Below are 71633 nucleotides of genomic sequence, written 5' to 3'. Positions count from 1 at the left end.
CACCTTACCTGGCACCTGGTGTCTTTGCCTATTAGTTCTAAATATGCAAGAAGTTTTTCCATACTGCAAGAATTTGTCATCAAGCTTGATGCATAAAGAATTTGTCACCTAGAGTTAACAAAATCTTTTGGTCTCTGATGCCATGAACCAGAGGAGAGAGCCTTGTGCATGCTGGTGTCGGAAGCAATGAGCGTCTTGCAGAACATGCGGGGTGCTTTCACGTCATCGCTGTCCTCTTTGTTGGGGCGGGGTGCTTCAATAGTGTCAGTCCCAAATTTCCTCGTTGTTCCCTTCTAGTCCTACACTCCTACTTCAAGCATCCACCTTATTTTAACCATTAGCAGCACATACTCCCTTTGTTCCGATTTACTCGTCGTGGTTTTAGTTCAAATTTGAACTAAAACGACGATGAGTAAATCGGAACGGAGGAAGTACTTTTGATGATTCAAGTGACATTAACCGCATCTGCCTTCCTGTAACCATTACCAGCGCATATCTTTGATGACTCAACTGACATTAACCATGTCAAATTCAGATAGTGCGCCAATCCCTCCCTCCCCGCCCCAACCACCAGCGACCCTTTTGTGTTTGGGCAAATCACTGCCTCTTCTCTCCTATCGGGTGTGGGATTGTTTTCACAAGAGTAATGCACTGAAGATAAATACCATCAGGTAGGTAGTATCCTTTGTTATAGTGGTGACCATTGATCTTAATATTGAACTCTGGGCAGTTGCCTTCTACAAGCCTTTCAAACACCAGAGAACGCTAAAGCACGTTGATGTCATTGTGAGAGCCGGCCGTGCCAAAAAAAGAGTACCAAATTCAAAGATCTTGTGAAGCACGGCCTCAAGTATGACATTGCAAACTTTCACATGACCTCTAGACTGCCCCTGCCAAGCAGATGTGCAGTTCTTCCACTTGCAGTGCTTACAATCTGTGTGCGACCAAGCATCCTCGGAAAGCCCCTATCTGCATTGATCGCCAACAACCTGGTGCAACAGTTGGCTCTCTCAAGTACTCCCGGCCAAGCATCACTAGCACAATCTTGCAGAACCTGTACATGAATTCTAGGCACGTGGCCTCACTCATGCAGACATACCCATCAATTAGATCACATGGTATTTTGTATGCAAGCACCGAATAGCTGCAGTGCATTTCTGCTAAGAGGAGAAGCCAACCTCTCCCAGAGGCGTCCTCCTTGCATATGAAATAATCATCGTATGCCACAACCCTTCGTGAATACGAGAACACATGTCTAGCCATCTGGAAGCGGCGCCGAAATAGCTTGTGTTTGAAGAGTGGGGAAGAGGACTTGAAGTAGTCTTCGGCTCTCTCTATTGCGATTCAACGCCGGAGCATGGTCGAGATTGAGCCCCTAAATGTGGTGATCGGCGTTGCTCAATCGGCCCAAAATAAATTCCCCAAAAGCCCAATCAACCCTGCAACAAAACACCCCATCTTTCTCCTTTCTTCCGCCGCCGCTAGAGTTTCCTCTTCTAGTTAGGGTTTCCTCGATCCCCAATTTCCCCACCCCAACCCTAGCTCCGATCCACCCGATGGCGGCCGCAGAGGGCAAGAAGAAGATCATCAAGCTCAAGAGTTCAGACGGTAAGGAGTTTGAGGTGGAGCAGGCGGTGGCCATGGAGTCGCAAATGATCCGGCACATGATCGAGGACGACTATACTGACAAAGGCTTGTTGCTCTGCAATGTCAACTCAAAGATCCTCTCCAAGGTCATTGAGTACTGCAACAAACACGTCCAAGCAAAGGCCGTCGACACATCTGATTTTGGTGGAGGAGCTAGGCCGTTAGATGCTACATCGGCTGTGCCTGCGGCGCCCGCAGAGGACCTCAAAAACTGGGACGCCAATTTCGTCAAGGTCGACACGGCCACCATATTCGACCTCGCACTGGTGTGATTACTTTCCATCCTTTGATTTGTTCCTTGACATTCTCTAGATCTATCTTTTTACTATCCCCCATTGATGGAATCAAGATTGTTTTTGTTTAGTGTGGCTTGTTACTTGTGTCTGATTGAGATTTGCATAGATTGGAATATGTCCTCGTACCTTCATCAAGGTAGATTTGACTCGATTGTATTAGGTTAGGTTACACAATGGATTAGGTTTAGGTCACAAAGAGTTGTTATTGGCGATGTAGAAAGCGGCCGACCATACATACTAACCCTAATAGCTAGGTTCGGGCATTATCTCGGGAGCTATATTAGTTTACAGTTCCATGTTCATCTGGTCTAATATGCTTCACTATATATGAATAACCTAGAAACATTTTAAATTATTAGATTCACTATCATTTTGTTTGTAAATTACATATACGGGATGATGATTGAGTGGTTTCTCTTTCAATAACTTGCGGAAACATCAGACCACACAGAGCAATATATGGTCTGTTGTTTCTATATTTGTCACTGTTGTTTCTAGATTTGAACCATGCATGAATGTCCATATCTAGTGTGAAATTATGATCTTGTATGCTAGACTTTAGTAGATCTGCTCTGAATTTGTTTAGTTATGTTGGTTTATCATAGATAGGGTGGCATGTCGCATGTGTCATCCTTAGTTATAATACATAAATCCAATATCATACATTACTACTTTGATATTTGTAATTATGCATTGTAGATCACACACTTCTTTCTAATTTTGCTATCTATATCTTTATTATCTTATAGGTTTCACTACTGGTCCATATGTCAACAATGAATGCCTTTTTCTTCTATCTAGCATCGAGTTACTATTTATTTTGCTGTATACATAGTGATAGCTAAATCACATGATCATGCTAATGTTTCTAACTTTGTATCAAATATTTATGATCTCAACTAATCTTTTAGATACCACTATTGATCCATGTCATCTACGAATGCCTTCTTCTATCTAGTATTGGTTGAGTATTAATTGTGGTTCTATTAACATTACATCCTTGTAGCTAGATCACGAGATGATACATTGTGCCTGTCCATGTTAGAAGTGATGATGCTTTCCATCGTTTGAAGGGAAACCACACATGACTTCCCATGGCCACTATAAAATCTTGATCTAGTTTGCAAGAGTTTAGCACTATTTACTTTTAGTTTCTTTTCTTATAGTTATCTTATTTTATCATAGATAAGATTTGTATCTCACATGTGGCATCTTCACTTGCAATACATATTCCAGTTTCATATATTACTGACCCCTAAACACATGTTTTGTGTTGTGGTTTGATTTTACTATGATAGATAACTATGTTTCTAACTTTATTGTTATCGCTGCCTTTATCATCTGAGCAAATCTTTTAAATGCCACTATATTGATCCATATTGGCTATGAATGTGTTCATCTGTGTATCATTGCTTGATTGATGATTGTGGTGTACTAGCCATACATGTTGATATCCAAATTATTGGATGATGAATGCAATTGCCAATGCATTTTGAGAAGTGGTGCTTGTCATCTGAACCCATGTAGCTTATGCACTTACAAAATTATCATTTATCATGTAGGAATGTATGTAGCTGTGTCTGATCTCACTCTATTTTGTGACAGTTATGTTAACTTTTCTTGACTATCGATCCATTTATGTTAACCCATGTTATGGTCTTTGAATGAATATCTTTTGATTATTGCACACCTTGTTTTGTGTTTTAGTTTGTCGCAAAAACCTCTATGTAGGTGGTATATGTAATTATCCATGTTTTTGTAAACCAATGCTTCGCTCTGACGCACCATTATTCCTTTTGCTCTTTTGCCCCCTCTCAGGCTGCGAACCACCTCAACATCAGGGGGCTCCTAGACTTGACTTGCCAGACCGTCGCCGACATGATCACGGGAAAGACGCCAGAGGAGATCCGCAAGATCTTCAACATCAATGAGAAATTAAGACCCGAGGAGGAGGAGAAGATCCGCAGGGAAAACCAGTGGGCCTTTGAGTAGAGGAACATCTAGGCCGCACTGAAGTAATGAACACTTAGTATTACCCATGTCTACATTTCAGTGTGCTTGTTTATGTCATAATGGTTGTAATGAACCAAGAGTCTATAAGGTGGTGTTGGTGAACTTATTCAGTGGTTATGTTTGCAAAAACAATATGGTGGTCATTAATTATCATTTGTCAAATGAATCGTTATTGTCAAGTTGATGTTTTGCTTGCTTATCATTATTTTTTCACTGATTTCCACCATGTGATTTGGGCTTCTTCGTTGGTTATTCATGTGTGTTTTGTTCATCGATCAAGATGCATGGATGCTCTTGTTACTTAAGACACGGTCCTTGTTCTTCCCCTTTCTCTTTACAATCCTAATAAAATAAAAATAAAAGTTGTTGCTTAAATTATTTGAGGGATCAAACTAATTTCAGAAGACCTGAAATTTTTATGGTAACCACTTATGACCATGGCAAGGCCACACTAAAACATATAGGGTTTTAGGATTATATTTACAATTTTTTACAAAAAATCCATTTAAATGAATAAACGAGTGATGTTATTCTCTACTGACTGCAGAACCACGCCGCACCAGAATCAGTTAACCCTCGTACACCTCTCCGTCTGTGACTCCACTGCCGTGTCTTCCCATCACCGGCTCGTTGCCGTCCTGGGCCTCGCCGTCGTCCATCGCCTTGGTGCGCTCGGCACGGCGTGGTCAACAAACGAGATTCATCGGAAGAGGATTATACATGGAGAGGCTGACAGTGGGGACGCACCAGGTCCATGGATGCACACTGCAACCGCCTCCTTCTTACGCGAAAATAAAAATTATTCCTCCCCATGAAAGCTGGGAGCCACCACGTATATCTTCGCAAGGAAGGAAGTGCCTCCTTATGCCTGCTCCTGACAGCTGGGACCCACCAACAACATCTTTGCTCCCAAGGAAGTGACTCCTTATTATGGGCAAAAACCTCTGACCACTGGGACGCACAGGCTATATATTCCACCTCCTTGCCCCCCGACAGCTGGAACCCACCTGGTCGAAGCATACGTAGCATTGTCTGTGTACATATCGGTCGATCGGTCTGTTTGCCACGATGAACCATGTCCGAGTAAGGAGCGGTAGCAGTTGAGGCAGTCCAGTCAAAACTGCGTACACATACGTACAGCCAGATGCCGAAAAATACATCCACGTACATACATACGGGTGGGGTCTCGAACACGTACTCGCGCATACGCACGGCGAGGGCTCGTGTACATGGAGAGTGAAAGGATCGATATGGTTGACTAGAGGGGGGGGGTGAATAGGCAACTAACAATTTTTAAGCTTTTCTTTAACAAATTAAACCTTGCGACAAAATAGGTTGTCTAGATATGCAACTAAGTGGACAACCTATATGATGCAAAGACAACTAGCACACAAGCAAGCAATAGATACAATACAAGTAAGCTTGCAAAAGTAAAGGCACGAAATAACCAAGAGTGGAGCCGGTGGAGACGAGGATGTGTTACCGAAGTTCCTTCCTTTTAAGGGGAAGTACATCTCTGTTAGAGCGGTGTGGAGGCACAATGCTCCCCAAGAAGCCACTAGGGCCACCGTAATCTCCTCACGCCCTCACACAATGCGAGATGCCGTGATTCCACTATTGGTGCCCTTGAAGGCGGCGACCGAACCTTTACAAACAAGGTTGGGGCAATCTCCACAACACTTGGAGGCTCCCAACAACACCACGAAGCTTCACCACAATGGAGTATGGCTTCGAGGTGACCTCAACCGTCTAGGGTGCTCAAACACCCAAGAGTAACAAGATCCGCTAGGGATTAGTGGGGGGAATCGAATATCTCTTGGTGGAAGTGTAGATCGGGGCCTTGTCACCCAATCCCGAGCAAATCAACAAGTTTGATTGGCTAGGGAGAGAGATCGGCCAAAAATGGAGCTTGGAGCAACAATGGAGTTTAGGGTTAGAAGAGGTGAGTCTTCTTGGAGAAGAAGACCCCCTTTTATAGTGGGGGACAATTCCAACCGTTGCCCACCACTCAGCCCGCGGCCCACGGAACTACCGCTCCACAGGCGCGGTACTACCGCACTGGCGTGCGGTACTACCGCGGTGGACCGCGGTACTACCGCGAGCACGGCAGAGACCTGACCAGGCAAAAAGGAGCACCGACAGGGCGCGGTAGATCCGTAGGAGCGGTACTACCGCGGCCCCATGCGGTACTTCCGCAAGGCAGACACGGGCCAGGCCTGGTAGGCACAGATGTAAAAAATTACATCCGTGACTACCTCCGCTAAGAAAAATGTCGTGCAAAAATCCAACACGAAATTACCGCGATCGAGGGTGCGGTACTACCGTGAAGGGTGCGGATGTAAAAAATTACATCCGCCCCTACCTCCGCTCCTGCTCCGGAACCTGGCCTGGTGCCACGGTACTACTGCGCCACAGCACGGTACTACCGCGGGGAGCGCGGATGTAAAAAATTACATCCGTGTCTACCACCGCTTGAGAGCGGTGCCAGACCAGAGCTCGCGGTACTACCGCTCGGAAGAGCGGTACTACCGTGGGATCCTACGGTACTACCGTGCCGGAGCCCGGTACTACCGCTTGCTCCTGCGGTAGTACCGCTCACAAGAGCAGTACTACCGCTAGCCTGAGAAGAGCAAGACTGAGGCCTTCATTTCGCAGAGACACGATGAGCCGGAGGAACACTCCGAGGAGCTCGAGGAAAGGCGGTGCAAAAGGGAATGTGTACGTGAGATTCCACCCAATCCTTTACAAAGCGGACCCCCTCTTAATAGTACGGCTTTCCTATGACTCAACTCCACTGAACCAAACCGTAGAGAAAGGCCGTCTTCTATAATCTCCGAGGGGCATCAAATCGTCTTGTGTTTAGTCGTGATATATCTGAAAAGCTCAATACACACGATTAGTCCGCAAAGGCATTGTCATCAATCACCAAAACTACATAGGGACAAGAATGCACTTACAATCTCCCCCTTTTTGGTGGATTGATGACAATACGGGATTTGCACAAATGAAATGAATATAGCATAGGCAAACCCCACAACTTCTAAAATATAGATGAGCTCCCCCTAGATTCGTGCTAGAGAGTAAAGTGCTTTGGACTGCACGGCACGAATACTAGGAGCACCACTCCCCCTATATTTTAGAAACAAAGCATATCTTGCAATAGTAAGGCTGACACTAGACATGATATGAGCATAACATGAATAGCATGATAAGCACAAGCTCAATAAGGAGATAACGAGAGAGTGCATATGTCTTACACCATATGATAGACTTAGTCTCACGAGCACAACCAAACCAAAGCAAGCAGGTTCAACAACGGAAAGCAAAGCAAATGACGAAACACACGACACACACACAAATCCTACACTCTCTCCCCCTTTGGCATCGAGACACCAAAAAGGCAGAGAGGTCACCTACAACGCAGGTGGTAGCTCAGGCGGAAAACGACTCATCTCGCCAGACTCCGCAGCAGGAACATACTCCTCCTCTGAATCGCTCCAATGGAAGCTCTGCTTCGCCATCCAGGCAGTCTCTGGGGTGATGTGCTTCTCAGAGCCGCTTGCCACGTCCTCCCCGCAAGCCCTCAAGATCCTGATGTCGCGACGGCGACTCTCCTTCTGAGCAACATGGGCCTTGTACTGCCCCTGAACCTGCAAGAAGAACAACCTCTTCATCTTGTCCTTCAGCTTCTTTGCCCAAGAAGGCTCAGCAGAGGGAGGCGTGAACGCAGAACGATCCTCAGCAGCGTCTTCCTCCTTAATCTCCTCCTCATCAACAACCATCTTGGCAGCCTCTGCAGCAGTGGTGGTATTAGCCCATTGGGGCTTGATGCGAAGCTTGATGGGCTCATGCCGAATCTAGCCTGGTGCTTCAAACTCCTCATTGGGGAGGAGCTTCTCCCACGTCTTGGAGATCAGGTAAAACAGATAAGGCCCATAGATGGGGACCTTATGGTTGAACACGGCGAACTGAAGCTCACACCACATGATATGTGAGACATCAAGTGGCTGAGTCTGAGCCTGACGGGCCTCCTCACAAAGAAGCATCATGTCAATGAGATAAGCATGCACCTGTCCCATGTCACCAATGCGCGGGAAGAGCGTGTTCCGGAAGAGCCTATGCATGATGTCAAGGAAGGGGTTGAGCACCCATGCCTTCTTCTTGTTAGGAAGCGTCTTCTCAACAAGGTATGGCATGAGCTTGTTCTTGTTGGCAGAGTCAGCATTGGCATGAGGGCGAACTCCAACTGGCGTGTTGAGTCCTTCATCGGGAACAAGGAGCAACTCCATGAACTCCTTCTAGGTAGCAGACAACTGTCGACCATTGGTCATCCAAGTCATGGTCCTCTCTTCATTGACGTCGAAGTGGACCGAAGCAAAGAACTGTGCAACGATCTTTGGATCAAAGTCCTTGTGGAAGGTGAGAATGTGTTCAATGCCGAACTACTCCACAAGATCCAAGGCCTCTCCAAAGTACCCACGGTGCTTCTCCTGCCTCATGTGAGTCATGTGAATCTAGTGAACTTCAACATTGTGATTCTGCTTGGCCTTGATCACATCCATATAGATCAGATTCTGCTGCTTGTTCCAGAAGAGTTCATTGCCCCGCGTGCTAGACTGGGGAGACACATAAGGATTGATCTTTCTTCGAATGACAAATTCTGCCTGGGGCATCTCATCCATGCCCATGACGGGCTCCTTCCGTTTCCTGGCGGTATGCTTGGTCCTGCGTTGGGGAGCAGCAGAGGACCCCTCTGGAACATCATCTGGGTTGCGCAGACGCTTGGACCCTGTGTCACGGCTGGGATTCGAGCGGCGAGGAAAACCGGAGCCACCACCTAGACATAAAGACACAAAGACACACACGGGAACAAAATGAATCAAAAACAAACGAAAGAAAACACAAACACATGCGACTTGGACAAAAGACAAAACGGCACAGGATGATCTACGGTAGTACCGGGCGGGGTTCCGGATGTAAAAAATTACATCCGCGCCAACCGCGGAAGTACCGTGCCGCGGAAGCACGGTAGTACTGTGCGTGGGGCGGAAGTAATTTTTTACTTCCGGACGCCCAGCGGTAGTACCGCACCAAGGTGCGGAAGTACCGCGGAGTATCAGATCTAGAAGAGGCTGCGGTAGTACCGCTCCAGGAGGAGCGGTAGTACCGCACGAAAGGAAAAACTGCCATTAAGGACGCGGATCTGGATCTAGAACCTCCGCACGACAACTTCGGTACTACCTTTGATCAAACGGAACTATTTTGACTATCCAAAGAGCATGCAACTACTCTACCACACTACAACGAATCCCACTTGCACAGATTTAGCCAAAAATCTCAAGAACACCACATGCATCTCCCCAAAACCTAGAAACACAAGGAAGGACAAAAACGAGAGGTATTTGGGGAAAAACCTGGGTCCATGGCAAGAGGGCGAGGTGGGGAGCGATCCCACCGGTCGGAATCCGAGGAGAGCTGCCGGAGAAGGAGATCCGGCGAAGGCCTCCGGTGCCGTTCTTGGTCAGGAGAGAGAGAGACGGGGTGGGGAAAAGAGATGAATGGGTATGGGGGAGTTAGAACTCCCCCTGTCCTGCTCTTAACCCCCACCTGCTCGCGTGGGCGTGGAAGTACCTCGGGTCATCACGGTAGTACCGCCCGGGCGGAAGTACCACATGCTGGGCGGTAGTACCGCTTGTTCAGCGGCAGTAAAAAATTTCTGCGGCGGAAGTAGCGGTAGTACCGTGCCCTTGGAGGGCCACGCACTTGGAGAGACCCACCAACTCCTGCGGTAGTACCGTGGCACACCACAGTAGTACCGTAAACCAAGAAAGAGCTAGGACGCAAGAGAGAAGAAGGAGGAAAAAGCAAAACACCCACCGGGGAAACACCAACCAACACGAGAGAGAAAACAACTTCTCCAAGGAAGGGCGGTGGCCGGAGCCACCTATATTTGAGTCAATTGGTATGGCACCGCAAAGAATTATCCTTGGGTCCATGACCAAAACTCGTCTTTGAAGCACAAGTACCATAAAAAATGGCTAATGTGAAAGAGTTGATTAGTATATGCATAATGGGGGAGGAAGAGTTCATTGATAGAACAACAGTCCCCCTATGTCCATGCCTACATCTAGACTAGACAACAAGTAGAGTGAGGAGGGGTGTGCACGGGCTCAAGTCACATTGCTCGAATCAATGATATTTAGCTCATGCCTTAACTCGGAAAATCTTGCTTCATCCAAGGGCTTCGTGAAAATATCTGCAAGGTTATCATGAGTGTTGACATACTTGAGCTCGATCTCCCCTCGCCTAATGTGATCCCGGATGAAGTGATACCGAATCTCAATATGCTTCGTCTTGAAATGTTGCACCGGGTTGAGAGAAATCTTGATGGCACTTTCATTGTCACACCAAAGAGGCACTTTGTCACAAATGACACAGTATTCCTTTAAAGTTTGCCTCATCCATAAGAGTTGTGCACAACAACTACCAGCCGCCACATATTCTGCTTCGGTGGACGAGAGAGACACACAACTTTGCTTCTTGGAAGACCAACTCACCAAAGAGCAACCAAGAAATTGGCACCCTCCGAAAGTGGACTTCCTATCCACTTTGTCTCCCGCCCAATCGGAATCCGTAAATCCTTCAAGCTTGAAGTTTTCTCCTCTTGGGTACCATAGGCCAAAGTTTGGGGTATGAGCCAAATATCGAAAGATTCGCTTGACTGCCACAAAATGGCTTTCCTTCGGTGCGGCTTGAAACCGTGCACACATACCCACACTCAACATGATATCCGGTCTAGACGCACAAAGGTAAAGCAAGGATCCAATCATAGAGGGATATACCTTTTGGTCCACCGCTTTACCATTGGGATCAATGTCAAGTTGGCACTTGGTAGGCATTAGAGTGGAAGCCGGCTTGACATCACTTAGCTTGAATCTCTTAAGCATGTCTTGAGTGTATTTGGCTTGGTTGATGAAGGTACCTTCTCTTCTTTGTTTGATATCAAAACCAAGGAAGAACTTCAACTCTCCCATTGAAGACATCTTGAACTTAGAGGTCATGAGAGCGGCAAATTCTTCATTGAAAGCTTTGTTAGGGGAACCAAAGATAATGTCATCAACATATAGTTGGCACACAAACAACTCCCCTTTGACCTTCTTAGTAAAAAGAGTGGGATCGATTTGCCCAACTTCAAATCCACGATCTTGTAACAACTCGGTAAGGTGGTCATACCACGCACGTGGGGCTTGTTTAAGGCCATAGAGTGCCTTATCGAGTTGATACACATGATCCGGGAAGTAAGGATCCTCGAACCCGGGGGGTTGCTTAACATACACCAACTCATTAATAGGACCATTAAGAAAAGCACTTTTCACATCCATTTGTTGTAACTTAAAGTTATGATGGGACGCATAAGCAATCAACAAACGAATGGATTCAAGGCGAGCAACGGGAGCAAAGGTTTCACCATAGTCGATACCCTCGACTTGGGAGTAGCCTTGTGCTACCAATCTTGCCTTGTTGCGAATGATGTTCCCATGAGCATCTTGCTTGTTCTTGAAAATCCACTTGGTTCCAATGACGTTGTGGTTCCCCGATGGCCTTGGCACCAATCTCCAAACCTTGTTGTACTCGAAGTTGTTGAGTTCTTCATGCATGGCATTGAGCCAATCCGAGTCTTCGAGCGCCTCATAGACCTTTTGGGGTTCAACACAAGAGACAAACGCGTGATGTTCACAATAGTTTGCTAATTGTCTACGAGTGCTTACCCCCTTTCTTAGGCTTCCAACCACATTTTCCATGAGGTGGCCTTTGGTGGTGAGTTTGGAAGCAATCTTCACGGCACGACGCTCTAATTCTTCCTCGGATGTGGAAGGAGGAGGGTTAACTTGATTATCTTGAGCGACGTCTTGAGCTTGTTCTTGATCTTGAGTTTGCTCATGATCTTGAATCTGCTTGAGGGGGAGAACTTGACCTTGGGCATCATTTGGAGGTTCACAACTATCTTGAGATTGATCTTGCCCTTGGTCTTGTTCACGAGGTTGAGGGCCTTCAGTTTGTTCTTCGGAAGAGTGTGAGTCTTGAGTAGGTGAAGGCTCCACTTGAGTGGAGCATTGTCCTTCTCCTTCGGCCACAAGGGGTTCCTCAATGGGTAGAATATGACCAATACCCATTCTTCTTATGGCTTGGGGAGGAATTTCATCACCTACATCACAAGTACCACTTTGCTCCACTTGGGAGCCATTATTTTCGTCAAACTCCACGTTACACATCTCCTCAATGAGTCTGGTGGACTTGTTGAGAACACGGTAAGCACGAGAGTTTGTAGGATAACCAACAAATATGCCCTCATAAGCTCTAGCCTCAAATTTAGACAAACGAACACCTTTCTTGAGAATGAAACACTTACACCCGAATACTCGGAAGTACTTGATATTGGGCTTGTTTACGGTGAGTATCTCAAAAGGAGTCTTGTTCAAGCCTTTGCGGAGATAGAGCCGATTGGATGCATGACAAGCGGTGTTGATGGCTTCGGCCAAAAGTTGTATGGAGACTTGAACTCCGCCATCATGGTCCTTGCCGCATCCATCAACGTCCGGTTCTTCCTCTCCACAACACCATTTTGTTGAGGGGTATATGGTGCAGAATGTTGATGCTTGATCCCCTCATCACTAAGAAACTCATCCAAGGTGTAGTTCTTGAACTCGGTGCCGTTGTCACTTCTTATTGTCAAGATCTTTGCATTATGTTGACGTTGAGCTTCATTTGCAAAGTTGATGACGGTTTGTTGAGTCTCACTCTTCCTCTTGAAGAAGTATACCCAAGTGTATCTTGAATAATCATCCACAATCACCAAGCAATACTTTCTACCCCCAAGACTATCAAAGGATGGAGGCCCAAAGAGGTCCATGTGAAGGAGCTCCAAGGGTCTCTTCGAGTAGATGATAGTCGTGGGAGGGTGAGCTGTCTCATGAAGCTTTCCTTCAATACAAGCACTGCAAGCACGATCTTTGGGAAAACTAACATTTGTTAGTCCACGGACATGGTCCCCCTTAAGAAGACTTTGCAAAGATCTCATATTGGCGTGGGCTAAACGGCGATGCCAAAGCCATCCCACATCAACTTTAGCCATTAGGCATGTCGCGGTCTTAGTGGGTTGCTCCGAAAAGTTAATCACATAGAGACCATTCTCGACATGCCCAACAAAGGCTACTTTAAGAGTCTTGCTCCACAAGAGGGCCATGGTATCAATATCAAAGAAGGTGGCAAAGCCCATGAGTGCAAGTTGATGAACGGAAAGTAAATTGAACGCAAGGGACTCAACAAGCATGACTTTCTCGATCGTTAGATCATGAGAAATGGCAACCTTGCCAAGACCCAATACCTTAGAATGTGAGGCATCACCCCACTCGACATAGGTGGGCATAGATGGGATCTTTTGCACGTCCACCACCAAGTCCTTGCTCCCGGTCATATGATTTGTTGCTCCACTATCGAGCAACCATGATCCCCCACCGGAAGCAAACACCTATAAGAGATCAATTCTTGGTTTTAGGTACCCATTTAGTAATGGGTCCTTTGATGTTAGTAACAAGGGTCTTAGTCACCCAAATAGACCATTCAATGTACTCATAAGAAGAACCAACAAATTTAGCATAAACATGCCCATCACTAGCACGGCACAACACATAAGAGGGGTTAAAGTCGCCGGCTTTGTTGGGAGAGATGGCTTTGCCCTTTTTGGCATCACCACTCTTCGCATTGTTCTTCTTCTCCTTAGGATCACCCTCTCCCTCCTTCACAAAAGTTTGCTTAAGCGGGGGAGGTTGTTTGGTCTTGTTATTCTTCTTCTCGTTCTTCTTCTTGTTCTTGGACTTGGGTGAGAACCCAACTCCCTCCTTGCCCACAACTTCCTTTTGATTGCTCAAAAGGTCATTTAGGTTCTTCTCACCTTGTATGCATGACACAAGACCTTTCTCGAGTTGTTCCTTCAACTTGGCATTCTCCTCCACAAGATGCACATGCTCACAACACGGGTTAGTAGCATTTGCATTATCAATTAAGACCATGTGAGGAAATGTGGCCTTTTCCTTGGTTAGCTTAACTTGGAGTTGAGCATGAGACTCCTTGAGGTTTGCATGAGCACCTTTCAAGACCTTATGGGCCTTGTCAAGTACATCAAACTCCTCCTTGAGTCTAGCATGATCAACCCCAAGTTTAGCCTTCTCGGAAGTTAGCACACAAGACACAACAAGAGCATGATCAAGATCTTTCTTTAATTTGGCATGGCCATCGTTGTGTGACTCCTCAAGAGCCAAACGATGCCCATGCTCTTCCTCAAGAGCATTAGAGAGATCCGATATCTCATCGGCATAGTCACGACTATGACCTTCCATCTTAGAGATGCTCATTGTCGGCGGTCTTGTCCAAGATGCTCATTGCAATGAACTCATCCAACACTTCGCTTGAGGTCATGGAGTGGAAGTCCGGTCTTTGACGAATGACGGAGGACATGGCCTTGTTGTAGGGCATCATGGCCTTGAGGAACTTGCGCTTGATCCAATTGTCATCCATGTCCTTGCTCCCATGATCTCGGAGTGAGACCGCGAGTTTGGTCACTCTTCGGAAGAGCTCACGAGGTTCTTCATCTTCTTTCATTGCAAACTCATCGGCTTCATCTTGCACCACTTCATAGTTGGAGCATTGAATGCTAGCACTTCCTCGATAAAGAGACACAACACATTGCCATGCGTCTTTAGCCACGGCATGAGGTCGAAGATGAGGGAGATCTTCGGGAAGGATTGCATCTTGGATGATGAAGAGAGCACTCTCATTGAATTGATTATCCACGGCTTCTCGAGGGGTGAAGTTGCTTGGGTCATGTGGATAGAAACCTTCTTCTATGATTCTCCAAAGATTAGTATTCACATGTTTTAAATGACGCTTGAAACGATAAACCCAAGAATCAAAATCCTCATTTTTCACAATCTTAGGAGGAGGACCGGCATGATTTAAATGAGTAGAGGGAATCGGTCCACCATAAGTAGGAGGTTCCACATGGGCATAGATGCCGGTGCCATTTCTACCACTAGTAGAAGGACCCTTTTCACTATTAGCTTCCCCCTTGTCGGAGTTAGCATCCGTCACCTTGTTAGTGGGATCACCCACTTTCATCGGCGAGGTGGATAGTTTAAGTCCTTCTAGGAATTTAGTAAACATGCTTTCAATCTCGGTCGTCATGGAGGTTTTCAATGTGTCTAAAGCCACATTGAATTCCTCATGGGAGACCGAGGTTCCCCCATCGGCCGTAGACGAGATAGGATTCACACCGGAGTGCTCCTCCGCACCGTCGTTGGTGTCAACCATACTCTTCGGACGTCAAAGTCCTTAATAAAGAGACGAGGCTCTGATACCAATTGAAAGGATCGATATGGTTGACTAGAGGGGGGGGGGTGAATAGGCAACTAACAATTTTTAAGCTTTTCTTTAACAAATTAAACCTTGCGACAAAACAGGTTGTCTAGATATGCAACTAAGTGGACAACCTATATGATGCAAAGACAACTAGCACACAAGCAAGCAATAGATACAACACAAGTAAGCTTGCAAAAGTAAAGGCACGAAATAACCAAGAGTGGAGCCGGTGGAGACGAGGATGTGTTACCGAAGTTCCTTCCTTTTAAGGGGAAGTACGTCTCCGTTAGAGCGGTGTGGAGGCACAATGCTCCCAAGAAGCCACTAGGGCCACCGTAATCTCCTCACGCCCTCACACAATGCGAGATGCCGTGATTCCACTATTGGTGCCCTTGAAGGCGGCGACCGAACCTTTACAAACAAGGTTGACGCAATCTCCACAACACTTGGAGGCTCCCAACAACACCACGAAGCTTCACCACAATGGAGTATGGCTTCGAGGTGACCTCAACCATCTAGGGTGCTCAAACACCCAAGAGTAACAAGATCCGCTAGGGATTAGTGGGGGGAATCGAGTATCTCTTGGTGGAAGTGTAGATCGGGGCCTTGTCACCCAATCCCGAGCAAATCAACAAGTTTGATTGGCTAGGGAGAGAGATCGGCCAAAAATGGAGCTTGGAGCAACAATGGAGTTTAGGGTTAGAAGAGGTGAGTCTTCTTGGAGAAGAAGACCCCCTTTTATAGTGGGGGACAATTCCAACCGTTGCCCACCACTCAGCCCGCGGCCCACGGAACTACCGCTCCACAGGCGCGGTACTACCGCACTGGCGTGCGGTACTACCGCGGTGGACCGCGGTACTACCGCGAGCACGGCAGAGACCTGACCAGGCAAAAAGGAGCACCGACAGGGCGCGGTAGATCCGTAGGAGCGGTACTACCGCGGCCCCATGCGGTACTTCCGCAAGGCAGACACGGGCCAGGCCTGGTAGGCACAGATGTAAAAAATTACATCCGTGACTACCTCCGCTAAGAAAAATGTCGTGCAAAAATCCAACACGAAATTACCGCGATCGAGGGTGCGGTACTACCGTGAAGGATGCGGATGTAAAAAATTACATCCGCCCCTACCTCTGCTCCTGCTCCGGAACCTGGCCTGGTGCCACGGTACTACCGCGCCACAGCACGATACTACCGCGGGGAGCGCGGATGTAAAAAATTACATCCGCGTCTACCACCACTTGAGAGCGGTGCTAGACCAGAGCTGGCGGTACTACCGCTCGGAACAGCGGTACTACCATGGGAGCCTACGGTACTACCGTGCCGGAGCCCGGTACTACTGCTTGCTCCTGCTGTAGTACCGCTCACAAGAGCAGTACTACCGCTAGCCTGAGAAGAGCAAGACTGAGGCCTTCATTTCGCAGAGACACGATGAGACGGAGGAACACTCCGAGGAGCTCAAGGAAAGGCCGTGCAAAAGGGAATGTGTACGTGAGATTCCACCCAAACCTTTCCAAAGCGGACCCCCTCTTAATAGTACGGCTTTCCTACGACTCAACTCTTCCGAACCAAACCGTAGAGAAAGGCCGTCTTCTATAATCTCCGAGGGGCATCAAATCGTCTTGTGTTTAGTCGTGATATATCTGAAAAGCTCAATACACACGATTAGTCCGCAAAGGCATTGTCATCAATCACCAAAACTACATAGGGACAAGAATGCCCTTACAGAGAGGCAATGGATGGCAGCAACGACGTCATGTTCATCAGAAGCCAACCGGCTGGGCCGAAATGGAGAAACTGTGTCGTGTTCATCGGGAGGCAACATAATGCGTCGTGTTTATTGGGAGGCAATGGAATATGTCGTGTTCATTAGGAGCCAACCGGCTTAGATGGAATAGCCGAAACGAGGTCTGGCGTACCACAGAACGGAGGAAACGGGCCTTCTGTTCGACCACATACGGTCGAAATGGGTCCTGTTCATCGGGAAGGGTCTAGCCTACCGCAAAACGGAGGAAACCGACTTGTATTCGAGTGCCTACGGTCGAAACAGGGCCCTGTTGATAGGGAGGGGTGTGGCGTACCGCAAAACGGAGGAAACGGATTTGTGTTGGAGCGCTGACGGTCGAAACGAGGTCCTGTTCATCCACCATCTACTGCTGTGCCCCAGCCTCCACGAGCTACTGTTCATCCACCATCGACCTCCTCCAGCCTCCACCAGCTACTGTTCATCCACCGGCTACTATTTATAGAGGCTCCATAGGGTCCTGTTCATCCACCCCAACCGGCTAGGGTGCGATGGCCTCCTTGGGGTCCTGTTCATCCCACGGCAACGGCCTACTACCACGGGGTCCTCTTCATCAAACCCCCACCGGGAACCGTTCATCCACAACCAACCAACCGGCCCTGGACGAAAAACCCATTTTCATGGACCTATCATCTCATTTTCATCCTGTGAAATCTATGATCCTATTCTCTATATATGCAGCATGGTCTATTATGTAGCAATAGCACGGTCTATTATGCTCTGTTACCGGCAGTAATGTCAGTTGTTCTCTAGTATTTGTCATTGTAGTGCTCTCCTTCCCGTTGTTCCATATTTTGCAGCTGCATCTTTGATGTGTATAAGTTGTTGATGTGTTGTCTTGGTATAAGTAAACCTGACTACTTCTGTCCTTTGTCGTCAAATGAAGTCATGATATGTTGTTAGCAACCTAGGACAGGAGGTATTTGTTCAAGTTTGCAGTTCCTAGATCCATTGCTGATGAATATGGAGTCATTAATATTTATTCTATTTTTCCAAGAAATGCTTCACTTGTAAGTTATAACACCAGTCATGGACAACACACTTAACAATTTTCGCTTGTCCCCTATTACATTTGACAGGGTCGATTCGAAATCCTGTGCCTCTCTGGATCATACCTGGTGATAGATGACGGCGTTTCACGCACACGGAATGGAGGTCTATGCATAGAGCTGTGTGGCGCTGATCACAGGGTGATTGGAGGAAGCGTTGGTGGAGTCTTGACAGCAGCCGGGACAGTTCAGGAGATCACTCGCTTCTTCTTTTTTTTCACTGAAACATCAGCATTTCATTAATTCATCCTTGGTCTGTTGTGTTCCAGAAATGAATGATGAGGTGATTGTGCGTCATGGTGCAGGTGATTGTGGGGAGCTTCATGTACGCGGGGTCGAAGAAGAGCACGAAGGGCAAGGCCGGGCAGGAGTCTGCTGTGGCAGAGGAAGAACAGACCGGCGATGCCAACGGGGGCAGGGGCAGAGGTGGAGACGGAGTTGGAGTCAAGGCGGAGGAAGAGGGGCCTTCGCCGCTGATGCCGATGCCCCGCGGAGAGGAGGAGCTGCCGTCGGACGCGATGATGAGCGGGTGGACGGGTATGATGCGGTAGATGGAGTCGCGGTCCTGCGGCGGCATCGACATCAACTCGATCCGGGAGTGAAGGATGTAGACTGTTTAATTAGTTTGGTACGGCGGAAGTTGAGCCTAGGCTAGCTTAGCTAGTGGATGATGGATGGATGATTCTAGGGTTTGGTTGGGCTGGTTGTGTTCCTCTCCTGCGTGGGTTTAAAAAGAAGTCTAGTTAGTATAATGAATGTTGTCGTCGAGTATGATCAGTTTAACCGATGATGTTGGCGCCGGTCGGTCGGGCGAATCTATGATGGAAATAGTGGATTCGGTTGTTGGTTGATGGTGTGGTCTGGTATGGTATGGTATGGTATGATGTAGTTATAGGCAGCAGCAATGAGCAACTTGTTTGTAGCTAGTCTCTTTCTTGGTTGCAGACAGACAGACAGACTTTGACAGTTTTATTTTCCTTTCTCTTCTTGTGTTTGCATCCCCTTTGCTTCTTTCTTTTCCTTCTTACTAGCAAATATGCTTGTGCGTTGCAATGGGAAAACTAGCAAACATGCTTGTGCGCAGGGGCCCTCCCCTGTGTGCGCCCGACCATGGACATAACCCCCCCTACTGCCGCGCCGTCGTTCTCCTGCTCTCAGTCCACCACGCATCGCCCTGCCGCCGCAACCTCGCGCCGGCCTACGCCCGTCGCCGGCGCCCCCCCACACCGTTCGCCTGGGCCAGTGCCCAATCTGGTTGGGGCTTCACCCGCAGCGCCCGAACCCACTTTGGCCATGGGCCAATGGCACAAGGGGCCCACGCCCCTGGAACAATTTTAAAAAAAGAAGTTAATAAAATAAATAAATAAGTAATTATTAACTAAATAATTAGTTGATTAATTAAGTTAATTAGTTCTGTTTAGCTAAGCTAATTAAAATTAGTTAACCTAATCAATGAAATTAAGCTAATTAACATGTTTAATCTAAGTCAATGACATATGGGACCCACGCGTCAGCTTGACCCAGTCAGCACCTCTGTTGACTGGTGATGTCATGCTGACGTCATGCTGATGCAGTAATACCATTTTCGAATTAAATTAATAATAATAAATTATAAATTGAATAAAGTCTCTGAAAATTAATAATAAATAAACCGTAGTTCGGATGGAAAAACTTTGTACATGAAAGTTGCTCAGAACGACGAGACGAACCCGGAAGCGCAGCCCATTCGTCCACCACGCATCCCCAACCTATCGAACTCGCAACTTTCCTCCTCCGGCTCCTCTGCCCGAAAACACGAAACACCGGGGATACTTTCGCGGATGTTCCCCCCCCCCTTCACCGACATCACCTCATACTGCGTTAGGGCACGCCTAGCATCACGCTTTTCTTTGTCATGCATCGTCATGCATATGTTTGCATTGTATTCATTGTTTCTTCCCCTTCTGCTTCCGCTAGACACCGAGACCGACGCTGCTGCTGCCCAGTTCGACTACGGAGTTGACGACCCCTCTCTCTTGGCAGAGCAACCAGGCAAGCCCCCCCTTTGATCACCAGATATCGCCTATTCTTCTCTATACTGCTTGCATTAGAGTAGTGTACCATGTTACTGCTTTCCGTTAATCCTATTCTGCTGCATAGCTTGTCCTTGCTACTACTGTTGTTACCTTTACCTGCAATCCTACATGCCTAGTATAGGATGCTAGTTTTCCATTAGTGGCCCTACATTCTTGTCCGTCTGCTGTGCTATACTATCGGGCCGTGATCACTTGGGAGGTGATCACGGGTATATACTATATACTTTATACATGATACATGTGGTGACTAAAGTCGGGTCGGCTTGTGGAGCACCCGCGAGTGATTCACGGATTGGGGGCTGAAAGGACCTTTGTCCCAACGGCCCTCTGTGTGGACCTTTGTGGCGGAGCGTCAGGGCAGGTTGAGACTACCTGGGTGAGAGGTGGGCCTGGCCCTGTTCGACGTTCACGGATACTTAACACGCTTAACGAGATCTTGGTATTTGATCTGAGTTGGGTCGTTGACCTTATACGCACTAACCGCCACGTGGGACAAGTTATGGGCAACCGACATCGTGGTATCAGCGAAGCATTTCGTGACGTCAGCGACGGAGCGGCGCGCGCCGGATTGGACTGGAACGCCTGCTAGTCTAGGTCTTCTTTCGGCTGCCCTCGCAACGTGCAGGTGTGCTAAGGGCGATGGGCCCAGACCCCTGTGCGCTTAGGTTTAGACCGGCGTGCTGACCTCTCTCTTATGCCTAGGTGGGGCTGCAACGTGTTGATCTTCCGCGGCCGGGCATGACCCAGGAAAGTGTGTCCGGCCAAATGGGATCGAGTGTGTCGGGTAATGTGGTGCACCCCTGCTGGGAAGTTAATCTATTCGAATAGCCGTGATCTTCGGTAACAGGACGACTTGGAGTTGTACCTTGACCTTATGACAACCAGAACCGGATACTTAATAAAACACACCCTTCCAAGTGCCAGATACAACCCGGTGGTCGGTCTCTAATAGGGCATTGAGGAGGGGATCGCCGGGTAGGATTATGCTATGCGATGCTACTTGGAGGACTTCAGTCTACTCTCTTCTACATGTTGCAAGACGGAGGCTGCCAGAAGCGTAGTCTTCGACAGGATTAGCTATCCCCCTCTTATTCTGGCATTCTGCAGTTCAGTCCACTGATATGGCCCTTTACACATATATCCATGCATATGTAGTGTAGCTCCTTGCTTGCGAGTACTTTGGATGAGTACTCACGGTTGCCTTGTTCCCCCTTTTCCCCCTATCTCTATCCGATTGCTGCGACCAGACGATGGATCCCAGGAGCCAGACGCCACCTTCGACGACGACTCCTACTACGCTGGAGGTGCCTACTACTACGTGCAGCCCGCTGACGACGACCAGTAGTAGTTTAGGAGGATCCGAGGTAGGAGGCCTGCGCCTCTTTCGATCTGTATCCCAGTTTGTGCTAGCCATCTTATGGCAACTTGTTTAACTTATGTATGTACTCAGATATTATTTCTTCCGCTGACTTGTCTATGATCGAGCACTTGTATTCGAGCCCTCGAGGCCCCTGGCTTGTATTATGATGCTTGTATGACTTATTTATGTTTTAGAGTTGTGTTGTGATATCTTCCCGTGAGTCCTTGATCTTGATCGTACACGTTTGCGTGCATGATTAGTATACGATTGAATCGGGGGCGTCACACAAGGGTACCTGTCGAGAGCGGCGAGTTGTCGGGGGAGGTTTTTGGGTGCGGGCAGCGGCCTGGGCAAGCCCAACCGGCCGGAACTGGGCGACAACGGTGAAGGCAGGGTGCCCGGGTGTCTTAGTTTTGGACGGGAGAGGAGGGTAATTGTCAATGTGCCACCGAATGACAGGCTAGGGGGAGGACAAGGACGGGCGTCGCGAGCGTCCACGTCATGTCCGTGCTGATGCAAACCCGACTCAAATCTTGTCCTGAAATGAGTCGCGAGCAGACAAAAAGCAGACACTCGCCCGTTTGCGTCGACACATTGGGCCACAGTTTGTGTTCATTTCGACCCAAACCGACGTGCACAGACAGAACGCGTCGGCGCATTGGAGTTGGTGTTAGACACCACCCTCATTGCAAGAAATGTGCACACAGTGGCAAAGAAAAGGTGCTAGACCAGGGGCACCCCACGCTCATAGGGGTGGGGAACGACCCAACATGGTTGGACGGTGGAGTGGCAGGCAGAAGGGGGCGTCAAGAGTACTCCAGCATCCTTTATAAGAGTAATTCGGTGATGGTCGATGTATCAACATGTAATATCCACAAATTTCCAGCGGCTCGAAGCAGCCGCAAAAACAATATATGTGTACAAATTAAATATGTACCCCGTGAGCTAGCAGAAAGTACCCAACGAATCTTGCATCGTTCATAGGGGTGAAGGTATATGCGTATGTACTATGTTCTGCTCGGTGACTCATACGTCTCAAACTTACCTATAATTTTTGATTGATTCATGCTATTATAATACCATCCATAGCAATTTATATATTGTTTTTCTGAACTAAACTATAAATTCAATGCCTAGAGCCAGTTACTGTTTTCTGCATGTTTTTGATTTCACAGAAAATCATTCGGCATGCGTTAAGCCTGTCGATTCACAAAACAATAAATAGAAGTTAATCCTTCGCCATGTGGGCCAACTTATAAGGCGAGCCCACATCCTGGGAAGGTGCTAAAGTTGTTCCAACCGAAGATACCAATGTTGTCCTCATCAAATTGGAAAATATGAATTTTCTAGTTTGACCCATTTGAACTCGTAAAAAAATTGGTTAGATTTCATCTTGTTTTGTATTGTTTGGCTTCGTTTCTTTCTGAGGCCCGTAAGCTACATATCTACCCATCCAAACGTTGCTCAATCGGCCCAAAATAAATTCCCCAAAAGCCCAATCAACCCTTCAACAAAACACCCCACCTTTCCTCCTTTCTTCCGCCGCCGCTAGAGTTTCCTCTTCTAGTTAGGGTTTCCTCGATCCCCAATTTCCCCACCCCAACCCTAGCTCCGATCCACCCGATGGCGGCCGCAGAGGGCAAGAAGAACATCATCAAGCTCAAGAGTTCAGACGGTAAGGAGTTTGAGGTGGAGCAGGCGGTGGCCATGGAGTCGCAAATGATCCGGCACATGATCGAGGACGACTATACTGACAACGGCTTGTTGCTCCACAATGTCAACTCAAAGATCCTCTCCAAGGTCATTGAGTACTACAACAAACACGTCCAAGCAAAGGGCCGCCGACACATCTGATTTTGGAGGAGGAGCTAGGCCGTTAGGTGCTACATCGGCTGTGCCTGCGGCGCCCACAGAGGACCTCAAAAACTGGGACGCCAATTTCGTCAAGGTCGACATGGCCACCATATTCGACCTCGCACTAGTGTGATTACTTTCCATCCATTGATTTGTTCCTTGACATTCTCTAGATCTATTTTTTTACTATCCCCCATTGATGGAATCAAGATTGTTTTTGTTTAGTTTGGCTTGTTACTTGTGTGAGATTGAGATTTGGATAGATTGGAATATGTCCTCGTACCTTCATCAAGGTAGATTTGACTCGATTGGATTAGGTTAGGTTACACAATGGATTAGGTTTAGGTCACAAAGAGTTGTTATTGGCGATGTAGAAAGCAGCCGACCATACATACTAACCCTAATAGCTAGGTTCGGGCATTATCTGGGGAGCTATATTAATTTACAGTTCCATGTTCATCTGGTCTAATATGCTTCACTATATATGAATAACCTAGAAACATTTTAAATTATTAGATTCACTATCATTTTGTTTGTAAACTACATATATGGGATGATGATTGAGTGGTTTCTCTTTCAATAACTTGCGGAAACATCAGACCACACAGAGCAATATATGGTCTGATGTTTCTATATTTGTCACTGTTGTTTCTAGATTTGAACCATGCATGAATGTCCATATCTAGTGTGAAATTATGATCTTGTATGCTAGACTTTAGTAGATCTGCTCTGAATTTGTTTAGTTATGTTAGTTTATCATAGATAGGGTGGTATGTCGCATGTGTCATCCTTAGTTATAATACATAAATCCAATATCATACATTACTACTTTGATATTTGTAATTATGCATTGTAGATCACACACTTCTTTCTAATTTTGCTATCTATGTCTTTATTATCTTATAGGTTTCACTACTGGTCCATATGTCAACAATGAATGCCTTTTTCTTCTATCTAGCATCGAGTTACTATTTATTTTGCTGTATACATAGTGATAGCTAAATCACATGATCATGCTAATGTTTCTAACTTTGTATCAAATATTTATGATCTCAACTAATCTTTTAGATACCACTATTGATCCATGTCATCTACGAATGCCTTCTTCTATCTAGCATTGGTTGAGTATTGATTGTGGTTCTATTAACATTACATCCTTGTAGCTAGATCACGAGATGATACATTGTGCCTGTCCATGTTAGAAGTGATGATGCTTTCCATCGTTTGAAGTGAAACCACACATGACTTCCCATGGCCACTATAAAATCCTGATCTTGTTTGCAAGAGTTTAGCACTATTTACTTTTAGTTTCTTTTCTTATAGTTATCTTATTTTATCATAGCTAGATAAGATTTGTATCTCACATGTGGCATCTTCACTTGCAATACATATTCCAGTTTCATATATTACTGACCCCTAAACACATGTTTTGTGTTGTGGTTTGATTTTACTATGATAGATAACTATGTTTCTAACTTTATTGTTATCGCTGCCTTTATCATCTGAGCAAATCTTGTAAATGCCACTATATTGATCCATATTGGCAATGAATGTGTTCATCTGTGTATCATTGCTTGACTGATGATTGTGGTGTACTAGCCATACATGTTGATATCCAAATTATTGGATGATGAATGCAATTGCCAATGCATTTTGAGAAGTGGTGCTTGTCATCTGAACCCATGTAGCTTATGCACTTACAAAATTATCATTTATCATGAGGAATGTATGTAGCTGTGTCTGATCTCACTCTATTTTGTGATAGTTATGTTAACTTTTCTTGACTATCGATCCATTTATGTTAACCCATGTTATGGTCTTTGAATGAATATCTTTTGATTATTGCACACCTTGTTTTGTGTTTTAGTTTGTCGCAAAAACCTCTATGTAGGTGGTATATGTAATTATCCATGTTTTTGTAAACCAATGCTTCCCTCTGACACACCATTATTCCTTTTGCTCTTTTGCCCCCTCTCAGGCTGCGAACCACGTCAACATCAGGGGGCTCCTAGACCTGACTTGCCAGACCGTCGCCGACATGATCACGGGAAAGACGCCAGAGGAGATCCGCAAGATCTTCAACATCAATGAGAAATTAAGACCCGAGGAGGAGGAGAAGATCCGCAGGGAAAACCACTAGGCCTTTGAGTAGAGGAACATCTAGGCCGCGCTGAAGTAATGAACACTTAGTATTACCCATGTCTACATTTCAGTGTGCTTGTTTATGTCATAATGGTTGTAATGAACCAAGAGTCTATAAGGTGGTGTTGGTGAACTTATTCAGTGGTTATGTTTGCAAAAAAAATATGGTGGTCATTAATTATCATTTGTCAAATGAATCGTTATTGTCAAGTTGATGTTTTGCTTGCTTATCATTATTTTTTTCACTGATTTCCACCATGTGATTTGGGCTTCTTCGTTGGTTATTCATGTGTGTTTTGTTCATCGATCAAGATGCATGGATGCTCTTGTTACTTAAGAGACGGTCCTTGTTCTTCCCCTCTCTCTTTACAATCCTAATAAAATAAAAATAAAGGTTGTTGCTTAAATTATTTGAGGGATCAAACTAATTGCAGAAGACGTGAAATTTTTATGGTAACCACTTACGACCATGGCAAGGCCACACTAAAACATATAGGGTTTTAGGATTATATTTACAATTTTTTACAAAAAATCCATTCAAATGAATAAACGAGTGATGTTATTCTCTACTGACTGCAGAACCACGCCGCACCAGAATCAGTTAACCCTCGTACACCTCTCCGCCTGCGACTCCACTGCCGTGTCTTCCCATCACCGGCTCGTTGCCGTCCGGGGCCTCGCCGTCGTCCACCGCCTTGGTGCGCTCGGCACGGCGTGATCAACGTGGTCAACAAACGAGAGTCATCGGAAGAGGATTATACGTGGAGAGGCTGACAGTGGGGACGCACCAGGTCCATGGACGCACACTGCAACCGCCTCCTTGTTACGCGAAAATAAAAATTATTCCTCCCCATGAAAGCTGGGACCCACCACGTATATCTTCGCAAGGAAGGAAGTGCCTCCTTATGCATGCTCCTGACAGCTGGGACCCACCAACAACATCTTTGCTCCAAAGGAAGTGACTCCTTATTATGGGCAAAAAATATATGATTCCGCCTCTGACCATTGGGACCCACCAGCTATATATTCACACACAAGGAAATGCCTCCTTGCCCCCCGACAGCTGGAACCCACCTGGTCGAAGCATACGTAGCGTTGTCTGTGTACATACCGGTCGATCGGTCTGTTTGCCACGATGAACCATGTCCGAGTAAGGAGCGGTAGCAGTTGAGGCAATCCAGTCAAAACAGCGTACACGTACGTACAACCAGATGCCAAAAAATACATCCACGTACGTACATACGGGTGTGGTCTCGAACGCGTACTCGCGCATACGTACGACCAGGGATCGTGTACATGGAGAGGCAATGGATGGCAGCAACGACGTCATGTTCATCAGAAGCCAACCGGCTGGGCCGAAACGGAGAAACTGTGTCGTGTTCATCGGGAGGCAACATAATGCGTCGTGTTTATTGGGAGGCAATGGAATATGTCGTGTTCATTAGGAGCCAACCGGCTTAGATGTAATAGCCGAAACGAGGTCCGGCGTACCACAGAACGGAGCAAACGGGCCTTCTGTTCGACCACGTACGGTTGAAATGGGTCCTGTTCATCGGGAAGGGTCTGGCCTACCGCAAAACAGAGGAAAAAGAATTGTATTCGAGTGCCTACGGTCGAAACGGGGTCCTGTTGATAGGGAGGGGTGTGGCGTACCGTAAAACAGAGGAAACGGACTTGTGTTGGAGCGCTTACGGTCGAAACGAGGTCCTGTTCATCCACCATCTACTGCTGCGCCCCAGCCTCCACGAGCTACTATTTATCCACCATCGACCTCCTCCAGCCTCCACCAGCTACTGTTCATCCACCGGCTACTATTCATAGAGGCTCCAGAGGGTCCTGTTCATCCACCCCCAACCGGCTAGGGTGCGATGGCCTCCTTGGGGTCCTGTTCATCCCGCGGCAACGGCCTACTACCACGGGGTCCTCTTCATCAAACCCCCACCGGGAACTGTTCATCCACAACCAACCAACCGGCTCGACTCACCACGTCTTGACTCGTTCTACGTACCATGTGCACGGTAGCAACGATCACTGATCATCGAGAGTCAACCCAACACTGGTTGGCTACGTCTCGCACGGGGGCTCGATCGGCTTCAGTAAGCAGCAGATGCGATCAATCGCTCGGGTTCAGTTAGGAGCAACAGCGAAGGAATCGCTCGGGTTTAGTCAGCAGTGAATGAATCACTCGAGTTGAGTTAATAGCCAAGGGATCAATCGCTCGGCTTCAGTAACGTAGCTAGCAGTGCGATCGCTCAGTTTAGTTAGAGCCCAACGCCTCGCACACACGCATGTACACGAGAGAAACGCACAAACCACAATGCATTGCCCAGCCCCGACCACCCACCGTAACCTGGAACTCCCCCATATTTTCCTCGCCCTCGCTTCTACCATGATTTTTCCCGTCATGGACGGCCCAAAGAATATCATGCAGCCGCGTCTCCGGCCTGCCCAGGACGAAAAACCCATTTTCATGGACCTATCATCTCATTTTCGTCCTGTGAAATCTCTGATCCTATTCTCTATATATGCAGCATGGTCTATTATGTAGCAATAGCACGGTCTATTATGCTCTGTTACCGGCAGTAATGTCAGTTGTTCTCTAGTATTTGTCATCGCAGTGCTCTCCTTCCTGTTGTTCCATATTTTGTAGCTGCATCTTTGATGTGTATACGTTGTTGATGTGTTGTCTTGGTATAAGTAAACCTGACTACTTCTGTCCTTTGTCGTCAAATGAAGTCATGATATGTTGTTAGCAACCTAGGACAGGAGGTATTTGTTCAAGTTTGCAGTTCCAAGATCCATTGCTGATGAATATGGAGTCATTAATATTTATTCTATTTTTCCAAGAAATGCTTCACTTGTAAGTTATAACACCATCACAGACAACACACTTAACAATTTTCGCGTGTCCCCTATTACATTTGACAGGGTCGATTCGAAATCCTATGCCTCTGTGGATCATACCTGATGATAGATGACGGCGTTTCACGCACACGGAATGGAGGTCTATGCATAGTGCTGTGTGGCGCTGATCGCAGGGTGATTGGAGGAAGCGTTGGTGGAGTCCTGACAGCAGCCGGGACAGTTCAGGTGATCACTCGCTTCTTTTTTTTTCACTGAAACATCAGCATTTCATTAATTCATCCTTGGTCTGTTGTGTTCCAGAAATGAATGTGAGGTGATTGTGCGTGTTGGTGCAGGTGATTGTGGGGAGCTTCATGTACGCGAGGTCGAAGAAGAGCAGGAAGGGCTAGGCCGGGAAGGAGTCTGCTGCGGTGGAGGAAGAACAGACCGGCGATGCGAACGGGGGCAGGGGCAGGGGCGAAGATGGAGTTGGAGGCGAGGCGGAGGAAGAGGGGCCTTCGCCGCTGATGCCGATGCCCCGCGGAGAGGAGGAGCTGCCGTCGGACGCGATGATGAGTGGGTGGACGGGCATGATGCGGCAGATGGAGTCGCGGTCCTGCGGCATCGACATCAACTCGATCCGAGAGTGAAAGATGTAGACTGTTTAATAAGTTTTGTTTTCCTCGCCCTCGCTTCTACCATGATTTTTCCCGTCATGGACGGCCCAAAGAATGTCATGCAGCCGCGTCTCCGGCCTGCCCAGGACGAAAAACCCATTTTCATGGACCTATCATCTCATTTTCGTCCTGTGAAATCTCTGATCATATTCTCTATATATGCAACATGGTCTAGCACGGTCTATTATGCTCTGTTACCGGCAGTAATGTCAGTTGTTCTCTAGTATTTGTCATCGCAGTGCTCTCCTTCCTGTTGTTCCATATTTTGCAGCTGCATCTTTGATGTGTATACGTTGTTGATGTGTTGTCTTGGTATAAGTAAAGCTGACTACTTCTGTCCTTTGTCGTCAAATGAAGTCATGATATGTTGTTAGCAACCTAGGACAGGAGGTATTTGTTCAAGTTTGCAGTTCCAAGATCCATTGCTGATGAATATGGAGTCATTAATATTTATTCTATTTTTCCAAGAAATGCTTTACTTGTAAGTTATAACACCAGTCACAGACAACACACTTAACAATTTTCGCGTGTCCCCTATTACATTTGACAGGGTCGATTCAAAATCCTATGCCTCTGTGGATCATACCTGGTCATAGATGACGGCGTTTCACACACACGGAATGGAGGTCTATGCATAGCGCTGTGTGGCGCTGATCGCAGGGTGATTGGAGGAAGCATTTGTGGAGTCCTGACAGCAGCCGAGACAGTTCAAGTGATCACTCGCTTCTTTTTTTTTCACTGAAACATCAGCATTTCATTAATTCATCCTTGGTCTGTTGTGTTCCAAAAATGAATGATGAGGTGATTGTGGGGAGCTTCATGTACGCGGGGTCGAAGAAGAGCAGGAAGGGCAAGGCCAGGCAGGAGTCTGCTGCGGCGGAGGAAGAACAGACCGGCGATGCGAACGGGGGCAGGGGCAGGGGCGAAGATGGAGTTGGAGGCGAGGCGGAGGAAGAGGGGCCTTCGCCGCTGATGCCGATGCCCCGCGGAGAGGAGGAGCTGCCGTCGGACGCGATGATGAGCGGGTGGACAGGCATGATGCGGCAGATGGAGTCGCGGTCCCGCGGCATCGGCATCAACTCGATCCGAGAGTGAAGGTTGTAGACTGTTTAATTAGTTTGGTACGGCGGAAGTTGAGCCTAGGCTAGCTTAGCTAGTGGATGATGGATGATTCTAGGGTTTGGTTGGGTTGGTTGTGTTCCTCTCCTGCGTGGGTTTAAAAAGAAGTCTAGTTAGTATAATGAATGTCATCGTTGAGTATGATCAGTTTAACCGATGATGTTGGCGCCGGTCGGTCGGGCGGATCTATGATGGAAATAGTGGATTCGGTTGTTGGTTGATGGTCTGGTCTGGTATGGTACGGTATGGTATGATGTAGTTATAGGCAGCAGCAATGAGCAACTTGTTTGTAGCTAGTCTCTTTCTTGGTTGCAGACAGACAGACAGACAAACTTTGACAGTTTTGTTTTCCTTTCTCTTCTTGTGTGTTGCATCCCCGTTGCTTCTTTCTTTTCCTTCTTACTAGCAAACATGCTTGTGCGTTGCAACGGGAAAATGCAGGGCGTGAAATTAGGTTCAGATACATAAATATTCTAGTGGTGCGATATCAATCATGTCCAACATGTACCTTCATGATCCTAGCTAGCTACTCCATCCGTTCCGATTTACTCGTCGTGGTTTTAGTTCAAATTTGAACCAAAACCACGACGAGAAAGTAAATCGGAACGGAGGCAGTAGATAGCATTGGCACCTTTTTTTACCGTTAAATAATTTTTTCTTTATCCGCAAAAAATATTCTTTTTCTTTCTCCACCCATTATCTCAACCTCAATTCAAACCCGCCATCGAATAAATGGAAGCAATAGTCTTCGGTCACCTTACCTGGCACCTGGTGTCTTTGCCTATTGGTTCTGAATATGCAAGAAAGATTTTCCATACTGCAAGAATTTGTCATCAAGCTTGATGCATAAAGAATTTGTCACCTAGATTTAACAAAATCTTTTGGTCTCTGATGCCATGAACCAGAGGAGAGAGCCTTGTGCATGCTGGTGTCGGAAGCAATGAGCGTCTTGCAGAACATGCAGGGTGCTTTCACGTCATCGCTATCCTCTTTGTGGGGGCGGGGTGCTTCAATAGTGTCAGTCCCAAATTTCCTCGTTGTTCCCTTCTAGTCCTACACTCCTACTTCAAGCATCCACCTTATTGTAACCATTAGCAGCACATACTCCCTTTGTTCCGATTTACTCGTCGTGGTTTTAGTTCAAATTTGAACTAAAACGACGATGAGTAAATCGGAACGGAGGAAGTACGTTTGATGATTCAAGTGACATTAACCGCATCTGCCTTCCTGTAACCATTACCAGCGCATATCTTTGATGATTCAACTGACATTAACCATGTCAAATTCAGATAGTGGGCCAATCCCTCCCTCCCCGCCCCAACCACCAGCGACCCTTTTGTGTTTGGGCAAATCACTGCCTCTTCTCTCCTATCGGGTTTGGGATTGTTTTCACAAGAGTAATGCACTGAGGATAAATACCATCAGGTAGGTAGTATCCTTTGTTATAGTGGTGACCATTGATCTTAATATTGAACTCTGGGCAGTTGCCTTCTGCAAGCCTTTCAAACATCAGAGAACGCTGAAGCACGTTGATGTCATTGTGAGAGCCCGCCATGCCAAAAAAAGAGTACCAAATTCAATGATGTTGTGAAGCACGGCCTCAAGTATGACATTGCAAACTTTCACATGACCTCTAGACTGCCCCTGCCAAGCAGATGTGCAGTTCTTCCACTTGCAGTGCTTACAATCTGTGTGCGACCAAGCATCCTCGGAAAGCCCCCATCTGCATTGATCGCCAACAACCTGGTGCAACAGTTGGCTCTCTCAAGTACTCCCGGCCAAACATCACTAGCACAATCTTGCAGAACCTGTACATGGATTCTAGGCATGTGGCCTCACTCATGCAGACATACCCATCAATTAGATCACATGGTATTTTGTATGCAAGCACCGAATAGCTGCAGTGCATTTCTGCTAAGAGGAGAAGCCAACCTCTCCCAGGGGCGTCCTCCTTGCATATGAAATAATCATCGTATGCCACAACCCTTCGTGAATATGAGAACACATGTCTAGCCATCTGGAAGCGGCGCCGAAATAGCTTGTGTTTGAAGAGTGGGGAAGAGGACTTGAAGTAGTCTTCCGCTCTCTCTATTGTGATTCAACGCCGGAGCATGGCCCGAGATTGAGCCCCTAAATGTGGTCATCGGCGACCAAATTAGCAACCACAAACTCCTCATCGTCCAACGATGAATCATCCGAATCGCAAATGAAGTTGTCGAAAAAGTATTCGTCTCCACTATCCATTTGTACCTTACGGGTGAAACGTCGAACACCTCACGGGCGTGGTTGAAGAAGCCGGCCGGCGAAGAGCCCCGCGCCTCTTCCAGACCAGGCAGTAGGCCTGTCGGCGTGGTGGCGGCCGTGGAGGAGAACGTCGATTGAGGAAGCCGGGATTGGAGCGTTGCCAACGGCACCAGAGGTGAGGGGGGTGGCATGGTCGTGGGGGGTGGGGGTGGGGGTGCTACGACGGCGGTGAAACTAGGCTTGACTTGGCGGCAAGGGTACCTGTCGAGAGCGGCGTGTTGTCGGGGGAGGTTTTTGGGTGCGGGCGGCGGCCTGGGCAACTGGGCGACAAGAGTGAAGGCAGGGTGCCCGGGTGTCTTAGTTTTGGACGGGAGAGGAGGGTAATTGCCAATGTGCCACCGAATGACAGGCTAGGGGGAGGACAAGGGCGGGCGTCGCGTGCGTCCACGTCATGTCCGTGCTGATGCAAACCCGACTCAAATCTTGTCCTGAAATGAGCCGCGAGCAGACAAAAAGCGGACACTCGCCCGTTTGCGTCGGCACATTGGGCCGCAGTTTGTGTTCATTTCGACCCAAACCGACGTGCATGGATAGAACGCGTCAGCGCATTGGAGTTGGTCTTAGACACCACCCTCATTGCAAGAAATGTGCACGCAGTGGCAAAGAAAAGGTGCCAGACCAGGGGCACCCCACGCTCATAGGGGTGGGGAACGACCCAACATGGTTGGACGGTGGAGTGGCAGGCAGAAGGGGGCGTCAAGAGTACTCCAACATCCTTTACAAGAGTAATTCGGTGATGGTCGATGTATCAACATGTAATATCCACAAATTTCCTGCGGCTCGAAGCAGCCGCAAAAACAATATATGTGTACAAATTAAATATGTACCCCGTGAGCTAGCAGAAAGTACCCAACGAATCTTGCATCGTTCATAGGGGTGAAGGTATACGTGTATGTACTATGTTCTGCTCGGTGACTCATACATCTCAAACTTACCTATAATTTTTGATTGATTCATGCTATTATAATACCATCCATATCAATTTATATTATTATTCTGAACTAAACTATAAATTCAATGCCTAGAGCCAGTTACTGTTTTCTGCATGTTTTTGATTTGACAGAAAATAATTCGGCATGCGTTAAGCCTGTCGATTCGCAAAACAATAAATAGAAGTTAAACCTTCGCCATGTGGGCCAACTTATAAGGCGAGCCCACATCCTGGGAAGGTGGTAAAGTTGTTCCAACCGAAGATACCAATGTTGTCCTCATCAAATTGGAAAATATGAATTTTCTAGTTTGACCCCTTTGAACTCGTAAAAAAATCGGTTTGATTTCATCTTGTTTTGTATTATTTGGCTTCATTTCCTTCTAAGGCCCGTAAGCTACATATCTACCCATCGAAACATTGCTCAATCGGCCCAAAATAAATTCCCCGAAAGCCCAATCAACCCTGCAACAAAACACCCCACCTTTCCTCCTTTCTTTCGCCGCCGCTAGAGTTTCCTCTTCTAGTTAGGGTTTCCTCGATCCCCAATTTCCCCACCCCAGCCCTAGCTCCGATCCACCCGATGGCGGCCGCAGAGGGCAAGAAGAAGATCATCAAGCTCAAGAGTTCAGACGGTAAGGAGTTTGAGGTGGAGCAGGCGGTGGCCATGGAGTCGCAAATGATCCAGCACATGATCGAGGACGACTATACTGACAACGGCTTGTTGCTCCGCAATGTCAACTCAAAGATCCTCTCCAAGGTCATTGAGTACTGCAACAAACAGGTCCAAGCAAAGGCCGTTGAGACATCTGATTTTGGTGGAGGAGCTAGGCCGTTAGGTGCTACATCGGCTGTGCCTGCGGCGCCTGCAGAGGACCTCAAAAACTGGGACGCCAATTTCGTCAAGGTCGACACGGCCACCATATTTGACCTCGCACTGGTGTGATTACTTTCCATCCTTTGATTTGTTCCTTGACATTCTCTAGATCTATCTTTTTACTATCCCCCATTGATGGAATCAAGATTGTTTTTGTTTAGTGTGGCTTGTTACTTGTGTCTGATTGAGATTTGGATAGATTGGAATATTTCCTCGTACCTTCATCAAGGTAGATTTCACTCGATTGTATTAGGTTAGGTTACACAATGGATTAGGTTTAGGTCACAAAGAGTTGTTATTGGCGATGTAGAAAGCGGCCGACCATACATACTAACCCTAATAGCTAGGTTCGGGCATTATCTAGGGAGCTATATTAATTTACAGTTCCATGTTCATCTGGTCTAATATGCTTCACTATATATGAATAACCTAGAAACATTTTAAATTATTAGATTCACTATCATTTTGTTTGTAAATTACATATACGGATGATGATTGAGTGGTTTCTCTTTCAATAACTTGCGGAAACATCAGACCACACAGAGCAATATATGGTCTGATGTTTCTATATTTGTCACTGTTGTTTCTAGATTTGAACCATGCATGAATGTCCATATCTAGTGTGAAATTATGATCTTGTATGCTAGATACCACTATTGATCTTTTAGATACCACTATTGATCCATGTCATCTACGAATGCCTTCTTCTATCTAGCATTGGTTGAGTATTGATTGTGGTTCTATTAACATTACATCCTTGTAGCTAAATCACGAGATGATACATTGTGCCTGTCCATGTTAGAAGTGATGATGCTTTCCATCATTTGAAATGAAACCACGCATGACTTCCCATGGCCACTATAAAATCCTGATCTTGTTTGCAAGAGTTTAGCACTATTTACTTTTAGTTTCTTTTCTTATAGTTATCTTATTTTATCACAGATAAGATTTGTATCTCACATGTGGCATCTTCACTTGCAATACATATTCCAGTTTCATATATTACTGACCCCTAAACACATTTTTTGTGTTGTGGTTTGATTTTACTATGATAGATAACTATGTTTCTAACTTTGTTGTTATCGCCGCCTTTATCAGCTGAGCAAATCTTTTAAATGCCACTATATTGATCCATATTGGCTATGAATGTGTTCATCTGTGTATCATTGCTTGACTGATGATTGTGGTGTACTAGCCATACATATTGATATCCAAATTATTGGATGATGAATGCAATTGCCAATGCATTTTGAGAAGTGGTGCTTGTCATCTGAACCCATGTAGCTTATGCACTTACAAAATTATCATTTATCATGTAGGAATGTATGTAGCTGTGTCTGATCTCACTCTATTTTGTGACAGTTATGTTAACTTTTCTTGACTATTGATCCATTTATGTTAACCCATGTTATGGTCTTTGAATGAATATCTTTTGATTATTGCACACCTTGTTTTGTGTTTTAGTTTGTCGCAAAAACCTCTATGTAGGTGGTATATGTAATTATCCATGTTTTTGTAAACCAATGCTTCACTCTGACACACCATTATTCCTTTTGCTCTTTTGCCCCCTCTCAGGCTGCGAACCACCTCAACATCAGGGGGCTCCTAGACCTGACTTGCCAGACCGTCACCAACATGATCACGGGAAAGACGCCAGAGGAGATCCGCAAGATCTTCAACATCAATGAGAAATTAAGACCCGAGGAGGAGGAGAAGATCTGCAGGGAAAACCAGTGGGCCTTTGAGTAGAGGAACATCTAGGCCGCGCTGAAGTAATGAACACTTAGTATTACCCATGTCTACATTTCAGTGTGCTTTTTTATGTCATAATGGTTGTAATGAACCAAGAGTCTATAAGGTGGTGTTGGTGAACTTATTCAGTGGTTATGTTTGCAAAAAAAATATGGTGGTCATTAATTATCATTTGTCAAATGAATCGTTATTGTCAAGTTGATGTTTTGCTTGCTTATCATTATTTTTTCACTGATTTCCACCATGTGATTTGGGCTTCTTCGTTGGTTATTCATGTGTGTTTTGTTCATCGATCAAGATGCATGGATGCTCTTGTTACTTAAGACACGGTCCTTGTTCTTCCCCTTTCTCTTTACAATCCTAATAAAATAAAAATAAAAGTTGTTGCTTAAATTATTTGAGGGATCAAACTAATTTCAGAAGACCTGAAATTTTTATGGTAACCACTTATGACCATGGCAAGGCCACACTAAAACATATAGGGTTTTAGGATTATATTTACAATTTTTTACAAAAAATCCATTTAAATGAATAAACGAGTGATGTTATTCTCTACTGACTGCAGAACCACGCCGCACCAGAATCAGTTAACCCTCGTACACCTCTCCGTCTGTGACTCCACTGCCGTGTCTTCCCAATACCAACTCGTTGCCGTCCCGGGCCTCGCCGTCGTCCACCACCTTGGTGCGCTCGGCACGGCGTGGTCAACGTGGTCAACAAACAAGAGTCATCGGAAGAGGATTATACGTGGAGAGGCTGACAGTGGGGACGCACCAGGTCCATGGACGCACACTGCAACCGCCTCCTTGTTACGCGGAAATAAAAATTATTCCTCCCCATGAAAGCTGGGACCCACCACGTATATCTTCGCAAGGAAGGAAGTGCCTCCTTATGCCTGCTCCTGACAGCTGGGACCCACCAACAACATCTTTGCTCCCAACGAAGTGACTCCTTATTATGGGCAAAAAATATATGATTCCGTCTCAGACCACTGGGACGCACCAGCTATATATTCCGCCTCCTTGCCCCCCGACAGCTGGAACCCACCTGGTCGAAGCATATGTAGCGTTGTCTATGTACATACCGGTCGATCGGTCTGTTTGCCACGATGAACCATGTCCGAGTAAGGAGCGGTAGCAGTTGAGGCAGTCCAGTCAAAACAGCGTACACGTACGTACAGCCAGATGCCAAAAAATACATCCACGTACGTACATACGGGTGGGGTCTCGAACACGTACTCGCGCATACGTACGGCGAGGGCTCGTGTACATGGAGAGTGAAAGGATCGATATGGTTGACTAGAGTGGGGGGGGGGGGGTGAATAGGCAACTAACATTTTTTAAGCTTTTCTTTAACAAATTAAACCTTGCGATAAAATAGGTTGTCTAGATATGCAACTAAGTGGACAACCTATATGATGCAAAGACAACCAGCACACAAGCAAACAATAGATACAACACAAGTAAGCTTGCAAAAGTAAAGGCACGAAATAACCAAGAGTGGAGCCGGTGGAGACAAGGATGTGTTACCGAAGTTCCTTCCTTTTAAGGGGAAGTACGTCTCCGTTAGAGCGGTGTGGAGGCACAATGCTCCCCAAGAAGCCACTAGGGACACCGTAATCTCCTCACGCCCTCACACAATGCGAGATGCCGTGATTCCACTATTGGTGCCCTTGAAGGCGGCGACTGAACCTTTACAAACAAGGTTGGGGCAATCTCCACAACACTTGGAGGCTCCCAACAACACCAAGAAGCTTCACCACAATGGAGTATGGCTTCGAGGTGACCTCAACCGTCTAGGGTGCTCAAACACCCAAGAGTAACAAGATCCGCTAGGGATTAGTGGGGGGAATCGAATATCTCTTGGTGGAAGTGTAGATCGGGGCCTTGTCAACCTATCCCGAGCAAATCAACAAGTTTGATTGGCTAGGGAGAGAGATCGGCCAAAAATGGAGCTTGGAGCAACAATGGAGTTTAGGGTTAGAAGAGGTGAGTCTTCTTGGAGAAGAAGACCCCCTTTTATAGTGGGGGACAATTCCAACCGTTGCCCACCACTCAGCCCGCGGCCCATGGAACTAGCGCTCCACAGGCGCGGTACTACCGCACTAGCGTGCGGTACTACCGCGGTGGACCGCGGTACTACCGCGAGCAAGGCAGAGACCTGACCAGGCAAAAAGGAGCACCGACAGGGCGCGGTAGATCCGCAGGAGCGGTACTACCGCAGCCCCATGCGGTACTTCCACAAGGCAGACACGGGCCAGGCCTGGTAGGCACAGATGTAAAAAATTACATCCGTGACTACCTCCGCTGAGAAAAATGTCGTGCAAAAATCCGACACGGAATTACCGCGACCGAGGGTGCGGTACTACCATGAAGGATGCGGATGTAAAAAATTACATCTGCCCCTACCTCCGCTCCTGCTCCGGAACCTGGCCTGGTGCCACAGTACTACCGCGCCACAGCACGGTACTACCGCGGGGAGCGCGGATGTAAAAAATTACATCCGCGTCTACCACCACTTGAGAGCGGTGCTAGACCAGAGCTCGCGGTACTACCGCTCGGAAGAGCGGTACTACCGTGGGAGCCTACGGTACTACCGTGCCGGAGCCCGGTACTACCGCTTGCTCCTGCGGTAGTATCGCTCACAAGAGCAGTACTACCGCTAGCCTGAGAAGAGCAAGACTGAGGCCTTCATTTCGCAGAGACACGATGAGACGGAGGAACACTCCGAGGAGCTCAAGGAAAGGCGGTGCAAAAGGGAATGTGTACGTGAGATTCCACCCAAACCTTTCCAAAGCGGACCCCCTCTTAATAGTACGGCTTTCCTACGACTCAACTTCACCGAACCAAACCGTAGAAAAAGGCCGTCTTCTATAATCTCCGAGGGGCATCAAATCGTCTTGTGTTTAGTCGTGATATATCTGAAATGCTCAATACACACGATTAGTCCTCAAAGGCATTGTCATCAATCACCAAAACTACATAGGGACAAGAATGCCCTTACAGAGAGGCAATGGATGGCAGCAACGCCGTCATGTTCATTAGAAGCCAACCGGCTGGGCCGAAACGGAGAAACTGTGTCGTGTTCATCGGGAGGAAACATAATGCGTCGTGTTTATTGGGAGGCAATGGAATATGTCGTGTTCATTAGGAGCCAACCGGCTTAGATGAAATAGCCGAAACGAGGTCTGGCGTACCACAGAACGGAGGAAATGGGCCTTCTGTTCGACCACATATGGTCGAAATGGCTCCTGTTCATCGAGAAGGGTCTGGCCTACCGCAAAACGGAGGAAACAGACTTGTATTCGAGTGCCAACGGTCGAAACGGGGCCCTGTTGATAGGGAGGGGTGTGGCGTACCGCAAAACGGAGGAAACGGACTTGTGTTGGAGCGCTGACGGTCGAAACGAGGTCCTGTTCATCCACCATCTACTGCTGTGCCCCAGCCTCCACGAGCTACTGTTCATCCACCGTCGACCTCCTCCAGCCTCCACCAGCTACTGTTCATCCACCGGCTACTATTCGTAGAGGCTCCAGAGGGTCCTGTTCATCCACCCCCAACCGGCTAGGGTGCGATGGCCTCCTTGGGCTCCTGTTCATCCCGCGGCAACGACCTACTACCATGGGGTCCTGTTCATCAAACCCCCACCGGGAACTGTTCATCCACAACCAACCAACCGGCTCGACTCACCACGTCTTGACTCGTTCTACGTACCATGTGCACGGTAGCAACGGTCACTGTTCATCGAGAGTCAACCCAGCACTGGCTGGCTACGTCTCGCACGGGGGCTCGATCGGCTTCAGTAAGCAGCAGATGCGACCAATCGCTCGGGTTCAGTTAGCAGCAACAACGAAGGAATTGCTCGGGTTTAGTCAGCAGTGAATGAATCACTGGAGTTCAATTAATAGCCAAGGGATCAATCGCTCGGCTTCAGTAACGTAGCTAGCAGTGCGATTGCTCGGTTTAGTTAGAGCCCAACGCCTCGCACACACTCATGTACACGAGAGAAACACACAAACCACAATGCATTGCCCAGCCCCGACCTCCCACCGTAACCTGGAACTCCCTGATATTTTCCTCGCCCTCGCTTCTACCATGATTTTTCCCGTCATGGACGGCCCAAAGAATGTCATGCAGCCGCGTCTCCGGCCTGCCCAGGACGGAAAACCCATTTTCATGGACCTATCATCCCATTTTCATCCTGTGAAATCTATGATCCTATTCTCTATATATGCAGCATGGTCTATTATGTAGCAATAGCACGGTCTATTATGCTCTGTTACCGGCAGTAATGTCAGTTGTTCTCTAGTATTTGTCATCATAGTGCTCTCCTTCCCGTTGTTCCATATTTTGCAGCTGCATCTTTGATGTGTATACGTTGTTGATGTGTTGTCTTGGTATAAGTAAACCTGACTACTTCTGTCCTTTGTCGTCAAATGAAGTCATGATATGTTGTTAGCAACCTAGGACAGGAGGTATTTGTTCAAGTTTGCAGTTCCTAGATCCATTGCTGATGAATATGGAGTCATTAATATTTATCCTATTTTTCCAAGAAATGCTTCACTTGTAAGTTATAACACCAGTCACGGACAACACACTTAACAATTTTCGCGTGTCCCCTATTACATTTGACAGGGTCGATTCGAAATCCTGTGCCTCTCTGGATCATACCTGGTTATAGATGACGGTGTTTCACGCACACGGAATGGAGGTCTATGCATAGAGCTGTGTGGCGCTGATCACAGGGTGATTGGAGGAAGCGTTGGTGGAGTCCTGACAGCAGCCGGGACAGTTCAGGTGATCACTCGCTTCTTTTTTTTCACTGAAACATCAGCATTTCATTAATTCATCCTTGGTCTGTTGTGTTCCAGAAATGAATGATGAGGTGATTGTGCGTCTTGGTGCAGGTGATTGTGGGGAGCTTCATGTACGCGGGGTCGAAGAAGAGCAGGAAGGGCAAGGCCGGGGAGGAGTCTGCTGTGGCGGAGGAAGAACAGACCGGCGATGCCAACGGGGGCAGGGGCAGGGGTGGAGACGGAGTTGGAGTCGAGGCGGAGGAAGAGGGCCTTCGCCGCTGATGCCGATGCCCCACGGAGAGGAGGAGCTGCCGTTGGACGCGATGATGAGCAGGTGGACGGGCATGATGCGGCAGATGGAGTCGCGGTCCTGCGGCATCGACATCAACTCGATCCGGGAGTGAAGGATGTAGACTGTTTAATTAGTTTGGTACGGCGGAAGTTGAGCCTAGGCTAGCTTAGCTAGTGGATGATGGATGATTCTAGGGTTTGGTTGGGTTGGTTGTGTTCCTCTCCTGCGTGGGTTTAAAAAGAAGTCTAGTTAGTATAATGAATGTCGTCGTCGAGTATGATCAGTTTAACCGATGATGTTGGCGCCGGTCGGTCGGGCGGATCTATGATGGAAATAGTGGATTCGGTTGTTGGTGGATGGTCTGGTCTGGTATGGTATGGTATGGTATCATGTAGTTATAGGCAGCAGCAATGAGCAACTTGTTTGTAGCTAGTCTCTTTCTTCGTTGCAGACAGACAGACAAACTTTGACAGTTTTGTTTTCTTTTCTCTTCTTGTGTTTGTATCCCCTTTGCTTCTTTCTTTTCCTTCTTACTAGCAAACATGCTTGTGCGTTGCAACGGGAAAATGCATGGCGTGAAATTAGGTTCAGATACATAAATATTCTAGTGGTGCGATATCAATCATGTCCTACATGTACCTTCATGATCCTAGCTAGCTACTCCATCTGTTCCGATTTACTCATCGTGGTTTTAGTTCAAATTTGAACTAAAACCACGACGAGAAAGTAAATCGGAATGGAAGGAGTAGATAGCATTGGCACCTTTTTTTACCGTTAAATAATTTTTTCTTTATCCGAAAAAAATATTCTTTTTCTTTCTCCACCCATTATCTCAACCTCAATTCAAACCCGCCATCGAATAAATGGAAGCAATAGTCTTCGGTCACCTTACCTGGCACCTGGTGTCTTTGCCTATTAGTTCTGAATATGCAAGAAAGATTTTCCATACTACAAGAATTTGTCATCAAGCTTGATGCATAAAGAATTTGTCACCTAGAGTTAACAAATTCTTTTAGTCTCTGACGCCATGAACCAGAGGAGAGAGCCTTGTGCATGCTGGTGTCGGAAGCAATGAGCGTCTTGCAGAACATGCGGGGTGCTTTCACGTCATCGCTGTCCTCTTTGTTGGGGCGGGGTGCTTCAATAGTGTCAGTCCCAAATTTCCTCGTTGTTCCCTTCTAGTCCTACACTCCTACTTCAAGCATCCACCTTATTGTAACCATTAGTAGCACATACTCCCCTTGTTCCGATTTACTCGTCGTGGTTCTAGTTCAAATTTGAACTAAAACGACGACGAGTAAATCGGAACGGAGGGAGTACTTTTGATGATTCAACTGACATTAACCGCATCTGCCTTCCTGTAACCATTACCAGCGCATATCTTTGATGATTCAACTGACATTAACCATGTCAAATTCATATTAGTGCGCCAATCCCTCCCTCCCCGCCCCAATCACCAGTGACCCTTTTGTGTTTGGGCAAATCACTGCCTCTTCTCTCCTATCGGGTTTGGGATTGTTTTCACAAGAGTAATGCACTGAGGATAAATACCATCAGGTAGGTAGTATCCTTTGTTATAGTGGTGACCATTGATCTTAATATTGAACTCTGGGCAGTTGCCTTCTGCAAGCCTTTCAAACACCAGAGAACGCTGAAGCACGTTGATGTCATTGTGAGAGACGGCCGTGCCAAAAAAAGAGTACCAAATTCAAAGATCTTGTGAAGCACGGCCTCAAGTATGACATTGCAAACTTTCACATGACCTCTAGACTGCCCCTGCCAAGCAGATGTGCAGTTCTTCCACTTGCAGTGCTTACAATCTGTGTGCGACCAAGCATCCTCGGAAAGCCCCTATCTGCATTGATCGCCAACAACCTGGTGCAACAGTTGGCTCTCTCAAGTACTCCTGTCCAAACATCACTAGCACAATCTTGCAGAACCTGTACATGGATTCTAGGCACGTGGCCTCACTCATGCGGACATACCCATCAATCAGATCACATGGTATTTTGTATGCAAGCACCGAATAGCTGCAGTGCATTTCTGCTAAGAGGAGAAGCCAACCTCTCCCAGGGGCGTCCTCCTTGCATATGAAATAATCATCATGCCACAACCCTTCGCGAATACGAGAACACATGTCTAGCCATCTAGAAGCGGCGCCAAAATAGCTTGTGTTTGAAGAGTGGGGAAGAGGACTTGAAGTAGTCTTCCGCTCTCTCTATTGTGATTCAACGCCGGAGCATGGCCCGAGATTGAGCCCCTAAATGTGGTCATTGGCGACCAAAGTAGCAACCACAAACTCCTCATCGTCCAACGATGAATCATACGAATCGCAAATGAAGTTGTCGAAAAAGTATTCGTCTCCACTATCCATTTGTACTTTACGGGAGAAACGTCGAACACCTCACGGGCGTGGTTGAAGAAGCCGGCCGACGAAGAGCCCCGCGCCTCTTCCAGACCAGGCAGCAGGCCTGTCGGCGTGGTGGCGGCCGTGGAGGAGAACGTCGATTGAGGAAGCCGGGATTGGAGCGTTGACAACGGTGCCAGAGGTGAGGGTGGTGGCATGGTCGTGGGGGTAGGAGTGGGGGTGCTACGTCGGCGGTGAAACTAGGCTTGACTTGCTGGCAAGGGTACCTGTCAAGACCGCGTGTTGTCGGGGGAGGTTTTTGGGTGCGGGCGGCGGCCTGGGCAACTGGGCGACAACGGTGAAGGCAGGGTGCCAGGGTGTCTTAGTTTTGGACGGGAGAGGAGGGTAATTGCCAATGTGCCACCGAATGATAGGCTAGGGGGAGGACAAGGGCGGGCGTCGCGTGCGTCCACGTCATGTCCGTGCTGATGCAAACCCGACTCAAATCTTGTCCTGAAATGAGTCACGAGCAGACAAAAAGCGGACACTCGCCCGTTTGCGTCGGCACATTGGGCCGCAGTTTGTGTTCATTTCGACCCAAACCGACGTGCACAGACAGAACGCGTCGGCACATTGGAGTTGGTCTTAGACACCACCCTCATTGCAAGAAATGTGCACGCAGTGGCAAAGAAAAGGTGCCAGACCAGGGGCACCCCACGCTCATAGGGGTGGGGAACGACCCAACATGGTTGGACGGTGGAGTGGCAGGCAGAAGGGGGCATCAAGAGTACTCCAACATCCTTTATAAGAGTAATTCGGTGATGGTCGATGTATCAACTTGTAATATCCACATATTTCCTCCGGCTCGAAGCAGCCGCAAAAACAATATATGTGTAGAAATTAAATATGTACCCCGTGAGCTAGCAGAAAGTACCCAACGAATCTTGCATCGTTCATAGGGGTGAAGGTATACGCGTATGTACTATGTTCTGCTCGGTGACTCATACATCTCAAACTTACCTATAATTTTTGATTGATTCATGCTATTATAATACCATCTATATCAATTTATATTATTTTTCTTAACTAAACTATAAATTCAACGCCTAGAGCCAGTTACTGTTTTCTGCATGTTTTTTATTTGACAGAAAATCATTCGGCATGCGTTAAGCCAGTCGATTCGCAAAACAATAAATAGAAGTTAAACATTCGCCATGTGGGCCAACTTATAAGGCGAGCCCACATCCTGGGAAGGTGGTAAAGTTGTTCCAACCGAAGATACCAATGTGTCCTCATCAAATTGGAAATTATGAATTTTCTAGTTTGACCCCTTTGAACTCGTAAAAAAATCGGTTTGACTTCATCTTGTTTTGTATTATTTGGCTTCGTTTCTTTCTAAGGCCCGTAAGCTACATATCTACCCATTCAAACGTTGCTCAATCGGCCCAAAATAAATTCCCCAAAAGCCCAATCAACCCTGCAACAAAACACCCCATCTTTCCTCCTTTCTTCCGCCGCCGCTAGAGTTTCCTCTTCTAGTTAGGGTTTCCTCGATCCCCAATTTCCCCACCCCAACCCTAGCTCCGATCCACCCGATGGCAGCCGCAGAGGGCAAGAAGAAGATCATCAAGCTCAAGAGTTCAGACGGTAAGGAGTTTGAGGTGGAGCAGGCGGTGGCCATGGAGTCGCAAATGATCCGGCACATGATCGAGGATGACTATACTGACAACGGCTTGTTGCTCCACAATGTCAACTCAAAGATCCTCTCCAAGGTCATGGAGTACTGCAACAAACACGTCCAAGCAAAGGCCACCGACACATCAGATTTTGGTGGAGGAGCTAGGCCGTTAGGTGCTACATCGGCTGTGCCTGCGGCGCCCGCAGAGGACCTCAAAAACTGGGACGCCAATTTTGTCAAGGTCGACACGGCCACCATATTCGACCTCGCACTGGTGTGATTACTTTCCATCCTTTGATTTGTTCCTTGACATTCTCTAGATCTATCTTTTTACTATCCCCCATTGATGGAATCAAGATTGTTTTTGTTTAGTGTGGCTTGTTACTTGTGTCTGATTGAGATTTGGATAGATTGGAATATGTCCTCATACCTTCATCAAGGTAGATTTGACTCGATTGGATTAGGTTAGGTTACACAATGGATTAGGTTTAGGTCACAAAGAGTTGTTATTGGCGATGTAGAAAGCGGCCGACCATACATACTAACCCTAATAGCTAGGTTCGGGCATTATCTAGGGAGCTATATTAATTTACAGTTCCATGTTCATCTGGTCTAATATGCTTCACTATATATGAATAACCTAGAAACATTTTAAATTATTAGATTCGCTATCATTTTGTTTGTAAATTACATATATGGGATGATGATTGAGTGGTTTCTCTTTCAATAACTTGCGGAAACATCAGACCACACAGAGCAATATATGGTCTAATGTTTCTATATTTGTCACTGTTGTTTCTAGATTTGAACCATGCATGAATGTCCATATCTAGTGTGAAATTATGATCTTGTATGCTAGACTTTAGTAGATCTGCTCTGAATTTGTTTAGCTATGTTGGTTTATCATAGATAGGGTGGTATGTCGCATGTGTCATCCTTAGTTATAATACATAAATCCAATATCATACATTACTACTTTGATATTTGTAATTATGCATTGTAGATCACACACTTCTTTCTAATTTTGCTCTCTATGTCTTTATTATCTTATAGGTTTCACTACTGGTCCATATGTCAAAAATGAATGCCTTTTTCTTCTATCTAGCATCGAGTTACTATTTATTTTGCTGTATACAGAGTGATAGCTAAATCACATGATCATGCCAATGTTTCTAACTTTGTATCAAATATTTATGATCTCAACTAATCTTTTAGATACCACTATTGATCCATGTCATCTACGAATGCCTTCTTCTATCTAGCATTGGTTGAGTATTGATTGTGGTTCTATTAACATTACGTCCTTGTAGCTAAATCACGAGATGATACATTGTGCCTGTCCATGTTAGAAGTGATGATGCTTTCCATCATTTGAAGTGAAACCACGCATGACTTCCCATGGCCACTATAAAATCCTGATCTTGTTTGCAAGAGTTTAGCACTATTTACTTTTAGTTTCTTTTCTTATAGTTATCTTATTTTATCACAGATAAGATTTGTATCTCACATGTGGCATCTTCACTTGCAATACATATTCCAGTTTCATATATTACTGACCCCTAAACACATTTTTTGTGTTGTGGTTTGATTTTACTATGATAGATAACTATGTTTCTAACTTTGTTGTTATCGCCGCCTTTATCAGCTGAGCAAATCTTTTAAATGCCACTATATTGATCCATATTGGCTATGAATGTGTTCATCTGTGTATCATTGCTTGACTGATGATTGTGGTGTACTAGCCATACATATTGATATCCAAATTATTGGATGATGAATGCAATTGCCAATGCATTTTGAGAAGTGGTGCTTGTCATCTGAACCCATGTAGCTTATGCACTTACAAAATTATCATTTATCATGTAGGAATGTATGTAGCTGTGTCTGATCTCACTCTATTTTGTGACAGTTATGTTAACTTTTCTTGACTATTGATCCATTTATGTTAACCCATGTTATGGTCTTTGAATGAATATCTTTTGATTATTGCACACCTTGTTTTGTGTTTTAGTTTGTCGCAAAAACCTCTATGTAGGTGGTATATGTAATTATCCATGTTTTTGTAAACCAATGCTTCACTCTGACACACCATTATTCCTTTTGCTCTTTTGCCCCCTCTCAGGCTGCGAACCACCTCAACATCAGGGGGCTCCTAGACCTGACTTGCCAGACCGTCGCCGACGTGATCACGGGAAAGACGCCAGAGGAGATCCGCAAGATCTTCAACATCAATGAGAAATTAAGACCCGAGGAGGAGGAGAAGATCCGCAGGGAAAACCAGTGGGCCTTTGAGTAGAGGAACATCTAGGCCGCGCTGAAGTAATGAACACTTAGTATTACCCATGTCTACATTTCAGTGTGCTTGTTTATGTCATAATGGTTGTAATGAACCAAGAGTCTATAAGGTGGTGTTGGTGAACTTATTCAGTGGTTATGTTTGCAAAAAAAATGATGGTCATTAATTATCATTTGTCAAATGAATCGTTATTGTCAAGTTGATGTTTTGCTTGCTTATCATTATTTTTTCACTGATTTCCACCATGTGATTTGGGCTTCTTCGTTGGTTATTCATGTGTGTTTTGTTCATCGATCAAGATGCATGGATGCTCTTGTTACTTAAGAGACGGTCCTTGTTCTTCCCCTATCTCTTTACAATCCTAATAAAATAAAAATAAAAGTTGTTTCTTAAATTATTTGAGGGATCAAACTAATTTGAGAAGACCTGAAATTTTTATGGTAACTACTTATGACCATGGCAAGGCCACACTAAAACATATAGGGTTTTAGGATTATATTTACAATTTTTTACAAAAAAATCCATTTAAATGAATAAACGAGTGATGTTATTCTCTACTGACTGCAGAACCACGCCGCACCAGAATCAGTTAACCCTCGTACACCTCTCCGTCTGCGACTCCACTGCCGTGTCTTCCCATCACCAGCTCGTTGCCGTCCCGGGCCTCGTCGTCGTCCACCGCCTTGGTGCGCTCGGCACGGCGTGGTCAACGTGGTCAACAAACGAGAGTCATCGGAAGAGAATTATACGTGGAGAGGCTGACAGTGGGGACGCACCAGGTCCATGGACGCACACTGCAACCGCCTCCTTGTTACGCGAAAATAAAAAATATTCCTCGCCATGAAAGCTGGGACCCACCACGTACATCTTCGCAAGGAAGGAAGTGCCTCCTTATGCCTGCTCTTGACAGCTGGGACCCACCAACAACATCTTTGCTTCGAAGGAAGTGACTCCTTATTATGGGCAAAAAATATATGATTCCACCTCTGACCACTGGGACGCACCAGCTATATATTCCGCCTCCTTGCCCCCCGACAGCTGGAACCCACCTGGTCGAAGCATACGTAGCGTTGTCTGTGTACATACCGGTCGATTGGTCTGTTTGCCACGATGAACCATGTCCGAGTAAGGAGCGGTAGCAGTTGATGCAGTCCAGTCAAAACAGCGTACACGTACGTACAGCCAGATGCCAAAAAATACATCCACGTACGTACATACGGGTGGAGTCTCGAACACGTACTCGTGCATACGTACGGCGAGGGCTCGTGTACATGGAGAGTGAAAGGATCGATATGGTTGACTAGAGGGGGGGGGGTGAATAGGCAACTAACAATTTTTAACCTTTTCTTTAACAAATTAAACCTTGCGACAAAATAGGTTGTCTAGATATGCAACTAAGTGGACAACCTATATGATGTAAAGACAACTAGCACAAAAGCAAGCAATAGATACAACACAAAAAAGCTTGCAAAAGTAAAGGCACGAAATATCCAAGAGTGGAGCCGGTGGAGCCGGTGGAGACGAGGATGTGTTACCGAAGTTCCTTCCTTTTAAGGGGAAGTACGTCTCCGTTAGAGCGGTGTGGAGGCACAATGCTCCCCAAGAAGCCACTAGGGCCACCGTAATCTCCTCACGCCCTCACACAATGCGAGATGCCGTGATTCCACTATTGGTGCCCTTGAAGGCGGTGACCGAACCTTTACAAACAAGGTTGGCGCAATCTCCACAACACTTGGAGGCTCCCAACAACACCACGAAGCTTCACCAGAATGGAGTATGGCTTCGAGGTGACCTCAACCGTCTAGGGTGCTCAAACACCCAAGAGTAATAAGATCTGCTAGGGATTAGTGGGGGGGAATCGAATATCTCTTGGTGGAAGTGTAGATCGGGGCCTTGTCACCCAATCCCGAGCAAATCAACAAGTTTGATTGGCTAGGGAGAGAGATCGGCCGAAAATGGAGCTTGGAGCAACAATGGAGTTTAGGGTTAGAAGAGGTGAGTCTTCTTGGAGAAGAAGACCCCCTTTTATAGTGGGGGACAATTCCAACCGTTGCCCACCACTCAGCCCGCGGCCCACGGAACTACCGCTCCACAGGCGCGGTACTACCGCACTGGCGTGCGGTACTACCGCGGTGGACCGCGGTACTACCGCGAGCACGGCAGAGACCTGACCAGGCAAAAAGGAGCACCGACAGGGCGCGGTAGATCCGCAGGAGCGGTACTACCGCGGCCCCATGCGGTACTTCCGCAAGGCAGACACGGGCCAGGCCTGGTAGGCACAGATGTAAAAAATTACATCCGTGACTACCTCCGCTGAGAAAATGTCGTGCAAAAATCCGACACGGAACTACCGCGACCGAGGGTGCGGTACTACCGTGGAGGGTGCGGATGTAAAAAATTACATCCGCCCCTACCTCCGCTCCTGCTCCGGAACCTGGCCTGGTGCCACGGTACTACCGCGCCACAGCACGGTACTACCGCGGGGAGTGCGGATGTAAAAAATTACATTCGCGTCTACAACCGCTTGAGAGCGGTGCCAGACCAGAGCTCGCGGTACTACCGCTCGGATGAGCGGTACTACCGTGGGAGCCTACAGTACTACCGTGCCGGAGCCCGGTACTACCGCTGGCTCCTGCGGTAGTACCGCTCAAAAGAGCAGTACTACCGCTAGCCTGAGAAGAGCAAGACTGAGGCCTTCATTTCGCAGAGACACGATGAGACGGAGGAACACTCCGAGGAGCTCGAGGAAAGGCGGTGCAAAAGTGAATGTGTACGTGAGATTCCACCCAAACCTTTCCAAAGCGGACCCCCTCTTAATAGTACGGCTTTCCTACGACTCAACTCCACCGAACCAAACCGTAGAGAAAGGCCGTCTTCTATAATCTCCGAGGGGCATCAAATCGTCTTGTGTTTAGTCATGATATATCTGAAAAGCTCAATACACACGATTAGTCCGCAAAGGCATTGTCATCAATCACCAAAACTACATAGGGACAAGAATGCCCTTACAATCTCCCCCTTTTTGGTGGATTGATGACAATACGGGATTTGCACAAATGAAATGAATATAGCACAGGCAAACCCCACAACTTCTAAAATATAGATGAGCTCCCCCTAGATTCGTGCTAGAGAGTAAAGTGCTTTGGACTGCACGGCACGAATACTAGGAGCACCACTCCCCCTATATTTTAGAACAAAGCATATCTTGCAATAGTAAGGCTGACACTAGAGATGATATGAGCATAACATGAAAAGCATGATAAGCACAAGCTCAATAAGGAGATAACGAGAGAGTGCATATGTCTTACACCATATGATAGACTTAGTCTCACGAGCACAACCAAACCAAAGCAAGCAGGTTCAACAACAAAAAGCAAAGCAAACGATGAAACACACGACACGCACGCAAATCCTACACTCTCTCCCCCTTTGGCATCGAGATACCAAAAAGGCAAAGAGGTCACCTACAACACAGGTGGTAGCTCAGGCGGAAAACGACTCATCGTCGCCAGACTCCGCAGCAGGAACATACTCCTCCTCTGAATCGGTCCAATGGTAGCTCTGCTTCGCCATCCAGGCAGTCTCTGGGGTGATGTGCTTCTCAGAGCCGCTTGCCACGTCCTCCTCGCAAGCCCTCAAGATCCTGATGTCGCGGCGGCGACTCTCCTTCTGAGCAACATGGGCCTTGTACTGCCCCTGAACCTGCAAGCAGAACAGCCTCTTCATCTTGTCCTTCAGCTTCTTTGCCCAAGAAGGCTCAGCAGAGGGAGGCGTGAACGCAGAACGATCCTCAGCAGCGTCTTCCTCCTCAATCTCCTCCTCATCAACAGCCATCTTGGCAGCCTCTGCAGCAGTGGTGGTGTTAGCCCATTGGGGCTTGATGCGAAGCTTGATGGGCTCATGACGAATCCAGCCTGGAGCTTCAAACTCCTCATTGGGAAGGAGCTTCTCCCACGTCTTGGAGATCAGGTAAAACAGATAAGGCCCATAGATGGGGACCTTACGGTTGAACACGGCGAACTGAAGCTCACACCACATGATATGTGAGACATCAAGTGGCTGAGTCTGAGCCTGACGGGCCTCCTCGCAAAGAAGCATCATGTCAACGAGATAAGCATGCACCTGTCCGATGTCACCAATGCGCGGGAAGAGCGTGTTCCGAAAGAGCCTATGCATGATGTCAAGGAAGGGGTTGAGCACCCATGCCTTCTTCTTGTTAGGAAGTGTCTTCTCAACAAGGTATGGCATGAGCTTGTTCTTGTTGGCAGAGTCAGCGTTGGCGTGAGGGCGAACTCCAACTGGCGTGTCGAGTCCTTCATCGGGAACAAGGAGCAACTCCATGAACTCCTTCCAGGTAGCAGACAACTGTCGACCATTGGTCATCCAAGTCATGGTCCTCTCTTCATTGACGCCGAAGTGGACCGAAGCAAAGAACTGTGCAATGATCTCTGGATCAAAGTCCTTGTGGAAGGTGAGAATGTGTTCAATGCCGAACTGCTCCACAAGATCCAAGGCCTCTCCAAAGTACCCACGGTGCTTCTCCTGCCTCATGTGAGTCATGTCAATCCAGTGAACTTCAACATAGTGATTCTGCTTGGCCTTGATCACATCCATATAGATCAGATTCTGCTGCTTGTTCCAGAAGAGTTCATTGCCCCGCGTGCTAGACCGGGGAGACACATAAGGATTGATCTTTCTTCGAATGACAAATTCTGCCTGGGGCATCTCATCCATGCCCATGACGGGCTCCTTCTGTTTGCTGGCGGTATGCTTGGTCCTGCGTTGGGGAGCAGCAGAGGACCCCTCTGGAACATCATCTGGGTTGCGCAGACGCTTGGACCCTGTGTCACGGCTGGGATTCGAGCGGCGAGGGAAACCGGAGCCACCACCTAGACACAAAGACACAAAGACACACACGGGAACAAAACGAATCAAAAACAAACGAAAGAAAACACAAACACATGCGACTTGGACAAAAGACAAAACGACGCAGGATGATCTACAGTAGTACCGGGCGGGGTTCCGGATGTAAAAAATTACATCCGCGCCAACCGCGGAAGTATCATGACGCGGAAGCACGGAAGTACCGTGCGTGTGGCGGAAGTAATTTTTTACTTCGGACGCCCAGCGGTAGTACCGCACCAAGGTGCGGAAGTACCGCGGAGTATTAGATCCAGAAGAGGCTGCGGTAGTGCCGCTCCAGGAGGAGCGGTAGTACCGCACGAAAGGAAAAACTGCCATTGAGGACGCGGATCTAGATCTAGAACCGCCGCACGACAACTTCGGTACTACCATTGATCAAACGGAACTATTTTGACTATCCAAAGAGCATGCAACTACTCTACCACTCTACAACGAATCCCACTTGCACATATTTAGCCAAAAATCTCAAGAACACCACATGCATCTCCCCAAAACCTAGAAACACAAGGAAGGACAAAAACGAGAGGTATTTGGGGAAAAACCTAGGTCCATGGCAAGAGGGCGAGGTGGGGAGCGATCCCACCGGTCGGAATCAGAGGAGAGCAGCCGGAGACGGAGATCCGGCGAAGGCCTCCGGCGCCGTTCTTGGTCAGGAGAGAGAGAGACGGGGTGGGGAAAAGAGATGAATGGGTATGGGGGAGTTAGAACTCCCCGTGTCCCGCTCTTAACCCCCACCTGCTCGCGTGGGCGCGGAAGTACCGCAGGTCATCGCAGTAGTACCGCCCGGGTGGAAGTACCGCACGCTGAGCGGTAGTACTACTCGTTCAGCGGCAGTAAAAAATTTCTGCCGCGGAAGTAGCGGTAGTACCGTGCCCCTGGAGGGCCACGCACTTGGAGAGACCCACCAACTCCTGCGGTAGTACCGTGGCACACCATGGTAGTACCGTAAACCAAGAAAGAGCTAGGATGCAAGAGAGAAGAAGGAGGAAAAAGCAAAACACCCACCGGGGAAACACCAACCAACACGAGAGAGAAAACAACTTCTCCAAGGAAGGGCGGTGGCCGGAGCCACCTATATTTGAGTCAATTGGTATGGCACCGCGAAGAATTATCCTTGGGTCCATGACCAAAACTCGTCTTTGAAGCACAAGTACCATCAAAAATGGCTAATGTGAAAGAGTTGATTAGTATATGCATAATGGGGGAGGAAGAGTTCATTGAGAGAACAACACTCCCCCTATGTCCATGCCTACATCTAGACTAGACAACAAGTAGAGTGAGGAGGGGTGTGCACGGGCTCAAGTCACATTGCTCGAATCAATGATATTTAGCTCAGGCCTTAACTCGCGAGATCTTGCTTCATCCAAGGGCTTCGTGAAAATATCTGCAAGGTTATCATGAGTGTTGACATACTTGAGCTCGATCTCCCCTCGCCTAATGTGATCCCGGATGAAGTGATACCGAATCTCAATATGCTTCGTATTGAAATGTTGCACCGGGTTGAGAGAAATCTTGATGGCACTTTCATTGTCACACCAAAGAGGCACTTTGTCACAAATGACACTGTATTCCTTTAAAGTTTGCCTCATCCATAAGAGTTGTGCACAACAACTACCAACCGCCACATATGCCGCTTCGGTGGACGAGAGAGACACACAACTTTGCTTCTTGGAAGACCAACTCACCAAAGAGCAACCAAGAAATTGGCACCCTCCGGAAGTGGACTTCCCATCCACCTTGTCTCCCGCCCAATCGGAATCCGTAAATCCTTCAAGCTTGAAGTTTGCTCCTCTTGGGTACCATAGGCCAAAGTTTGGGGTATGAGCCAAATATCGAAAGATTCGCTTGACCGCCACAAAATGGCTTTCCTTCGGTGCGGCTTGAAACCGTGCACACATACCCACACTCAACATGATATCCGGTCTAGATGCACAAAGGTAAAGCAAGGATCCAATCATAGAGCGATATACCTTTTGATCCACCGCTTTACCATTGGGATCAATGTCAAGTTGGCACTTGGTAGGCATTGGAGTGGAAGCCGACTTGACATCACTTAGCTTGAATCTCTTAAGCATGTCTTGAGTGTATTTGGCTTGGTTGATGAAGGTACCTTCTCTTCTTTGTTTGATATCAAAACCAAGGAAGAACTTTAACTCTCTCATTGAAGACATCTTGAACTTAGAGGTCATGAGAGCGGCAAATTCTTCATTGAAAGTTTTGTTAGGGGAACCAAAGATAATGTCATCAACATATAGTTGGCACACAAACAACTCCCCTTTGACCTTCTTAGTAAAAAGAGTGGGATCGATTTGCCCAACTTCAAATCCACGATCTTGTAACAACTCGGTAAGGTGGTCATACCACGCACGTGGGGCTTGTTTAAGGCCATAGAGTGCCTTATCGAGTTGATACACATGATCCGGGAAGTAAGGATCCTCGAACCCGGGGGGTTGCTTGACATACACCAACTCATTAATAGGACCATTAAGAAAAGCACTTTTCACATCCATTTGTTGTAACTTAAAGTTATGATGGGAAGCATAAGCAATCAACAAACGAATGGATTCAAGGCGAGCAACGGGAGCAAAGGTTTCACCGTAGTCGATACCCTCGACTTGGGAGTAGCCTTGTGCTACCAATCTTGCCTTGTTGCGAATGATGTTCCCATGAGCATCTTGCTTGTTCTTGAAAATCCACTTGGTTCCAATGACGTTATGGTTCCCCGATGGCCTTGGCACCAACCTCCACACCTTGTTGTACTCGAAGTTGTTGAGTTCTTCATGCATGGCATTGAGCCAATCCGAGTCTTCGAGCGCCTCATAGACCTTTTGGGGTTCAACACAAGAGACAAACGCGTGATGTTCACAATAGTTTGCTAATTGTCTACGAGTGCTTACCCCCTTTCTTAGGCTTCCAACCACATTCTCCATGAGATGGCCTTTGGTGGTGAGTTTGGAAGCAATCTTCGCGGCACGACGCTCTAATTCCTCCTCGGATGTGGAAGGAGGAGGGTTAACTTGATTATCTTGAGCGCCGTCTTGAGCTTGTTCTTGATCTTGAGCTTGCTCATGATCTTGAACTTGCTCGAGGGGGAGAACTTGACCTTGGGCATCATTTGGAGGTTCACCACCATCTTGAGATTGATCTTGCCCTTGGTCTTGTTCACGAGGTTGAGGGCCTACACTTTGTTCTTCGGAAGCGTGTGGGTCTTGAGTAGGTGAAGGCTCCACTTGAGTGGAGCATTGTCCTTCTCCTTCGGCCACAAGGGGTTCCTCAATGGGTAGAATATGACCAATACCCATTCTTCTTATGGCTTGGGGAGGAATTTCATCACCTACATCACAAGTACCACTTTGCTCCACTTGGGAGCCATTATTTTCGTCAAACTCCATGTTACACGTCTCCTCAATGAGTCCGGTGGACTTGTTGAGAACACGGTAAGCATGAGAGTTTGTAGCATAACCAACAAATATGCCCTCATAAGCTCTAGCCTCAAATTTAGACAAACGAACACCTTTCTTGAGAATGAAACACTTACACCCGAACACCCGGAAGTACTTGAGATTGGGCTTGTTTCCGGTGAGTATCTCATAAGGAGTCTTGTTCAAGCCTTTGCGGAGATAGAGCCGATTGGATGCATGACATGCGGTGTTGATGGCTTCGGCCCAAAAGTTGTATGGAGACTTGAACTCCGCCATCATGGTCCTTGCCGCATCCATCAACGTCCGGTTCTTCCTCTCTGCAACACCATTTTGTTGAGGGGTATATGGTGCAGAATATTGATGCTTGATCCCCTCATCACTAAGAAACTCATCCAAGGTGTAGTTCTTGAACTCGGTGCCGTTGTCACTTCTTATTGTCAAGATCTTTGCATTATGTTGACGTTGAGCTTCATTTGCAAAGTCGATGACGGTTTGTTGAGTCTCACTCTTCCTCTTGAAGAAGTATACCCAAGTGTATCTTGAATAATCATCCACAATCACCAAGCAATACTTTCTACCCCCAAGACTATCAAAGGATGGAGGCCCAAAGAGGTCCATGTGAAGGAGCTCCAAGGGTCTCTTCGAGTAGATGATAGTCGTGGGAGGGTGAGCCGTCTCATGAAGCTTTCCTTCGATACAAGCACTGCAAGCACGATCTTTGGCAAAACTAACATTTGTTAGTCCACGGACATGGTCCCCCTTGAGAAGACTTTGCAAAGATCTCATATTGACGTGGGCTAAACGGCGATGCCAAAGCCATCCCACATCAACTTTAGCCATTAGGCATGTCGCGGTCTTAGTGGGTTGCTCCGAAAAGTTAATCACATAGAGACCGTTCTCGACATGCCCAACAAAGGCTACTTTAAGAGTCTTGCTCCACAAGAGGGCCACGGTATCAATATCAAAGAAGGTGGCAAAGCCCATGAGTGCAAGTTGACGAACGGAAAGTAAATTGAACGCAAGGGACTCAACAAGCATGACTTTCTCGATCGTTAGATCATGAGAAATGACAACCTTGCCAAGACCCAATACCTTAGAATGTGAGGCATCACCCCACTCGACATTGGTGGGCATAGATGGGATCTTTTGCACGTCCACCACCAAGTCCTTGCTCCCGGTCATATGATTTGTTGCTCCACTATCGAGCAACCATGATCCCCCACCGGAAGCAAACACCTACAAGAGATCAATGCTTGGTTTTAGGTACCCATTTAGTAATGGGTCCTTTGATGTTAGTAACAAGGGTCTTAGGCACCCAAATAGACCATTCAATGTACTCATAAGAAGAACCAACAAATTTAGCATAAACATGCCCATCACTAGCACGGCACAACACATAAGAGGGGTTAAAGTCGCCGGCTTTGTTGGGAGAGATGGCTTTGCCCTTTTTGGCATCACCACTCTTCGCATTGTTCTTCTTCTCCTTAGGAGCACCCTCTCCCTCCTTCACAAAAGTTTGCTTAAGCGGGGGAGGTCGTTTGGTCTTGTTATTCTTCTTCTCGTTCTTCTTCTTGTTCTTGGACTTGGGTGAGAACCCAACTCCCTCCTTGCCCACAACTTCCTTTTGATTGCTCAAAAGGTCATTTAGGTTCTTCTCACCTTGTATGCATGACACAAGACCTTTCTCGAGTTGTTCCTTCAACTTGGCATTCTCCTCCACAAGATGCACATGCTCACAACACGGGTTAGTAGCATTTGCATTATCAATTAAGACCATGTGAGGAAATGTGGCCTTTTCCTTGGTTAGCTTAACTTGGAGTTGAGCATGAGACTCCTTGAGGTTTGCATGAGCACCTTTCAAGACATTATGGGCCTTGTCAAGTACATCAAACTCCTCCTTGAGTCTAGCATGATCAACCCCAAGTTTAGTCTTCTCGGAAGTTAGCACACAAGACACAACAAGAGCATGATCAAGATCTTTCTTTAATTTGGCATGGTCATCGTTGTGTGACTCCTCAAGAGCCAAACGATGCCCATGCTCTTCCTCAAGAGCATTAGAGAGATCCGATATCTCATCGGCATAGTCACGACTATGACCTTCCATCTTAGAAATGGTTTCTTCGTGAGCCTCGATCATGTCATTGGCTTCAACAAGTTGTTCCAAGAGAGCAACGAAGTGCTTCTTGGATTTACCCTTGAGCTTACTCATGAAGGACTCAAATTCATTTACCTCCTCATTAGACCCCTTACCATCATCAAAGCCAACGGTCAAAGAAGGATTAGGAATAATGGTGGTTTTGATGTTGGGGGTTATCTTGTTGGTGGCTTTAGCCATGAGGCACTTGGCGGTGATGTTCTCGTCGGGTGAGTCGAAGAGAGACACCCGGGGAGTTGCGGCAATGGCAATGGATGCCATAGCCATTGCTTCACTATCTTCATCATCATCGTCATCCTCACGGTATTCTTCTTGAACCACCAACCCACGAGTAGGAGTCTTCTTGGTGAAGTTGTTCTTGTTGGGGAAGGACTTGGCTTTGTCTTTTCAGATGAACTTGCCACCATTGTCTTCCCGCTTCTCGTAAGGACAATCCGCAACGAAATGGCTCACATTGTCACAGTTGAAACAAGTTCTAACTCGTTGCTTGCCCTTGAGGCCACTTGAGTTGTTCTTGTTGAAGTTGGGTCTTGTATTCTTCTTGCTCCAAAATTGTCTTGAGGCAAGAGCCATGTGCTCATGATAATCATATTTCGTGTCTTCGGGGTTGCTCTCCTCATCTTCCTCTTCTTCCTCTTCTTCCACACTAACCTTGGCCTTCAAGGCAAGGTTGGGCTTCTTTGCCCTTTGAGAACGGAGCACCGCATTGTCGGTGGTCTTGTCCAAGATGCTCATTGCAACGATTTCATCCAACACTTCGCTTGAGGTCATGGAGTGGAAGTCCGGTCTTTGACGAATGACAGAGGACATGGCCTTGTTGTAGGGCATCATGGCCTTGAGGAACTTGCGCTTGATCCAATTGTCATCCGTGTCCTTGCTCCCATGATCTCGGAGTGCGACCGCGAGTTTGGTCACTCTTCGAAAGAGCTCACGAGGTTCTTCATCTTCTTTCATTGCAAACTCATCGGCTTCATCTTGCACCACTTCATAGTTGGAGCGTTGAATGCTAGCACTTCCTTGATAGAGAGACACAACACATTGCCATGCGTCTTATCCATGGCATGAGGTCGAAGATGAGGGAGATCTTCGGGAAGGATTGCATCTTGGATGATGAAGAGAGCACTCTCATTGAATTGATTATCCACGGCTTCTCGAGGGGTGAAGTTGCTTGGGTCATGTGGATAGAAACCTTCTTCTATGATTCTCCAAAGATTAGTATTCACATGTTTTAAATGACGCTTGAAACGATAAACCCAAGAATCAAAATCCTCATTTTTCACAATCTTAGGAGGAGGACCGGCATGATTTAAATGAGTAGAGGGAATCGGTCCACCATAAGTAGGAGGTTCCACATGGGCATAGATGCCGGTGCCATTTCTACCACTAGTAGAAGGACCCTTTTCACTATTAGCTTCCCCCTTGTCGGAGTTAGCATCCGTCACCTTGTTAGTGGGATCACCCACTTTCATCGGCGAGGTGGATAGTTTAAGTCCTTCTAGGAATTTAGTAAACATGCTTTCAACCTCGGTCGTCATGGAGGTTTTCAATGTGTCTAAAGCCACATTGAATTCCTCACGGGAGACCGAGGTTCCCCCATCGGTCGTAGATGAGATAGAATTCACACTGGAGTGCTCCTCCGCACCGTCGTTGGTGTCAACCATACTCTTCGGACGACAAAGTCCTTAATAAAGAGACGAGGCTCTGATACCAATTGAAAGGATCGATATGGTTGACTAGAGGGGGGGGTGAATAGGCAACTAACAATTTTTAAGCTTTTCTTTAACAATTTAAACCTTGCGACAAAATAGGTTGTCTAGATATGCAACTAAGTGGACAACCTATATGATGCAAAGACAACTAGCACACAAGCAAGCAATAGATACAACACATGTAAGCTTGCAAAAGTAAAGGGACGAAATAACCAAGAGTGGAGCCGGTGGAGACGAGGATGTGTTACCGAAGTTCCTTCCTTTTAAGGGGAAGTACGTCTCCGTTAGAGCGGTGTGGAGGCACAATGCTCCCCAAGAAGCCACTAGAGCCACCATAATCTCCTCACGCCCTCACACAATGCGAGATGCCGTGATTCCACTATTGGTGCCCTTGAAGGCGGCGACCGAACCTTTACAAACAAGGTTGGGGCAATCTCCACAACACTTGGAGGCTCCCAACAACACCAAGAAGCTTCACCACAATGGAGTATGGCTTCGAGGTGACCTCAACCGTCTAGGGTGCTCAAACACCCAAGAGTAACAAGATCCGCTAGGGATTAGTGGGGGGAATCGAATATCTCTTGGTGGAAGTGTAGATCGGGGCCTTGTCACCCAATCCCGAGCAAATCAACAAGTTTGATTGGCTAGGGAGAGAGATCGGCCGAAAATGGAGCTTGGAGCAACAATGAAGTTTAGGGTTAGAAGAGGTGAGTCTTCTTGGAGAAGAAGACCCCCTTTTATAATGGGGGACAATTCCAACCTTTGCCCACCACTCAGCCCGCGGCCCACGGAACTACCGCTCCACAGGCGCGGTACTACCGCACTAGCGTGCGGTACTACCGCGGTGGACCGCGGTACTACCGCGAGCACGGCAGAGACCTGACCAGGAAAAAAGGAGCACCGACAGGGCGCGGTAGATCCGCAGGAGCGGTACTACCGCGGCCCCATGCAGTACTTCCGCAAGGCAGACACGGGCCAGGCCTGGTAGGCACAGATGTAAAAAATTACATCCGTGACTACCTCCGCTGACAAAAATGTCGTGCAAAAATCCGACACGGAACTACCGCGACCGAGAGTGCGATACTACCGTGAAGGGTGCGGATGTAAAAAATTACATCCGCCCCTACCTCCGCTCCTGCTCCGGAACCTGGCCTGGTGCCACGGTACTACCGCGCCACAGCACGGTACTACCGCGGGGAGCGCGGATGTAAAAACATCCGCGTCTACCACCGCTTGAGAGCGGTGCTAGACCAGAGCTCGCGGTACTACCGCTCGGAAGAGCGGTACTACCGTGGGAGCCTACGGTACTACCGTGCCGGAGCTAGCCTGAGAAGAGCAAGACTAAGGCCTTCATTTCGCAGAGACACGATGAGACGGAGGAACACTCCGAGGGGCTCGAGGAAAGGCGGTGCAAAAGGGAATGTGTACGTGAGATTCCACCCAAACCTTTCCAAAGCGGACCCCCTCTTAATAGTACGGCTTTCCTACGACTCAACTCCACCGAACCAAACCGTAGAGAAAGGCCGTCTTCTATAATCTCCGAGGGGCATCAAATCGTCTTGTGTTTAATCGTGATATATCTGAAAAGCTCAATACACACGATTAGTCCGCAAAGGCATTGTCATCAATCACCAAAACTACATAGGGACAAGAATGCCCTTACAGAGAGGCAATGGATGGCAGCAACGGTGTCATGTTCATCAGAAGCCAACCGGCTGGGCCGAAATGGAGAAACTGTGTCGTGTTCATCGGGAGGCAACATAATGCATCGTGTTTATTGGGAGGCAATGGAATATGTCATGTTCATTAGGGGCCAACCGGCTTCTATGGAATAGCCGAAACGAGGTCTGGCGTACCACAGAACGGAGGAAACGGGCCTTCTGTTCGACCACATACGGTCGAAATGGGTCCTGTTCATCGGGAAGGGTCTGGCCTACCGCAAAACGGAGGAAACCGACTTGCATTCGAGTGCCTACGGTCGAAACGGGGCCCTGTTGATAGGGAGGGGTGTGGCGTACCGCAAAACGGAGGAAACGGACTTGTCTTGGAGCGCTGACGGTCGAAACGAGGTCTTGTTCATCCACCATCTACTGCTGTGCCCCAGCCTCCACGAGCTACTGTTCATCCACCATCGACCTCCTCCAGCCTCCACCAGCTACTGTTCATCCACCGGCTACTATTCATAGAGGCTCCAGAGGGTCCTGTTCATCCACCCCCAACCGGCTAGGGTGCGATGGCCTCCTTGGGGTCCTGTTCATCACGCGGCAACGGCCTACTACCACGGGGTCCTGTTCATCAAACCCCCACCGGGAACTGTTCATCCACAACCAACCAACCGGCTCGACTCACCACGTCTTGACTCGTTCTACGTACCATGTGCACGGTAGCAACGATCACTGTTCATCGAGAGTCAACCCAACACTGGCTGGCTACGTCTCGCACGGGGGCTCGATCGGCTTCAGTAAGCAGCAGATGCGATCAATCGCTCGGGTTCAGTTAGCAGCAACAGCGAAGGAATCGCTCGGGTTTAGTCAGCAGTGAATGAATCACTCGAGTTCAGTTAATAGCCAAGGGATCAATCGCTCGGCTTCAGTAACGTAGCTAGCAGTGCGATTGCTCGGTTTAGTTAGAGCCCAACGTCTCGCACACACACATGTACACGAGACAAACACACAAACCACAATGCATTGCCCAGCCCCGACCACCCACCGTAACCTGGAACTCCCCGATATTTTCCTCGCCCTTGCTTCTACCATGATTTTTCCCGTCATGGACGGCCCAAAGAATTTCGTGCAGCCGCGTCTCTGGCCTGCCCAGGATGAAAAACCCATTTTCATGGACCTATCATCTCATTTTCATCCTATGAAATCTATGATTCTATTCTCTATATATGCAGCATGGTCTATTATGTAGCAATAGCACGGTCTATTATGCTCTGTTACCGGCAGTAATGTCAGTTGTTCTCTAGTATTTGTCATCGTAGTGCTCTCCTTCCTGTTGTTCCATATTTTGCAGCTGCATCTTTGATGTGTATACGTTGTTGATGTGTTGTCTTGGTATAAGTAAACCTGACTACTTCTGTCCTTCATCGTCAAATGAAGTCATGATATGTTGTTAGCAACCTAGGACAGGAGGTATTTGTTCAAGTTTGCAGTTCCTAGATCCATTGCTGATGAATATGGAGTCATTAATATTTATTTTATTTTTCCAAGAAATGCTTCACTTGTAAGTTATAACACCAGTCACAGACAACACACTTAATAATTTTCTCTTGTCCCCTATTACATTTGACAGGGTCGATTCAAAATCTTGTGCCTCTCTGGATCATACCTGGTGATAGCTGACGGCGTTTCACGCACACGGAATGGAGGTCTATGCATAGAGCTGTGTGGCGCTGATCACAGGGTGATTGGAGGAAGCGTTGGTGGAGTCCTGACAGCAGCCGGGATAGTTCAGGTGATCACTCGCTTCTTTTTTTTTTGCACTGAAACATCAGCATTTCATTAATTCATCCTTGGTCTGTTGTGTTCCAGAAATGAATGATGAGGTGATTCTGCGTCTTGGTATAGGTGATTGTGGGGAGCTTCATGTACGCGGGGTCGAAGAAGAGCCGGAAGGGCAAGGCCGGGCAGGAGTCTGCTATGGCGGAGGAAGAACAGACCGGTGATGCCAACGGGGGCAGGGGCAGGGGTGGAGACGGAGTTGGAGTCGAGGCGGAGGAAGAGGGGCCTTCGCCGCTGATGCCGATGCCCCGCGGAGAGGAGGAGCTGCCGTCGGACGCGATGATGAGCGGGTGGACGGGCATGATGTGGCAGATGGAGTCGCGGTCCTGCAGCATCGACATCAACTCAATCCGGGAGTGAAGGATGTAGACTGTTTAATTAGTTTGGTACGGCGGAAGTTGAGCCTAGGCTAGCTTAGCTAGTGGATGATGGATGATTGTAGGGTTTGGTTGGGTTGGTTGTGTTCCTCTCCAGCGTGGGTTTAAAAAGAAGTCTAGTTAGTATAATGAATGTCGTCGTCGAGTATGATCAGTTTAACCGATGATGTTGGCGCCGGTCGGTCGGGCGGATCTATGATGGAAATAGTGGATTCGGTTGTTGGTCGATGGTCTGGTCTGGTATGGTATGGTATGGTATGATGTAGTTATAGGCAGCAGCAATGAGCAACTTGTTTGTAGCTAGTCTTTTTCTTGGTTGCAGACAGACAGACAGACTTTGACAGTTTTGTTTTCCTTTCTCTTCTTGTGTTTGCATCCCCTTTGCTTCTTTCTTTTCCTTCTTACTATCAAACATGCTTGTGTGTTGCAACGGGAAAATGCAGGGCGTGAAATTAGGTTCAGATACATAAATATTCTAGTGGTGCGATACCAATCATGTCCAACATGTACCTTCATGATCCTAGCTAGCTACTCCATCCGTTCCGATTTACTCATCGTGGTTTTAGTTCAAATTTGAACTAAAACCACGACGAGAAAGTAAATCGGAATGGAGGGAGTAGATAGCATTGGCACCTTTTTTTTACCGTTAAATATTTTTTTCTTTATCTGCAAAAAAATATTCTTTTTCTTTCTCCACCCATTATATCAACCTCAATTCAAACCCATCATCGAATAAATGGAAGCAATAGTCTTCGGTCACCTTACCTGGCACCTGGTGTCTTTGCCTATTAGTTCTGAATATGCAAGAAAGATTTTCCATACTACAAGAATTTGTCATCAAGCTTGATGCATAAAGAATTTGTCACCTAGAGTTAACAAAATCTTTTGGTCTCTGACGCCATGAACCAGAGGAGAGAGCCTTGTGCATGCTGGTGTCGGAAGCAATGAGCGTCTTGCAGAACATGCGGGGTGCTTTCACGTCATCGCTGTCCTCTTTGTTGGGGCGGGGTGCTTCAATAGTGTCAGTCCCAAATTTCCTCGTTGTTCCCTTCATACCTACACTCCTACTTCAAGCATCCACCTTATTGTAACCATTAGCAGCACATACTCCCTTTGTTCCGATTTACTCGTCGTGGTTTTAGTTCAAATTTGAACTAAAACGACGACGAGTAAATCAGAACGGAGGGAGTACTTTTGATGATTCAACTGACATTAACCGCATCCGCCTTCCTGTAACCATTACCAGCGCATATCTTTGATGATTCAACTGACATTAACCATGTCAAATTCATATTAGTGCGCCAATCCCTCCCTCCCCACCCCAACCACCAGTGACCCTTTTGTGTTTGGGCAAATCACTGCCTCTTCTCTCCTATCGGGTTTGGGATTGTTTTCACAAGAGTAATGCACTGAGGATAAATACCATCAGGTAGGTAGTATCCTTTGTTATAGTGGTGACCATTGATCTTAATATTGAACTCTGGGCAGTTGCCTTCTGCAACCCTTTCAAACACCAGAGAACGCTAAAGCACGTTGATGTCATTGTGAGAGATGGCCGTGCCAAAAAAAGAGTACCAAATTCAAAGATCTTGTGAAGCACGGCCTCAAGTATGACATTGCAAACTTTCACATGACCTCTATTCTGCCCCTGCCAAGCAGATGTGCAGTTCTTCCACTTGCAGTGCTTACAATCTGTGTGCGACCAAGCATCCTCGGAAAGCCCCTATCTGCATCGATCGCCAACAACCTGGTGCAACAGTTGGCTCTCTCAAGTACTCCCGGCCAAACATCACTAGCACAATCTTGCAGAACCTATACATGGATTCTAGGCATGTGGCCTCACTCATGCGGACATACCCATCAATCAGATCACATGGTATTTTGTATGCAAGCACCGAATAGCTGCAGTGCATTTCTGCTAAGAGGAGAAGCCAACCTCTCCCAGGGGCGTCCTCCTTGCATATGAAATCGTCCTCCTTGCATATGAAATAATCATCGTATGCCACAACCCTTCGGGAATACGAGAACACATGTCTAGCCATCTGGAAGCGGTGCCGAGATAGCTTGTGTTTGAAGAGAGGGGAAGAGGACTTGAAGTAGTCTTCCGCTCTCTCTATTGTGATTCAACGCCGGAGCATGGCCCGAGATTGAGCCCCTAAATGTGGTCATTGGCGACCAAAGTAGCAACCACAAACTCCTCATCATCCAAGGATGAATCATACGAATCGCAAATGAAGTTGTCGAAAAAGTATTCGTCTCCACTATCCATTTGTACCTTACGGGCGAAACGTCGAACACCTCACGGGCGTGGTTGAAGAAGCCGGCCGACGAAGAGCCCCGCGCCTCTTCCAGACCAGGCAGCAGGCCTGTCGGCGTGGTGGCGGCCATGGAGGAGAACGTCGATTGAGGAAGCCGGGATTGGAGCATTGACAATGGCGCCAGAGGTGAGGGTGGTGGCATGGTCTTGGGGGGCGGGTGTGGGGGTGCTACGACGGTGGTGAAACTAGGCTTGACTTGCTGGCAAGGCTTCCTGTCAAGAGCGGCGTGTTGTCGGGGGAGGTTTTTGGGTGCGGGCGGCGGTCTGGGCAACTGGGCGACAACGGTGAAGGCAGGGTGCCCGGGTGTCTTAGTTTTGGACGGGAGAGGAGGGTAATTGCCAATGTGCCACCGAATGACAGGCTAGGGGGAGGACAAGGGCGGGCGTCGCGTACGTCCACGTCATGTCCGTGCTGATGCAAACCCGACTCAAATCTTGTCTTGAAATGAGTCGCGAGCATACAAAAAGCGTACACTCACCCGTTTGCGTCGGCACATTGGGCCGCAGTTTGTGTTCATTTCGACCCAAACCTACGTGCACGGAAAGAACGCGTCGGCGCATTGGAGTTGGTCTTAGACACCACCCTCAATTCAAGAAATGTGCACACAGTGGCAAAGAAAAGGTGCCAGACCAGGGGCACCCCACGCTCATAGGGGTGGGGAACGACCCAACATGGTTGGACGGTGGAGTGACAGGGAGAAGGGGGTGTCAAGAGTACTCCAGCATCCTTTATAAGAGTAATTTGGTGATGGTCGATGTATCAACATGTAATATCCACAAATTTCCCGCGGCTCGAAGCAGCCGCAAAATTAGCTAGATGTCTTCTTCTCTCTTTTTGGATCTCAATACAATGTTCTCTGTCTCTCTTGTGGAGATCTATTTGATGTAATCTCTTTTTGCGGTGTGTTTGTCGACATCCGATGAATTGTGGGTTTATGATCAAGTTTATCTATGAATAATATTTGAATCTTCTCTGAATTCTTTTATGTACGATTGAGTTATATTTGCAAGTCTCTTCGAATTATCAGTTTGGTTTGGCCTACTAGATTGATCTTTCTTGCCATGGGAGAAGTGCTTAGCTTTGGGTTCAATCTTGCGGTGTCCTTACCCAGTGACAGAAAGGGTTGCAATGCACGTATTGTATTGTTGCCATCGAGGATATAAAGATGGGGTTTATATCATATTGCTTGAGTTTATCCCTCTACATCATGTCATCTTGGTTAATGCGTTACTCTGTTCTTTGTGAACTTAATACTCTAGATGCAGGCAGGAGTCGGTCGATGTGTGGAGTAATAGTAGTAGATGCAGGCAGGAGTCGGTCTACTTGTTGTGGACGTGATGCCTATATACATGATCATGCCTAGATAATCTCATAATTATTCGCTTTTCTATCAATTGCTCGACAGTAATTTGTTCACCCACCGTAATACTTATGCTATCTCGAGAGAAGCCTCTAGTGAAACCTATGGCCCCCGAGTCTATCTCTTATCATATTTGCTTCCAATCTACTTTTATTTGCTTCTTTACTTTCTGCATCTATATTATAAAATACCAAAAATATATTTATCTTATCATACTATCTCTATCAGATCTCACTTTCGGAAGTGGCCGTGAAGGGATTGACAACCCCTTTATTGCGTTGGTTGCGAGTTCTTTGTTTGTTTGTGTAGGTTCGTGGGACTTGTTGAGGAGCCTCCTATTGGATTGATACCTTGGTTCTCAAAAACTGAGGGAAATACTTACGCTACTCTGCTGCATCACCGTTTCCTCTTGAAGGAAAACCAACGCAAGCTCAAGGGGTAGCAAACTCCGCGACATCCGATATGCTGCATGGCAGATCTGCGAATGCCCCTGGAGAGCTCCGAATTCGGGTAAGTAAAAGAAATGTCTCCTCCACATGCTTGCTTTGAATAATGAATGCCTTACCCACCGCTATCTTCTTGGCCGCCTGGATTTCCTGGAGGGCTTTTTGGGCTTCGGCCTTGGCGTCTTTCGCGCTCTGGAGGGCCTTGGCAAGCTCAGACTCTTGAGTCTTGAAGTCATGCTCCAAGGATTCTAACTTCGTCCCGAACTCCTGGAGCTCTTGCTGTACCTCGCTCACCCGAGCATCTTGCTTTTCATGCTTAGTGCGCTCCGCGGCCGCTTTGTCTTCAGCCTCGGACAACGATGTCTTCAAGGCCGCCACTTCGGTCGTGGCCCCTATTTAAAAATCATGATGCTTTTTGTTAGCATCACCAATTTTTCTTCCTCAACATGACACACAGACGGGGTATCACTTACCTTTGTTCTCCTCGAGCTGCCTCCTTGTAAGGCTGAGCTCTTCTTCGGCCTGCTTCAGGTCTCGTTTGAGTCCGGCCACCTCCGTTGTGCGGGCGGCAGCGACCAGCAGCAATGCCTGCTTTTTCACATATACATTCATTGTTAGACTCCTGCGGATTAAACATTGACACACCGTTTAGTTTTTCGTTTCGAACACCAAACAGAGTATCAGGGGCTACTGTCTATCGGGTGATATTTTCTCACACTTTTTACCTCAAAGCCTGTTAGAAGCCTGGTGCAGGCTTCGGTCAATCCACTTTTGGTGGACCGAACCTTCTCAATCACCGTACTCATAAGAGTACGGTGCTCTTCGTCAATGGAAGCGCCGCGAAGCGCTTCCAGCAAATTATCCGGTGCCTTCGGCTGGACGGAGGTCATCGGCACGGCCGGCTCGCCCTCCTTAGCGAGGGGCTGCCTACTCAAGTCCAGAACCTTTGGAGGATCCGGCGCAGTAACCGGGTGGGAGCCAGACTTGTTGTGGCTCCCATCCGCATAGTCCATGGGGATCTTACCCCCCATGTGCCTGGCGTCTGGGACTTCGCCTTGGGGCGTCTCCAGAACCGTCGCCCCCTGCTCCGGTATCCTTTGGGACAACACCTCAGTGTCGTCCGCAGGTCATGGGGAGGTGGCTGTCGGGAGTGAATCCATCTCCGACTCACTCAGAGACCCATCCGAGGAGGATACATCTAGATGGGACCCGGTCGGACTGCATATGCATGTTCGGCGTTACAACAAACCATGAAAATAGGACATACTATAGAGTGCAGATACTTACGATTTCGCCAGGGGCTTGCCCCTGGGCAACCACTCCTCCTTGCTATAGGCGACCGTGGTGGAGTGATCCAGAAGGGATGTCTTTCCCTTCTTCGGTGTCCTAGTGTAACACCCCGAATTCGATGCGCCAGGTGTCTGCCAGTGATTTGTGTCGTTGCCATGTCATTTGCTTGCGTGTTGCATTTTGCCATGTCATCATCTGCATTTCATCTGCATGTTTTTCAAAACTTGCATCCGTTCGGGTTCTCCCGGTTCTCTCTGTTGTCCGTTCGGAGTCCAGACCTCTCGCGCGCGCCCGTCGCCCCTCTCAGACCTCTTTTCATGTGCGGGTGTTAAACGTTCTCGGAATGGCCTGAGGTTTGTCAAGCGGCCTTGGTATAGCACCGGTAGACCGCCTGTCAAGTTTCATGCCATTTGGAGGTCGATTGATACTCCAACGGTTAACCGGGTAACCGTAAAAGCCTCTTTTGTCTTGCAGCCCAACACCCCTCCAAAGTGGCCCAATAACCCATCCAAACCCCTTCCATGCTCTCAGTCATTCGATCACGATCGTGTGGGCGAAAACCGCTCCCCATTTGGAGTCTCCTAGCTCCCTCTACATACAAATATGTGCTCCCCTCCGAAAATCCCGCAGATGAAACCCTAGCCAAACTCCTCCCCGCCGCCGTACATGTCCGCCTCCGCGCCGGACGCGTCCACCGACCACCGCCACCTCACCGCGGCGAATCAGGGTGCGCCACGTCACCCTCCCCGCCACCGCAGCCAACCGGCGCCCTCCACGTCGCCCATGCCCGCGCCCCACTTCGCCGCCTACAGCGCGGGCCCGCGAAGCCCGACGCCGGCCCTCCCGGCCCGGACGCCCGCCGCCGCCGGGCCCGTCCTCGCCCGCCCGCGCGAGCTCCCGTGACCCGAGCGCCTGGCCGCCTCGCCGCCGGCGAGCTCCGCGCCGCCTCGCCTCCCGCGGCTCCCCCACGTCGTGCCCCGCCGCCGCGCCGTTGCAGGACCCCACCGCCCATGGATCCGCGTTGCCGCCCCCCTGCGCCGCCGCCTACCCTTGCCGCGCCGCCCGGCCCCGCGGCCATCTCCGCCGGCGCCGTCCCGCACGCCCGACGCCGACACACGCCGCCGCGCGTCGCCTCGCGCCCAGATCCGGCCGGCCCCCGCTCCGTCCGGCCTCCTCCTCATCTTCTCCGGCGAGGTTGCTCCGGTCAACCTCGGGAACCGCGCCTGGATCTAGATCCAGCTCAAAGTTCGACCCCGAGATTTCCTCCAAGTCCCCGATATATTTACATTTTCATGCCCTATTCATCATGCCATAACTTTGTGTGTACTGCTCCGTTTTGCATGTATGATATATCGAAACGTTCACCATGACGTGCTCTACATTCATTCCATTGTGTCATGCTTGTTTGAGGTCATCTTGATGCCTGAATCTCTGTTGCAGGGGTGCTATATAATGTTGTCTGATGTCTGTTAACAGAACATGCTCATTTGTCATTTTTGCCATGTTTTGTGTGTGCATCCTATGAGCATGAGCTCTACATGTGTTTTGTACTACATCATGCCATCTTTACAGAGGTGTCATCCATGTATTTTTGTGAGTTTTGTAGTGAGTGCATCAAGCTTGTTAAGTATGGTACTTGTTGTTACTGTTTTGCTAGGCTGAATCTGTTATTTCGTGATGCTATGTAAACCTACTGCTACTAGTCATTATAAGCATAAACTGGAGATGTTCACTAATGATGTTTTGTTATACATGTCATGTTCAATCGGGCCTTACCCCTGGTTGCATTTATAGCCTGCTGTAGCTTGTTGTAATCTTGCTCCAAAGTTGCTAAATAATGTTGCTGTCATCCTGTTAACATTAAGTTCAGTTTTTCCATGTGCTTTGCTAGTGATCCATGCACCCTATGAACTTGCTCTTGTCATTCTTAGCTTCATAAACATGTCATCTTGTTGTTGGTTGCCTTGTCATGCCATGTGATGATGTTTGGTGAGTGGTACAAGCTCACCAACATGCCTACTTATTGTTGTTCCTGCCATGTTTGAATCTGTCATATCATTTCCCATGTTTACATGGGTGCCATCTTATCTTCTGGTCCTTTTTGGCTTGTGATCAGTAAGGGACTTTTATTCTATGCAATTAGTAGGTTCATGCATGCCTTTGTTTCCCATGATAAGTTCCTGTAACATATTGTTTGATAGCTCTAAACATTGCAACCTGATGTTATTTCTGCTAAGCCTGTAAACTGTTATTATTTGCAATTTTGTCATGTGTTTTTGAGCATGTTCTAGTGATTTCTGGAGATAGCTCAGTGTTCATGTTTTGTCATGCTTTACCTGTAAATCATGTCCATGCGTTTTGTTTGCCTGTTGAGGTGTTGTAGCATGTTGTTTTGATGCTTGCTAGACGCCTAGTTGCTGTTTTGGACAGATTGTTGTTATAACTTAGTGTATGTGTTGAACCGTTGCTCCGTTTTGAGTGTGCTCTATATGAAACTTGCTTGATTTTGCATGTAGTTTCATATTATCATGTTGCATCCTTGTTTTGAGGTGTTTGCTTGATGTTTGTA

At 47.4% G+C, this 71633-nt stretch overlaps 4 protein-coding genes and 1 pseudogene across 6 annotated transcripts; all 5 read left to right on the top strand.

Moving 5' to 3' along the window:
* The first annotated feature begins 1492 nt into the window (after positions 1-1492).
* LOC123156451 (SKP1-like protein 1) lies at positions 1493-3946 on the top strand. Its single transcript, XM_044574580.1, has 2 exons — positions 1493-1913; positions 3762-3946. The coding sequence occupies exons 1-2, from the start codon at positions 1557-1559 to the stop codon at positions 3933-3935; spliced, it is 531 nt and encodes a 176-aa protein (XP_044430515.1). The 5' UTR covers positions 1493-1556; the 3' UTR covers positions 3936-3946.
* A 19288-nt stretch (positions 3947-23234) lies between these two features.
* LOC123156204 (SKP1-like protein 1) lies at positions 23235-25830 on the top strand (annotated as a pseudogene).
* Positions 25831-34043: 8213 nt separating this feature from the next.
* LOC123156037 (SKP1-like protein 1) lies at positions 34044-36333 on the top strand. Of its 2 annotated transcripts, none has more exons than XM_044574206.1 (2): positions 34044-34431; positions 35977-36333. In XM_044574206.1, the coding sequence occupies exons 1-2, from the start codon at positions 34108-34110 to the stop codon at positions 36148-36150; spliced, it is 498 nt and encodes a 165-aa protein (XP_044430141.1). In that variant the 5' UTR covers positions 34044-34107; the 3' UTR covers positions 36151-36333. The 2 variants fall into 2 exon arrangements, with proteins under 2 accessions (XP_044430141.1, XP_044430140.1); XM_044574205.1 differs by having other exon boundaries at positions 34044-34464.
* Positions 36334-38522: 2189 nt separating this feature from the next.
* Positions 38523-41594, top strand: LOC123158842 (AT-hook motif nuclear-localized protein 9-like). Its single transcript, XM_044576671.1, has 3 exons — positions 38523-38537; positions 40788-40949; positions 41060-41594. Exons 1-3 carry the CDS (start codon positions 38523-38525, stop codon positions 41228-41230), a joined length of 348 nt encoding a protein of 115 aa, XP_044432606.1. The 3' UTR covers positions 41231-41594.
* Positions 41595-45081: 3487 nt separating this feature from the next.
* LOC123155679 (SKP1-like protein 1) lies at positions 45082-47740 on the top strand. Of its 2 annotated transcripts, none has more exons than XM_044573834.1 (2): positions 45082-45506; positions 47388-47740. In XM_044573834.1, exons 1-2 carry the CDS (start codon positions 45183-45185, stop codon positions 47559-47561), a joined length of 498 nt encoding a protein of 165 aa, XP_044429769.1. In that variant the 5' UTR covers positions 45082-45182; the 3' UTR covers positions 47562-47740. The 2 variants fall into 2 exon arrangements, with proteins under 2 accessions (XP_044429769.1, XP_044429768.1); XM_044573833.1 differs by having other exon boundaries at positions 45084-45539; positions 47388-47739.
* Positions 47741-71633: the final 23893 nt, after the last annotated feature.

Source organism: Triticum aestivum, chromosome 7B (assembly GCF_018294505.1).
Source record: "Triticum aestivum cultivar Chinese Spring chromosome 7B, IWGSC CS RefSeq v2.1, whole genome shotgun sequence".
In the NCBI taxonomy this organism is placed as follows: Eukaryota; Viridiplantae; Streptophyta; class Magnoliopsida; order Poales; family Poaceae; genus Triticum; species Triticum aestivum.
Note: the sequence above shows the minus strand (reverse complement) of the source record. Positions and strands in the feature narration are given on the sequence as shown.

Coding starts and splice junctions, on each gene's coding strand:
- LOC123156451 (XM_044574580.1), top strand. CDS start 1,557: ATGGCGGCCGCAGAGGGCAAGAAGAAGATCATCAAGCTCAAGAGTTCA. Junction 1,914..3,761: donor CCATATTCGACCTCGCACTG/GTGTGATTACTT, acceptor GCCCCCTCTCAG/GCTGCGAACCACCTCAACAT.
- LOC123156037 (XM_044574205.1), top strand. CDS start 34,108: ATGGCGGCCGCAGAGGGCAAGAAGAAGATCATCAAGCTCAAGAGTTCA. Junction 34,465..35,976: donor CCATATTTGACCTCGCACTG/GTGTGATTACTT, acceptor GCCCCCTCTCAG/GCTGCGAACCACCTCAACAT.
- LOC123158842 (XM_044576671.1), top strand. Junction 40,950..41,059: donor CAGCAGCCGGGACAGTTCAG/GTGATCACTCGC, acceptor GTCTTGGTGCAG/GTGATTGTGGGGAGCTTCAT.
- LOC123155679 (XM_044573833.1), top strand. CDS start 45,183: ATGGCAGCCGCAGAGGGCAAGAAGAAGATCATCAAGCTCAAGAGTTCA. Junction 45,540..47,387: donor CCATATTCGACCTCGCACTG/GTGTGATTACTT, acceptor GCCCCCTCTCAG/GCTGCGAACCACCTCAACAT.